Source organism: Zea mays, chromosome 5 (genome assembly GCF_902167145.1).
Source record: "Zea mays cultivar B73 chromosome 5, Zm-B73-REFERENCE-NAM-5.0, whole genome shotgun sequence".
NCBI lineage: Eukaryota > Viridiplantae > Streptophyta > Magnoliopsida > Poales > Poaceae > Zea > Zea mays.
Genome location: NC_050100.1, coordinates 28,144,068 through 28,214,774, shown reverse-complemented (window position 1 = coordinate 28,214,774; position 70,707 = coordinate 28,144,068). Strand labels below are relative to the sequence as shown.

General features: G+C 48.9%; 4 protein-coding genes and 1 long non-coding RNA gene across 13 annotated transcripts; all 5 read left to right on the top strand.

The window, feature by feature from the left end:
* The first annotated feature begins 1,317 nt into the window (after window positions 1–1,317).
* Window positions 1,318–7,363, top strand: LOC100191311 (Syntaxin-41). 3 transcript variants are annotated; one of them, XM_008682732.3, is made up of 8 exons: window positions 1,318–1,632; window positions 3,584–3,857; window positions 3,964–4,053; window positions 4,451–4,528; window positions 5,733–5,810; window positions 5,912–5,977; window positions 6,065–6,145; window positions 6,729–7,363. In XM_008682732.3, exons 1-8 carry the CDS (start codon window positions 1,445–1,447, stop codon window positions 6,831–6,833), a joined length of 960 nt encoding a protein of 319 aa, XP_008680954.1. In that variant the 5' UTR covers window positions 1,318–1,444; the 3' UTR covers window positions 6,834–7,363. The 3 variants fall into 3 exon arrangements, with proteins under 3 accessions (XP_008680954.1, XP_035823535.1, NP_001130217.1); XM_035967642.1 differs by having other exon boundaries at window positions 1,332–1,734; window positions 1,833–3,857; NM_001136745.1 differs by having other exon boundaries at window positions 1,332–1,632; window positions 3,581–3,857; window positions 6,729–7,362.
* A 1,447-nt stretch (window positions 7,364–8,810) lies between these two features.
* Window positions 8,811–10,818, top strand: LOC103626147 (peptide-N4-(N-acetyl-beta-glucosaminyl)asparagine amidase A). Its single transcript, XM_008646530.3, has one exon. The coding sequence runs from the start codon at window positions 8,860–8,862 to the stop codon at window positions 10,675–10,677; it is 1,818 nt and encodes a 605-aa protein (XP_008644752.3). The 5' UTR covers window positions 8,811–8,859; the 3' UTR covers window positions 10,678–10,818.
* Window positions 10,819–40,961: 30,143 nt separating this feature from the next.
* LOC109939445 (uncharacterized) lies at window positions 40,962–42,274 on the top strand. The gene is made up of 2 exons (XR_002261902.3): window positions 40,962–42,142; window positions 42,232–42,274. It is a non-coding gene; the product is annotated as an uncharacterized lncRNA (long non-coding RNA).
* Window positions 42,275–42,806: 532 nt separating this feature from the next.
* LOC103626149 (uncharacterized) lies at window positions 42,807–57,230 on the top strand. Of its 7 annotated transcripts, none has more exons than XR_004849389.1 (8): window positions 42,807–42,869; window positions 43,081–43,133; window positions 43,214–43,276; window positions 43,936–44,112; window positions 44,201–44,320; window positions 44,488–44,742; window positions 56,150–56,245; window positions 56,607–57,230. XR_004849389.1 is itself a non-coding variant. In XM_035958981.1 (7 exons), exons 1-6 carry the CDS (start codon window positions 42,819–42,821, stop codon window positions 44,740–44,742), a joined length of 570 nt encoding a protein of 189 aa, XP_035814874.1. In that variant the 5' UTR covers window positions 42,812–42,818; the 3' UTR covers window positions 44,851–44,969. The 7 variants fall into 7 exon arrangements, 1 of the variants encoding a protein (XP_035814874.1); XR_004849387.1 differs by having other exon boundaries at window positions 42,812–42,869; window positions 44,085–44,112; XR_002262209.3 differs by having other exon boundaries at window positions 42,827–42,869; window positions 42,937–43,133; window positions 43,214–43,740.
* A 2,907-nt stretch (window positions 57,231–60,137) lies between these two features.
* LOC100276959 (uncharacterized) lies at window positions 60,138–61,157 on the top strand. The gene has a single exon (NM_001150647.2). The coding sequence runs from the start codon at window positions 60,330–60,332 to the stop codon at window positions 60,888–60,890; it is 561 nt and encodes a 186-aa protein (NP_001144119.2). The 5' UTR covers window positions 60,138–60,329; the 3' UTR covers window positions 60,891–61,157.
* The last annotated feature ends 9,550 nt before the right edge of the window (window positions 61,158–70,707 follow it).

The following is a 70,707-nucleotide window of genomic DNA, read 5'->3' as shown; positions in this document are numbered from 1 at the left end:
GGTTAGTTGTCCGCGCGGCCAAGCTAGCTGAGGATACGACCAATGTAAGTTCAGTTGGGGCGAGCGCAGGAGCGGTCGTGGTCAGCGTGGGGACGGTCGGGGCAGTCCGACGACGGCCATGGTCTCCATGATGGCGGCGTGCGTGATCAGAGAGACGTTGGTCTGATCCTTTGAGATATACAAACGAGAAACCATGCATAAGGACATAAATGACATTTCAGACGCCAGAAAAAATAATAAAAAAATATATGAAATTGTATTAAAATCAATTGGAAGACGTTCTTAGTGCTGGTTTTGCGAAGTGAACATTTCATATGACAAAAGCTTTATTTGGGTATTTTAGTATTGATCTCAATCCACATGAGTTTAGGTGGATTAGAGCGTAAATTAGTTTAATTTACACTCTAATCCACCTCAATACATGTGGATTAATGTCAATAATAGAGTATCTAAATTAAGCCTAAAAGATGTTATTTGGACTCCCAAATATATAATTTTCTGGTTTTTGTTTTGAGAAATTGGGTTCTATTTGGAATCTCTAAAGCTAATAGTTAACTGCTAAAATTAGTTTTAGGCCCCGTTTGTTTCGTTGAAATTGAATTCCATTTTAATAATTATAATTTAGACAAAATTAATTAAGTTCATATATTTATATATGTAATATATTTGTATATTATCCTAAATAATATGAGAGAGATAATTATATACTATATTTATGTTATAGCGAAGCAAGTAGAAAAATGTGCTATAAGTTGTACATCGGAAAAATAGTATGTAAATCTATAGAATCAATTCTCATCTATCACCTCATGAATTTGAGATAGGCTTATATGAAAACTTTAGAAAGTTGTGGAATGTCACATTCTAAAAAAATAGTTTATTCAATTAGTAAGATTCCAATATTTCAAAATAAAAGGAAACAAACGGAACATTAGAGAGATTTCAAACATCCTTCGACTAATTGTTAATTAACTCGTATCTAACCATTAGTTTATTAGCTGGTACCTAGCTAACAGTTAGCTCATTTCAAACACTCATTAGCTAACTTTTAGTTAACCCATAGTTAACAATTAGTTTATTAGCCGGTACAACTTAGCTAATATTCTCTTCGTGCCATAATAGAGTTCATTTTATCACTTGCTTTTTATATCTATATTTAAATAAGTCATAATAAATCTAGACACATATATAAAACACACATACTAATTATTGCATGAATCTAAAAAAAGTTAAAACGAATTTTAATTTGAAAAATAGGGCTGGCTATGATTAGTGACTGAGATTTTTATACATACTTGTCTAAGAATTGGTGAAGCTGTTGGAGCTGGCGAAGAAACTCTACCAAACCAAACTGCACCAAATTCTCCGGTCCCCGCCTCAGCGCCTCCGCCATCGACATCCCACCCGCCCGTCCCCTCGCGGCTCGCGCCCGACGGCCCGAGGCATGGCGACGCGGAACCGCACGCCGCTCTACCGCAAGTACCGCGACGCGCTGCGGCACGTCCGCGCACCGGCCGGGGCGACGTCGTCGTCCTGCGGGGGCGGGGGAGGGTCGGTGATCGAGATGGCCTCGCTGCTGCGCTCCGACCGGCCCTACGCGCCCCTCAGCATCGAAGACCCCTCCGCCTCCAGGTGCCACCACCTCCAACTCCCAACACCCCCTCGCATGTCGTCTGGCCTCTGCGGTTTGGGAACCCACTGAAGGTTGCTAGCTGCGACGCGGGGTTGCAAGATGTGAGTTTCTCAGCTAGATCGAGAGGCATTGACCATGCTAACGAGTAGATAGAGTGGGCTAATTGACCGGTGACTCAAATGAATTGGTTGAATTGCAGATCACTAGACTCGGCATTAACTTGATCTAGGTCATGTTTGGGACAGCTCTACCAGCTCAAGATCCACCAAAACAGCTCTACTCTATGAAAAGTTACCTGAAGGATCCAGCTCTAACAATTTCAGATTCACCAAAATGATGGATCTAAAGGTTACATTCACCATTTCCGTGGACCTCCTCAAGGGGTACTCCACCAAACCGACTTTGATTGAGTTGGAAAAAACTACCCACCACTGTCACATGTTATAGATCAAGAACACAGTCGAAGTACAAAATCGTTACGGATCCCTCGGCTCAACTGGTGTCTACCTAAAGAAAAAACTATGAGCTCTAGAATGAGTGCTCTAAACAAATGACATTCAAGAGATGTTGAACTAATCAGTCCTCCCCTCTATTTATAGAGGGTTATTCTCACTTCCTAAACTACCCCTATTTACATAGAGCATATCTACTCCACTGGAGGCGAAATGGACCAACTCCTAGGTTTTCGATCCGACGGCCACGTCCTTCACACGGAGTTGCTTCGCCTTGACGCACCCTTCGTGATCACGCCACGTGCCGCCACTGGTTCCCTCCGGAACCGCCGCTGTCGAGTTTTGAGGCCCAAACTCAGCAAAACCCGCCATTTGTAGCGCTGGGTGGTTTTGAGGCCTAAACCACCAAACCTGCCGTGAGCACCGCACCTCGTGCACATCCTCCACGATTACACGCGTGTTCCGTCAGTGCTCGACCACGCCGGCAACACGGTCCACTCCACCACGTCCTCTCGCGAGTGTGTGTCCCAGGTGTCAGCCACCGCGGCTGGTCACTCGACTGCTCTGGTCCGTCAGTCAAGACCCAGCAGTTGCCCTTCACCGCTCCCAGTCCATCAGCATGAGCCTGTATGACCTTCACCTCAGCCGTCGACCACCGTCCCTTTGCTCCACACCTGCACACCACAAGCCGACCAACATGGTTGCACATGCATAATCTCACATTCTGGTCAGTTCACTGACTACCCCGAAGTGCTACCCGTTGATAATCACTCATCATCAAACTGAACCACAAGGGACAAGTCAACCTTGTGTTCGCATTCATGTTTTTAGTGGTGGAACTGCCCCAAACAAGCCCTTAGTCAAGCCTTTGCATGTTAGCTAATTACTAAAAAAACTTGACCGGTGGGGGAAAGACCACCTCTACGGTATTTCACTAAGAAGAGCTCAACCATAGCCCGGCCAAAAAAAGCCATGAATGCTAGCTCCCTCATACATGGGGACCATATGGTTCGGACCTTGACCCGTGCTTTGAGGCCCAACCCACACTACCAGCCCCTTACACGAGGGCCCATTCACCATAGGTCGGTTCACCTATACTGACCAAGGGAACTAGCGAGTTATTTTTTTTAACCTTAGCCTGAAATTCGCTCCCATGGGGAGTCGATCCTAGGACCCGAGGAGTGCTACTTAGATGCGGAAGATGCCTAACCAACTTAGCTAGAGGCTCTTTCGCAACTAATTACTACAAGACAATGACCTATGTAGCATACATGCGATTTCGCTTTCTGGGGACTTGGAATTTCTGCCATTAGACAGAGCAAATGGAAGACTTATTATAGCATGCATGTTGATCAGTGATCAGTGGCTTTGGCAGTAAGCTGTAATGGTGGGTTGCGAAGGTTAACTTAACTACTTGCATTGATGTGTTACTGGTTGGACACCTCACTGGTGATAAGATGAATTATGCAGCACTGACGTTTGGTTTGTGTTGCAGTAGAGGTGCTGTGTCAGTCGGGCTACCCCCAGCCTGGGTGGATGTTTCTGAAGAGATATCTGCAAACATGCAGAGGGCAAGGACAAAAATGACGGAGTTGGCTAAGGCACATGCCAAAGCCTTGATGCCGTCCTTTGGCGATGGCAGAGACGACCAGCGAGCAATTGAGGTTCTCACACATGAGATAACAGACTTGCTGAAAAGGTCCGAGAAGAGGCTGCAGAAGCTGTCCATGAAAGATTTGTCAGAGGATTCAAATGTCCGAAAGAATGTCCAGGTGATGATAGAAACTTGTTTATCAGTGGCAGTTACAATTTAAAGAGTGGCAGTTTGTTCCTTTTTTCCCATTTGACGGAGAAAATACACCTGGCTGTTATGTGCAGCGTTCCCTTGCTACAGACCTGCAAAACCTGTCAATGGAGTTCCGGAAAAAGCAGTCATCATATTTAAAGCAGCTTCGCCAACAAAAAGAGGTTCTATTCTGTCGTCATCAGATAATTAGGTGCTGATAGAATGTTTGTCTATGTTGAAGTGTATAAGTGGATTGACTACCTTCTCCCATCAGCTTAAGCTTTTGGGTTGAACTGGTTAGTGCGTCCATTCTAACATAGTATCAGAGCCAGAGGTCTCGAGTTCGAATCCTGGCAGAGGCTTTATTTGTGCCTCCACCCATTTATTTCCACATTTGCGCCTTTCTCTCTGGCTGCGTTTGCGCCTTTCTCTCTGGCTGCACGTGAGTGGGGGTGTTGAAGTGTATAAGTGGATTGACTACCTTCTCCCATCAGCTTAAGCTTTTGGGTTGAACTGGTTAGTGCGTCCATTCTAACAGTCTAACCCTGACTGATGCTTTATCTACGAATACCTTTGCAGGGTCAGGATGGTGTTGATTTGGAAATGAATATGAACGGGACAAAGTCTACATTTGAAGACGATGAGTTTGATGATGTGGTCCGTTTTATTTTGGTCTTTACATGCTGCATACCTGATTTTGGTGATTCTTTTTATCTCTGCGTATTTGATATTAGCATGAGGAGTGCCTATGGACTATGAGTCTGTCTTCATTGGATATGAGATGTTAGCTGCATATTAAATATTGACAAGAGAGTGTGTGGGGTCTGTTTGGCAGAGGCTTTATGTGTCTTCTCGCCTTTGTTTGTACACTTACTCACTCTCTGGGACTCCTTGAGACTTCAAAGATTTGCTTGACAGGACATGTTTTCCTTTATATGCATAAACACAAATTGAAAAATGGCAGTAAAAGACGAAATAATAACGACGAAGTTCTGCCTTATGTGCACTGGTGTTTCTGTTTATTTGTGTTGTCGATATGGGTAACTCAGTTCTTCCCCTCCTTGATGATGGCTGTGGCTAGAGCTGGATGCTCATAGTAAATTTGTTGGTGGAAATGGATAACTCTGTATTATGCCTCCCTTAAACCTTGTATTAGCATTGCTAACATCCACATCTGTGTACTCTCACTTCCCAGCCTCCCTCCCTCCCTCCCCGCCCCAATTTTCTGTTCATCTGTTTCCTTTTTCTTTTCTGTTTTTTGGGCTGGAAACACATTGGTTTGGATATCATAAAATAGATTATGAATGGAGAGCAAGATTGAATACTAAACTATATATTATGGCAAGCACCATGGTCTAATGAAACGGAATGGACCATGCCCTTTCAACCAGTTCCTGGTGGCCAGGTATTACCCTGATATTTGAGGTCCATTGTGAGAGATGGGCACTTGAATAGTAATAAATACTGTATATGATATATGTGAGTAAAATGCAAGAAGTTTCTGTTACTTATCTCTGTAGCAAACTACATTGGTCCAACATAACAGCACAACGATGCATTCACCATCCAGAGAATGGTCCTGCAGTGAAGAACTAACAGTGTAGATGGTTGGTTCGTGTAACGAAAACTGCTGCAAAGATGCTTTAGGAAATTCTTCAGCACAATATATTCTTTATTATGTCAGTATTTCCTTTCTTTTTTGGAATGTTTGATTATCCATGCATGCTAGATTTGGCTGGATTTGAATTTGTTGTGTTAAGAATATACTTGTTGGGATCCAGACCAACATATGATGATAAGTGCAACTAGTTCTTTAAAGTTTAAGTTGTTGATGTAATTCATAATTGCATTTTGTTACCAGGGTTTCACTGAGATTCAGATGTCAAAACTTAAGAAAAGCGAAGCATTCACTAGAGAAAGGGAGAGAGAAATTGAGCAGGTGATTTTATTTATTTCTTTGACGGTTCTTTCAATCACATTTTATTCTCTTTTTGACAGCGCATGTTCTGAAGTCTGTTTATTATTGTTTGTGGCTTGAAGGTTGTTGAATCAGTCAACGAACTTGCACAGATTATGAAGGATCTTTCAGTTCTTGTGATTGATCAGGTATGGAACCCTGATTAATTGTCTATATTGGTTTTAGATAACTGGTTGGGACCAGACTCTTGATTTCTTAATTCTTATTTCAAACAGGGAACCATCATCGATCGGATAGACTACAACATACAGAACGTTGCAGCTTCAGTTGAGGAAGGTTACAAACAATTGCAAAAGGTTTTATCATCAAACCTTATTTACCCTCACTAATGTTTCCGCTGTATACATTTCAGTAGAATGGGCCTTTAGTAATGATGAACCAAACCTTTATGCTGCTGGTAGGTCTTTAAGCTGTATGGTGCTTGGCTGCTTTTTTGAACAGCATGATAAGTGTGTAGAGATTTGGTCTTTTGTTATATATGCCCTCAGGGTACCCATAATTTATTGCCGTTGGTGGAAATCATGGGATTCAAATATTTCACATTTTTAGCTGCTATATTATATCGAAATATCATGATTTTCATTAAACCATACCACCCTGCCTTTATTTCCATGTCTGTAAAAGATGTCACTTTCCGTAATGGTGGGGGCTGTAGACTTTTAACCAACTCTTCAGGCTTCAGTTTACTGCTTAACGCAGACACTTTCTTGTACCTTTATGACCCCCACCCCGTCTATGTAATTCATTTGTTACTGTTGTGTGCATTATGTCAGAGGTTCCGCGGTGATCATGTGTTGCAGAACCCAATAGCCTTACTTGAAATAATGAAAAGTAGCTGCTTTACTTGTGGTCTAATATCTTGGTCCGTCTATTCTGCAGGCTGAGAGGACCCAGAAGAAAGGGGGCATGGTGATGTGTGCCACTGTCCTTGTCATTCTGATCTTCATCATGATAGTCCTTCTGATTTTGAAGACCATTTTCTGACATACTTAGCTATCTCATTTTAATGGTTGATGAATGGTGGCCAAGCACACACCACGCTCATCTATTCATGTGAGTGAGGATTGCACCATGCCTGCATATCAAGAACGCCACAAATTCATTTGAATAGCGGCGATACGACTCACTGATCTGAAGATGGAACCATCTTGAGTCTTGGCCACAATTTTTGCATCGTTGCAGATGTAGACATGCCCTATTCATACAGGACTCTTAATTTTAGAGAGAGAAAAATCTGAAGAGGATTGTTTGACACGTTTCACCTTCCAGTTTGCCTTGGAGCAACCGGGTTAGGCTGGCTGTGTATGCCTCTGTATAGAGTGAGTTGTATCATACATCAGGGTATCGGAAATCAGAAAGTAGGTTCAGTTCCTGTGTCATCTCTTTTCTGCTTTATGTTGTCTGCCCTTCTATTTTGAGCTAGCTTTGAAGTGGCATTTCATTGTACCATATCCTAACAATTGTTCTGACAACTTTCGCCCGGGTAGTCGGATATGCAATGAGATTTTGTGCTAGTGTGGCGAAAGGGCCTCCAGGCTATCATATCGCTCTGCCGATTAACCAGCGGTGTCCTGCTGCTGCCAGTCTACCATATCGCTCTGTCGAAAGAGCATCTTCACGAGGAGTCCTATACCTGAACGGAGTTCTATTTTAAAATATCACCAAAAAATTGTTCCAGCGGGATTTTATTTTAAAAAATCATCAAATAATTATAGGACTTAGTATCACAGGTCCTAAATATACCTATGCTCATTTTGCACAGTATTTCTAACCTTTTCATTTGTTTTTTTCGGATTGTTTTTTTTCGGATTAAAATCAGTTGTTCGAACTGCTGTTAAAATCTATAGAGACAAAATACCGAGAAAAAAAAATTCTTTCCATCCCAAATACAAACACTCCTTTGCAGCCTCTCACATCCTATACATGGAGGCTCATATAAATAGAAGAAAAAATAAATTCATAAGGGGTTACTTTGTAAATTTTGATATGTTTTTGTGGGCCTTCAGGTAGTGAATATGAGAGGCTGCAAATGGGTATGTTTGCATGCAAATGGGTATGTTTGCATCCGAAATGCAAATATTTTTGAACAATAGAAACTGTTTCGGATTAAAGTCAGACAGACGAACAGCTGTAAGATCCCAAGCCATGGATGGTTTGATCTGCTGGTCCCAAGCCATGGATCCGTTCAGGGATGATGTAAGTGTGCTGGTGGTAACGTAAGATCCCTGTGTTGTAGAATCTATCGACTAGGATCGTAGAATCAGGCCCAGCCCCCCCTTAGTTATGATCGTTGGCAAAAACGCACATTTTAGCAGCTACATCTAGTATCGTGGGCCCTGAACGGTTGCGTACAGGCGCACCATCCCAATCAGAGAGGAGAATCATCAGAGCAGCCAGCCCCTGAAGCAAAGCAAGGCAAAGTTGCCTCCCAGTCCTAGCCAGCCACCACTTCAGACAGGCCCCAGAGGATTTGTTGAGAATACTACTTCCTATAAATTTGCTTCATCTAATACCAGCGTAGGATCTGCATTTCTGCCACTCAGAATCGGAGCAGATATAGAACAGGATCACAGGACCTTCTGGCTTCTGGGAATGCGTATGCTTCTCCTTTCCAGCGACCATTCTTGTAAACATTGTAGCAATCTGAGCCATACACAGGTACAGAACATAGCTAATGTTCGGCCCTCCTGCAGCACCTGTCTGCATTACTAGTTTAACTTCACTGACCCATGCTAAGTTAAACTTGCAATCCAAACCTGATCAAACATTTAGCTACATCATTAGGCTCCATTACCTCAGTTAGCGAGGCCTAGTGTCGCTGTGTGACTTGCAGTCCAATTTACCGTCACTCCATCAGGGAATAAGAGCATTGCATGGTCCCTGAAAATGGAGTGCGCTCTACTTCACTTCTACTCTTTACCGCCCTTTTTAAATCCCCTCCACGGCAAGAAGCGCGCCAAAGCACCAGCTAGGGCCTCTCGCTGTCCTCCACCCCTAACGCAGCAGAGACATGGCCAGCTCCTACGTGCGACTCCTCGTCCTCGTCATGGCCTCCCTAGTCCCGGCTTCCGTTGCTTCGCTCCCTCACAAGCTCCGTCTCTCTGCCTCGGACGTCGCCGCGCTCGGACCGCTGGCACCGCGGCCGCCCGCGCCGGACCAGCCGACCGTCTTCTTCGAGGTGGACCGGCCGCACCGGCCGCCGCCGGGCAGCTTCGGCCCGTGCTCGACGCTGCTCCTCTCGCACTCCTTCGCGTACACCTACGCCAAGCCCCCCGCCACGGTCGCCTACTCGCCGCCGCCGTGCCTGGCGGCGGCGGGCGGCCGCGCGGCCGTTATCTCGCTCGCCGTCCTCGAGTGGCGCGCTACGTGCCGCGGCGTCCAGTACGACCGCGTCTTCGGCGTGTGGCTTGGCGGCGCCGAGCTCCTCCGCGGCTGCACCGCTGAGCCGCCCATCCAGAGCGGCGCCGGCGTCGAGTGGACGGTCTCCAAGGACGTCACCAAGTACGCGTCACTCCTCGCCGCCCGCGACCCCACCACGCTCGCTGTGTACCTCGGCAACATCGTGGACCAGCAGTACATCGGGGTCTTCCACGCCAACGTCACGCTACACCTCTACTTCCGCCACCCGCCGCCGCCGCCGCCGCAGCCCGGGCTAGGCCCCGCCGACGTCGTCGCTCCGATATCGCGGAGCCTCCCGTTGAACGACGGCCTGTGGTTCGAGATCAAGGACGACTTCGACATCGCGTCCGCGAGCATCACAGTGCCGGCCAACACGTACCGTGCCGTTCTCGAGGTGTACCTCTCCTACCACTCGGAGGACGAGTTCTGGTACGGGAACGCCGCCGGAAACGGCCCGTTCCGCGAGGTCGCTGTTCAGATCGACGGCGACTTGGTCGGCGTCGTGTGGCCGTTCCCCGTGGTCTACACCGGCGGCATCAACCCGTTGCTCTGGCGACCGATCACCGGCATCGGCTCGTTCAACCTCCCATCCTACGACATCGAGCTCACGGCTTTTCTGGGCAAGCTGCTGGACGGCGAGAAGCACGAGGTCGCGTTCACGGTGACCAACGCCATGGACACGTGGTTCGTCGACGCCAACCTCCACCTCTGGCTGGACCCCAGGGGCGCAGCCACGGCGGCGGGCATTGTCAGCTACGACGCGCCGCCGCTGGACACGGCCACCGCGACTCTGCCCGATGGCCCTAACAACGGGCTCTACTACACGACAGCGTTCCGACACGTCTCCGCCTCCGGGTGGGTGCACACGCCGTCGTATGGCAAGGTCACGGCGACGTGGACGCAAAGGTTGGGCTACGAGAACACTATCAACTTCCGCGACAGCTTTTTCCAGCCGGAGGTGAACCAGACCACGGACGCGTACTCCGCCGCCCACGTCGCGGACCACGCCGGCGTGCTGTACGCGCAGGAGGCGCAGCAGAGCTTCACGCTGTACAAGTTCGTGGGAGTGGTGAACCAGACCGACGTCGACTCGTACACCGCGGCGACGAAGGTGCAGCTCGGGTTCAGCGACGACCGCGTCGCCGCCGGCCGGTCGGGGTTCTGGGCCCGGTCGCTGAGCAACTCGCAGGAGTGCGCCCGGGACGTGGACGTCGAGGACGGGGAAGCCGTCCGGGAGTCGTGGGCCGCGCGCCAGACGTACAGGTATGAGGCCTCCGACGCATGCTTCTTCCGGAACGTGACCAGCCGAGGCAACAACGTGGTGTCCGACCACTCCGACGAGACCTGCGTGAAGGAATCGCCAGCCGCCGCCGGTGGCATTGCAGAGCGGGCGGCGGCCGCAGTAGCACCGCGGCTGAGAAAGGAATAGAGCTGAGATGGTCTGCTTGTGGTGGATAAGGATAACTGAAAGAGCGTGTTGGTTTACTTTTTTCGCAGAACGATGAAAAAACGAGCACCACACCATAACATATATACATTGGAATAAGGTGGATCCTTGAATTGAAATTCATTCTTATAATTACAATTTAGATATAAATTAGGTAAAGTAATATAACTATATACATTTGTATATCACCGTCGGTCACATAAGTGAGGTGTTTATATATGTGTTGTATTTAGCGAGCATAAGAACATACTATATGTTAGATATTTAATCAATTTCAGCAGCAATTTCATCTAGAAATAGATAATGTGTGATCTAAGCATATAGAAAATTTGAACTAACACAAAATTGATTTAAAACTTATTAGATATTGGGCAAGAGAAATATATCCAGCGGCAAAGCACAATATACTTGACATAGTGCTTGCCGGTACAGTGGTTCCGCTTGGTGCAATGTAGAGTAGCCGTGCCGATCACGTCGAGAAGAAGATGATGAAGTGAGCAGTTGTGCCACTTATGATTACTCCTAAAAACATATTTGTCGGCCTTCACCTGAGCAGGTGAACTCGTGGATGACACTCGCTTCATAGGCTTACTCTTCCATTGCTTGTGCGCGCAAGAACTAAAATAGGGAAATTTGTCTGATAGTAGAAACAAAGGCAAACCGAAGAACGATGACATGATAAAGCTTATATCTCAGAGCCAGGAGAATCGAAAGGGCACGAGAGATCATGAGACAAAAAACTACCATAACTCAAAGAGTTATGACCGTAGGAGATCAAGAGACGAGAAATTCTAGTAACTTTAGGAGTTACGAACATGGGCTTGTGTTCTTGATCGTTCTCGTTCCCATTCCCAACCTCATTCTCTTACTTTGTAAAGCTAGCAAGAGATGTCAAATTGTGTGGTGATTCTTGTGGAGACTTTGTGTCCTTTGAGATTGAGAAGAAGCACTCAACGATCTAAATAGTCGATTGAGGGAGGAAAGGGTTGAAAGAAATCTATCCTTAGTGGACTACTCAACAGGGACGTAGGTATTTCGGGACCGAACCTCGGGGAAAAAGTCATTGGTGTTCTTTGTGTTGATTTCTTATTATGATGTGTTTCTTCCTCTCCTCTCTCTCTTAATTCTCTTGCTTGCCCTTGATTTTATGGCCCTATTTGTTTCATCTTTTTTAGCTTCTGGCCACCAAAAACTGTTGCGGACTGCCAAACGCTTGGCTTTTCAGCCAACTTCTATAAAAATCGATTTGGTAAAAACCATCCAAAATCAATATAAACACATAATCGGTCGAGTCGTTGCAATAGTAGGAATCCATCACTTTATAGATCCTGAACCCTATGGATACATTCATCTTCCTTTGCACGTAATCACAACGATATTTAGATTCTCTCCACAACCATATTCTCCCAACAACCAAATTCTCAAAAAAACTGGTTAGAAAAAAACTGAACCAAACATGCCCTATATCAATTGAGTTGCTCTCAAAGTATTTATGCAATCATTTGAGCAACCCATGCAAGAAGAACTCTCTCTCGCTCACTCTGATTGTTCTTATTCTCATTCTAACACCTAACTGGGGTTTAAGTTTGTGTTTTAAGTTATAAATTTCAGATTTTGCCTATTCACACTCCTCTAGGTGACTTTCATTAACCTAACAGGAGGAAACCCTTGCCTGCTCGGCCCACACAGCAGTGACATGAGCATAGGTGGAAACCCCATGGTTACAACAAGTTAGAGGAGGGGGGGCAGGCGATGAGGATCACGAGCAACACAGATGGAAGGATCCAAGAGAGAGTATTGGGGTCGGAAGGGAAGGCCAATGACTCCGACGGTGGGGGCAGGAGGGGAGAGGGCCACAATGCTGGGGAGAATGGATAGCAACGACGAAGGGGGTCAAATAAGGAAGATGAAAGGGAAATGTGCCCTTGGGCCATTTCTAGTTGTTTTGGTGATTAGATACTCAACACATTGTCTTGGACTAACATCTTGATGTATGAGCATAGGCACAGATATTTGAAAAGAAAATTGAGAAAAAGGCACTTTTAGGCTTGAAAGTGGGCATACCACAAATCCATATGGTACCAAGTGAGAAAGGTACTCTCCGAACACTTAGTCAATTGTTTTAGGTACTAATTATATTTGTCTAAGTGTTAGGGACTATATGAATCAAAAGGAGCAAATGAGAATTGAAATGAAAAATGAGCATCTAGGCTATTCTGCGTAGCACCCGAGGTCTGGTGCCACCCACCGGACAGTCCGGTGCACGATCCGGCCGAAAGGGCTGCTCTCGATAAAAACAAGACTTCATCGACTATAATTCACCGGACGGCCCGCGTGAAGCACCAGACAGTCTGGTCTGCTAGCCGGCCAGTAGCTAGTTGACACGTCAGTCGGAGCCAACGGTCAATAGGTGCACCGGACAGTCCGGTCCCACCTACCGGACGGTCCGGTGCCCCCCAGAAGTGGAAAGCAGGCAATCAAGCGATCCGTAGCCGTTGTACTGTGCAGTGTCCGGTGTGCATCGGATAGTCCGGTGCACCCATGAACAGACGACAGTCAGGGCCTTCCAAATGGAGCTCCAACGACTCCTAGGTCCCTTGGGGCTATAAAAGGACCCCCTAGGCGCCATGGAGCACTACACAACATTCTTTGAGCATCCTACAACTCCGAGACTCTACGACCACGCTGTTGTTTTATTAGATAGAGATTCGAGCGTGTTCTTGAGTTGTGACTCCGCAGTTTCGTTTCTTGCGCTCTTTTCTTGACTCATGTGCGTGTTGTTGTTGCGAATTAAGTTCTTGTGTGTGTGTAGCTACTCCCCCTTACTCGTGTGCTTTGACTAAGATCATATGTGTAAGGTGTGAGAGACTCCAACTTGTGGAGATTCCTCACAAAGGGGATTTGAGATAAGGAAGAAAACCGTGGTACTCAAGTTTGATCTTTGGATCACTTGAGAGGGGTTGAGTGCAACCCTTGACCAAAGGAGGTCACCACAATGTGGAGTAGGTATTGGCCGAACCACGAGATAAAATCGCTATGTCTATTGTCCATTTACTTTATTGCGATTGTTGACTTCTTGAGTTCTCATATTCACTTATGTTATTGCTCCTAAGTTTGATACACATTTTGTCGGGGACCATAATTAGGGGTACCCCCAAGACTCCTAATCTCAGCTGGTAACCCCCATCAGCACAAAGCTACAAAGGCCTGATGGGTGCGATTAAGTCAAGGCTCGGTCCGCTCAAGGGACACGATCTCGCCTCGCCCGAGCCCAGCCTCGGGCAAGGGCAGCCGACCCCGGAGGATTTACGTCTCGCCCGAGGGCCCCCTCAAGCAACGGACACACCTTCGGCTCGCCCGAGGCCCAGTCTTCGCCAAGAAGCAACCTTGGCCAAATCGCCACGACGACCGACCGTATCGCAGGAGCATTTAATGCAAAGATGGCCTGACATCTCATCCTGACGCGCGCCCTTCAGTCGACAGAGCCGAAGTGACCGCAGTCACTTCGCCGCTCCATTGACCGGCCTGACAAGAGGACAGCGCCGCCTGCGCCGCTCCGACTGCTGTGCCACTCGACAGAGTGAGGCTGACAGCAGCCATGTCCGGCCTCAGGCGCCATAGGAAGCTCCGCCTCGCCTGACCCCAGGGCTCGGAACCGGCCTCGGCCCCGGAAGACGACGAACTCCGCCTCGCCCGACCCCAAGGCACGGACTCGGCCTCGGCCCTGGAAGACGACGAACTCCGCCTCGCCCGACCCCAGGGCTCGGAATCGGCCTCGGCCCCGGAAGACGACGAACTCCGCCTCGCCCGACCCTAGGGCTCGGACTCAGCCTTGGCCTCAGCCGACGGTCTCCGCCTCGCCCGACCCAGGGGCTCGGACTCGACCTCGACCTCGGAAGACAGACTCGACCTCGACCTCGGAGGAGCCTCCGCCTCGCCCAACCTAGGGCTCAGACCGACCACGCCATAGGAGGGGCCATCATTACCCTACCCCTAGCTAGCTCTGGTTATGGGGGACAAGACCGGCGTCCTATCTGGCTCGCCCCGGTAAAACAAGTAATGATGGCGCCCCGCGTGCTCCATGACGACGGCGGCTCTCAGCCCCCTTACGGAAGCAAGGAGACGTCAGCAAGGACTCGACAGCCCCGACAGCTGTCCTTCCGCAAGGCTCCAGCGCTCCTCCGACGGCCACAACATTACACGAACAGGGTGCCAAAACCTCTCCGGCTGCCACGACGGCATGTACTTAGGGCACTAGCTCCTCTCTGCTAGACACGTTAGCACACTGCTACATCTCCCGTTGTACACCTGGACCCTCTCCTTACGCCTATAAAAGGAAGGTCCAGGGCCCTCTTACAGAAGGTTGGCCGCGCGGGAAGGACGGGACGGCGCGCGCATAAGCCTCTCGCTTTCTCCCACGCGGACGCTTGTAACCCCCTACTGCAAGCGCACCCGACCTGGGCGCGGGACAAACACGAAGGCCGCCGGTTTCCCCTTTTACGCCTGTCTCCCTCCGGCTTTTCCCCCCTTTGCGCTCCATCTCGCGCCGACCCATCTGGGCTGGGGCACGCGGCGACAATTTACTCGTCGGTCTAGGGACCCCCGGGGTCGAAACGCCAACAGTTGGCACGCCAGGTAGGGGCCTACTGCGTGTTGACGAACAGCTTCCCGTCGAGCTCTAGATGGGTAGTCTCCAGCAACCTTTCCAACCCGGGACGGTGCTCCGTTTCGGGAGTCTTGAGTTCATGTCCCTCGACGGCAGCTACGACATGATACTCCTTCCCCCGCCGCGCGACAGCGACAATGGCGGCCGACAACCCGCCCGCTGGCGGCGGAATCGACGACGTCTTCCCCAAGTGGCGGAAGAACAACATTCGGGTTTGTCCCGTCGCCTCCACCGCCGACGGAGGAGGAGGCGGGGCAACCAAGGCCAAGCAGGAGGCGGCACCTCGTCGGCTGTCGAGCGAGTCGACGGCGCCGGCGCCCCAACGGGGGACACGTCGGGCATCGACTTCGCGTCTCAGACAAAGACGAGCGTCGTTTCCCCGCAACACGCCAACTCCAAGCGGACGGACGACGCCAGTGTGCTCGCAAAAGACTTGCTGGGCGTCACCCTCGTACCTGAGACGACGGTGCAGTCTGCCCTCGACGTGACTTCGTCACCGCCCGTCGACCAAGAGGTACCGACCGATTCCCATCTCGTGCCTTTTGGATTCAGCCTCGACCCACCAAGCGACTTCGCTTCGATGGACGCTTTCATAGAGGCGAGTCCAAACCCTCCGGGGTACGGTATGCGGTCACCGTGGGACCGGCTGACAGCCGTCTTGACCTACGGGCCCTCGGGTTCCGGGGAAGATGACGAGCCCGACTTTTGTTGGGATTTCTCCGGACTTGGTAACCCCAGTGCCATGCGGGACTTCATGACCGCATGCGACTACTGCCTCTCCAATTGTTCCGACGGTAGCCGCAGCTTCGGCGACGAGGACTGCGGCCCAAGTCGTGAATGTTACCACGTCGATCTAGGGGGTCCCGGCGAAGGCAACCATCTTGGTATACCGGAGAACGGTGATCCCCCTAGGCATGTGCCTCGCGTTGACATCCTTCGGGAGCTAGCTGTGGTCCCAGTCCCTGCGGGGGGTCAGGACTCACAGCTCGAGCAAATCCGCGAGATGCAGGCCAGGCTCGACGAGGGAGCAGGAACACTTGAGCCGTTCCGCCGGGACATCGGGCAGGAATGGGCAGGCCAACCTCCGGCCGGAGAAGCGCGTCATCTACCCCAGGGCATCCAGCACCGCATCGCCGACGATGTCAGGGCAAGGCCGCCACCGGCTTCCAGTGGGGTCGGCCAAAACCTGGCTGTAGCGACAATACTTCTCCGCGCGATGTCGGAGCCATCAACCGCCGAGGGGCGGCGTATCCAGGGCGAGCTCAAGAATCTCCTGGAGGATGCCGCGGTCCGACGGGCCGAAAGCTCTGCCTCTCGAAGGCAGGGGTACCCCTCGGAACATCACGTCGCGACTTCCCGATTCATGCGGGAAGCCTCGGTCCACACCGGGCGCACGTGCAACACAGCACCTGCGGCCCCGGGTCGCCTCGGCAACGAGCACCATCACCGCAACCGTCGAGCCCACCTCGACGAGAAGGTGCGCCGAGGCTACCACCCTAGGCGTGGGGGATGCTACGACAGCGGGGAGGATCGGAGTCCCTCGCCCGAACCACCCGGTCCGCAGGCTTTCAGCCGGGCTATACGACGGGCACCGTTCTCGACCCAGTTCCGAACCCCGACTACTATCACAAAGTACTCGGGGGAGACGAGGCCGGAACTGTGGCTCGCGGACTACCGGCTGGCCTGCCACCTGGGTGGAACGGACGATGACAACCTCATCATCCGCAACCTCCCCCAGTTCCTCTCCGACACCGCTCGAGCCTGGCTGGAGCACCTGCCTCCGGGGCAGATCTCCAACTGGGACGACCTGGTCCAAGCCTTCGCCGGCAACTTCCAGGGCACGTACGTGCGCCCAGGGAACTCCTGGGATCTCCGAAGCTGCCGCCAGCAGCCGGGAGAGTCTCTCCGGGACTACATCCTGCGATTCTCGAAGCAGCGCACCGAGCTGCCCAACATCACCGACTTGAATGTCATCAGCGCGTTCCTTGCCGGCACCACCTGCCGCGACCTAGTGAGCAAGCTGGGTCGCAAGACCCCCACCAGGGTGAGCGAGCTGATGGACATTGCCACCAAGTTCGCCTCTGGCCAGGAGACGGTCGAGGCCATCTTCCGGAAGGATAAGCAGCCCCAGGGCCGCCAGCCGGAAGATGTCCCCGAGGCGTCCACTCTGCGCGGCACCAAGAAGAAAGGCAAGAAGAAGTCGCACGCGAAACGCGACGCCGCCGACGCGGACCTTGTCGCCGCCGCAGAGTACAAGAACCCTCGGAAACCTCCCGGAGGCGCCAATCTCTTCGACAAGATACTTAAGGAGTCGTACCCCTATCATCAGGGGCCCGTCAAGCACACCCTTGAGGAGTGCGCCATGCTTCGGTGCCACTTTCACAAGGCCGGGCCACCTGCGGAGGGTGGCAGGGCCCGCGACGACGATAAGAAGGAGGATCACAAGGCAGGAGAGTTCCCCGAGGTCCACGACTGCTTCATGATCTACGGTGGGCAAGTGGCGAACGCCTCGGCTCGGTGCCGCAAGCAAGAGCGTCGGGAGGTCTGCTCGGTAAAGGTGGCGGCGCCAGTCTACCTAGACTGGTCCGATAAGCCCATCACCTTCGACCAGGGCGACCACCCCGACCGCGTGCCGAGCCCGGGGAAATACCCGCTCGTTGTCGACCCCGTCATCGGCAACGTCAGGCTCACCAAGGTCCTCATGGATGGAGGCAGCAGCCTCAACATCATCTACGCCGAGACCCTCGGGCTCCTGCGGATCGATCTGTCCTCGGTCCGGGCAGGCGCGGCGCCTTTCCATGGGATCATCCCCGGGAAACGCGTCCAGCCCCTCGGACATCTCGATCTACCCGTCTGCTTCGGGACTCCCTCCAACTTCCGAAGGGAAACCCTCACGTTCAAGGTGGTCGGGTTCCGAGGAACCTACCACGCAGTGTTGGGGAGGCCATGCTATGCCAAGTTCATGGCCGTCCCCAACTACACCTACCTCAAGCTCAAGATGCCGGGCCCCAACGGGGTCATCACCGTCGGCCCCACGTACCGACACGCGTACGAATGCGACGTGGAGTGCGTGGAGTACGCCGAGGCCCTCGCCGAATCCGAGGCCCTCATCGCTGACCTGGAGAGCCTCTCCAAGGAGGCGCCAGACGTGAAGCGCCACGCCAGCAACTTCGAGCCCGTGGAGACGGTTAAATCCGTCCCTCTCGACCCCAGCAACGACGCCTCCAAGCAGATCCGGATCGGCTCCGAGCTCGATCCCAAATAGGAAGCAGTGCTCGTCGACTTTCTCCGCGCAAACGCCGACGTTTTCGCGTGGAGTCTCTCGGACATGCCCGGCATACCGAGGGATGTCGCCGAGCACTCGCTGGATATCCGAGCTGGAGCCCGACACGTGAAGCAGCCTCTGCGCCGATTCGACGAAGAAAAGTGCAGAGCCATAGGCGAGGAGATCCACAAGCTAATGGCGACAGGGTTCATCAAAGAGGTATTCCATCCCGAATGGCTTGCCAACCCTATGCTTGTGAGAAAGAAAGGAGGGAAATGGCGGATGTGTGTAGACTACACTGGTCTAAACAAAGCATGTACAAAAGTTCCCTACCCTCTGCCTCGCATCGATCAAATCGTGGATTCCACTGTTGGGTGTGAAACCCTGTCTTTCCTCGATGCCTACTTAGGGTATCACCAAATCAGGATGAAAGAGTCCGACCAGCTCGCGACTTCTTTCATCACACCTTTCGGCATGTACTGCTATGTTACCATGCCGTTTGGTTTGAGGAATGCGGGTGCGGCATACCAAAGGTGCATGAACCACGTGTTCGGCGAACACATTGGTCAAACGGTCGAGGCCTACGTCGATGACATCGTAGTCAAGACGAGGAAAGCCTCCGACCTCCTTTCCGACCTTGAAACGACATTCCGGTGTCTCAAGGCGAAAGGCGTAAAGCTCAATCCCGAGAAGTGTGTCTTCGGGGTCCCCCGAGGCATGCTCTTGGGGTTCATCGTCTCCGAGCGAGGCATCGAGGCCAACCCGGAGAAAATCGCGGCCATCACCAACATGGGGCCCATCAAGGACTTGAAAGGCGTACAGAGGGTCACAGGATGCCTTGCGGCTCTGAGCCGTTTCATCTCGCGCCTCGGCGAAAGAGGCCTGCCTCTGTACCGCCTCTTAAGAAAGGCCGAGTGCTTCACTTGGACCCCTGAGGCCGAGGAAGCCCTCGGGAACCTGAAGGCGCTCCTCACAAACGTGCCCACCTTGGTGCCCCCCGCGGCCGGAGAAGCCCTCTTGATCTACGTCGCCGCTACCGCTCAGGTGGTCAGCGCCGCGATCGTGGTTGAGAGACGAGAAGAGGGGCATGCATTGCCCGTCCAGAGGCCAGTCTACTTCATCAGTGAGGTACTGTCCGAGACCAAGATCCGCTACCCACAAATTCAGAAGCTGCTGTACGCGGTGATCCTGACGCGGCGGAAGTTGCGACACTACTTCGAGTCTCATCCGGTAACTGTGGTGTCATCCTTCCCCCTGGGGGAGATCATCCAGTGCCGAGAAGCCTCGGGTAGGATTTCAAAGTGGGCAGTGGAAATCATGGGCGAGACAATCTCGTTCGCCCCTCGGAAGGCCATCAAGTCCCAAGTCTTGGCGAACTTTGTGGTTGAATGGGTCGATACCCAGCTCCCAATAGCTCCGATCCAACCGGAACTCTGGACCATATTTTTCGATGGGTCGCTGATGAAGACAGGGGCAGGCGCGGGCCTGCTCTTCATCTCGCCCCTCGGGAAGCACCTACGCTACGTGCTGCGCCTCCATTTCACGGCGTCCAACAATGTGGCCAAGTACGAGGCTCTGGTCAACGGGTTGCGTATCGCCATCGAGCTAGGGGTCCGACGCCTCGACGCTCGCGGTGACTCGCAGCTCGTCATCGACCAAGTCATGAAGAACTCCCACTGCCGCGACCCGAAGATGGAAGCCTACTGCGATGAGGTTCGGCGCCTGGAAGACAAGTTCTACGGGCTCGAGCTCAACCACATCGCCCGACGATACAACGAGACTGCGGACGAGCTGGCTAAGATATCCTCGGGGCGGACAACGGTTCCCCCGGACGTCTTCTCCCGAGACCTGCATCAACCCTCCGTCAAGACCGACGACGCGCCCGAGCCCGAGAAGGCCTCGGCTCAGCCTGAGGCACCCTCGACTTTGCCCAAGGCACCCTCGGCCCCCGAAGGTGAGGCACTACACGTCGAGGAGGAGCGGAGCGGGGTCACGCCTAATCGAAACTGGCAGACCCCGTACCTACAATATCTCCACCGAGGAGAGCTACCCCTCGACCGAGCCGAAGCTCGGCGGTTGGCGCGGCGTGCCAAGTCGTTCGTCTTGCTGGGGGACGGGAAGGAGCTCTATGAAAGGGAATTAGGCGTACACCTAGTCCCTAATTAATTTTGGTGGTTGAATTGTCCAACACAAATAAATGGACTAACTAGTTTGCTCTAGTGTATAAGTTATACAGGTGCCAAAGGTTCACACTTAGCCAATAAAAAGACCAAGTATTGGGTTCGACAAAAGAGCAAAGGGACAACCGAAGGCACCTCTGGTCTGGCGCACCGGACTGTCCGGTGTGCCACCGGACATGTCCGGTGCACCAGAGGACTCCAACTCAAACTCGTCACCTTCGGGAAATTCCAGAGGCAACTCCGCTATAATTCACCGGACTGTCCGGTGTACACCGGACAGTGTCCGGTGCTCCAACGAAGAGCGGCCTCAGGAACTCGCCAGCCTCGGGAATTCATTTCGGCTGCTCCGCTATAATTCACCGGACATGTCCGGTGTGCACCGGACTGTCCGGTGTAACAGCGGGGCAACGACTACTTCAGGCGCCAACGGCTACCTGCAGCGCATTTATTGCGCGCCAGCGCGCGCAGAGGTCAGGCACGCCCATGCTGGCGCACCGGACACTCTACAGTACATGTCCGGTGCGCCACCGGACATCCAGGTGGGCCCAAAAGCCAGAGCTCCAACTGTCGGAACCCAACGGCTTTGGTGACGTGGCTGTCGCACCGGACATGTCCGGTGTGCACCGGACTGTCCGGTGCGCCATCGAACAGACAGCCTCCACCAAACGGCTAGTTTGGTGGTTGGGGCTATAAATACCCCCAACCACCCACCATTCATTGCATCCAAGTTTTCCACTTCTCAACCACTTACAAGAGCTAGGCATTCAATTCTAGACACACCAAAGAGATCAAATCCTCTCCAATTCCACACAAGGCTTTAGTGATTAGCGAGAGAGATTTGCCGTGTTCTTTTGAGCTCTTGCGCTTGGATTGCTTCTTTTCTTTCTCACTCGTTCTTGTGATCAAAACTCCATTGTAATCAAGGCAAGAGGCACCAATTGTGTGGTGGCCCTTGCGGGGAAGTTTTGTTCCCGGTTTTGATTTGAAAAGAGAAGCTCACTCGGTCGGAGGGACCGTTTGAGAGAGGGTAAGGGTTGAAAGAGACCCGGCCTTTGTGGCCTCCTCAGGGAGTAGGTTTGCAAGAACCGAACCTCGGTAAAACAAATCCGTGTGTCACACTCTTCATTTGCTTGCGATTTGTTTTGCGCCCTCTCTCTCGGACTCGTTATTATTTCTAACGCTAACCCGGCTTGTAGTTGTGATTAATTTTGTAAATTTCAGTTTCGCCCTATTCACCCCCCCCTCTAGGCGACTATCAATTGGTATCAGAGCCCGGTGCTTCATTAGAGCCTAACCGCTCGAAGTGATGTCGGGAGATCACGCCAAGAAGGAGATGGAGACCGGCGAAAAGCCCACTACAAGCCACAGGAGCACTTCATCGGAAGAGTCCGGCACCAAGAGAAAGGTGAAGAAGAAGGACTCCTCCAATGAGAAGGAGAAGAGATCTTCTTCACACCACAAAGAGAAGAAGGAGAAATCCTCTTCCCACAAGCCGCATCGGAGTGGGGACAAGAAAAAGAGGATGAGGAAGGTGGTCTACTACGAGACCGATTCTTCATCGGCATCCACCTCCGGCTCCGACGCGGCATCCGTCACTTCAAAACGCCAAGAGCGTAAGAAGTATAGTAAGATCCCCCTACGCTACCCTCGCATTCCTAAACATACACCTTTACTTTCCTTCCCTTTAGGCAAACCACCAACATTTGATGGTGAAGATTATGCTAGGTGGAGTGATATGATGCGATATCACCTAACCTCACTCCACAAAAGTATATGGGATGTTGTTGAGTTTGGTGTACAGGTACCATCCGTAGGGGATGAAGACTATGATACGGACGAAGTGGCCCAAATCGAGCACTTCAACTCCCAAGCCACAACCATACTCCTCGCCTCTCTAAGTAGAGAGGAATATAACAAGGTGCAAGGGTTGAAGAGTGCGAAGGAGATTTGGGACCTACTCAAGACCGCGCACGAGGGTGATGAACTCACCAAAATCACCAAGCGGGAAACGATCGAGGGGGAGCTCGGTCGCTTCCGTCTTCGCCAAGGGGAGGAGCCACAAGATATGTACAACCGGCTCAAAACCTTGGTGAACCAAGTGCGCAACCTCGGGAGCAAGAAGTGGGACGACCACGAGGTGGTTAAGGTTATTCTAAGATCTCTCATTTTCCTTAACCCCACTCAAGTTCAATTAATTCGTGGTAATCCTAGATACACACTAATGACTCCCGAGGAAGTAATCGGGAATTTTGTGAGCTTTGAGTATATGATCAAGGGCTCGAAGAAAATCAACGAGCTAGATGATCCCTCCACATCCGTAGCACAACCGGTCGCATTCAAGGCAACGGAGGAGAAGAAGGAGGAGTCTACATCAAGTAGACAACCAATCGACGCCTCAAAGCTCGACAATGAGGAAATGGCGCTCGTCATCAAGAGCTTTCGCCAAATCCTCAAACAAAGGAGGGGGAAAGACTACAAACCCCGCTCCAAGAAAGTGTGCTATAAATGTGGTAAGCCCGGTCATTTTATTGCAAAATGTCCTATATCTAGTGACAGTGATAGGGGCGACGACAAGAAGGGAAAGAGGAGAGAAAAGAAGAGGTACTACAAGAAGAAGGGCGGCGATGCCCATGTTTGCCGGGAGTGGGACTCGGACGAGAGCTCCACCGACTCCTCCTTCGACGAGGACGCCGCCAACATCACCGTCACCAAGGGACTCCTCTTCCCCAACGTCGGCCACAAGTGCCTCATGGTAAAGGACGGCAAAAGGAAGAAGGTTAAATCTAAATCCTCCACTAAATATGAATCCTCTAGTGATGATAATGCTAGTGATGAGGAGAATGATTTGCGTACCCTTTTTGCCGACCTAAACATGCAACAAAAGGAAAAACTAAATGAGCTAATTAGTGCCATCCATGAAAAGGATGATCTCTTGGACTCCCAATAGGACTTCCTAATCAAGGAAAATAAGAAGCATGTTAAGGTTAAAAATGCTTACGCTCTTGAAGCTGAAAAATGTGAAAAATTGTCTAGTGAGCTAAGCACTTGCCATGAGACCAATGACAACCTTAGAAATGAGAATGCTAATTTGTTGGCTAAGGTTGATTCACATGTTTGTAATGTTTCAATTTCCAATCCTAGAAATGACAATGTTGATTTACTTGCTAGGATTGATGAATTGAATATCTCTCTTGCCAGCCTTAGAAATGAGAATGAGAAATTGATTGCTAAGGCTAAAGATTTTGATGTTTGCAATGTTACAATTTCCGATCTTAGAGATAAAAATGATATATTACATGCTAAGATTGTTGAACTTAATTCTTGCAAACCCTCTACATCTACCGTTGAGCATATGTCTATTTGTGATAGATGTAGAGATGTTGATATCAATGCTATTCATGATCACATGGTCTTAATTAAACAACAAAATGATCATATAGCAAAATTAGATGCTAAAATTGCCGAGCATAACTTAGAAAATGAAAAGTTTAAATTTGCTAGAAGTATGCTCTATAATGGGAGACGCCCTGGCATCAAGGATGGCATTGGCTACCAAAGGGGAGACAATGTCAAACTTAGTGCCCCTCCTAAAAGATTGTCTAATTTTGTTAAGGGCAAGGCTCCCATGCCTCAGGATAACGAGGGTTACATTTTGTACCCTGCCGGTTATCCTGAGAGCAAAATTAGGAGAATTCATTCTAGGAAGTCTCACTCTAGCCCTAATCATGCTTTTATGTATAAGGGTGAGACATCTAGCTCTAGGCAACCAACCCGTGCTAAGTTGCCTAAGAAGAAAACTCCTAATGCATCAAATAATCATGGCATTTCATTTAAAACTTTTGATGCATCTTATGTGCTTACTAACAAATCCGGCAAGGTAGTTGCCAAGTTTGTTGGGGGCAAACACAAGGGCTCCAAGACTTGTGTTTGGGTACCCAAAGTTCTTGTTTCTAATGCCAAAGGACCCAAAACCGTTTGGGTACCTAAAGTCAAGAACTAAAATTGTTTTGTAGGTTTATGCATCCGGGGGCTCAAGTTGGATCATCGATAGCGGGTGCACAAACCACATGACAGGGGAGAAGATGTTCTCCTCCTATGAGAAAAATCAAGATCCCCAACGAGCTATCACATTCGGGGATGGAAATCAAGGTTTGGTCAAAGGTTTGGGTAAAATAGCTATATCCCCTGACCATTCCATTTCAAATGTTTTTCTTGTTGATTCATTAGATTACAATTTGCTTTCCGTATCCCAATTATGTCAAATGGGCTACAACTGTCTATTTACTGATGTAGGTGTCACTGTCTTTAGAAGAAGTGATGATTCAATAGCATTTAAGGGAGTGTTAGAGGGTCAGCTATACTTGGTAGATTTTGATAGAGCTGAACTCGACACTTGCTTAGTTGCTAAGACTAACATGGGTTGGCTCTGGCACCGCCGACTAGCTCATGTTGGAATGAAGAATCTTCATAAGCTTCTAAAGGGAGAACACATTTTAGGACTAACAAATGTTCATTTTGAGAAAGACAGGATTTGTAGCGCATGCCAAGCCGGGAAGCAAGTTGGCACTCATCATCCACACAAGAACATCATGACGAGTGACAGGCCACTGGAGCTCCTACACATGGATTTATTCGGCCCGATTGCTTACATAAGCATCAGTGGGAGTAAGTACTGTCTAGTTATTGTGGATGATTATTCTCGCTTCACTTGGGTGTTCTTTTTGCAGGAAAAATCCCATACCCAAGAGACCTTAAAAGGATTCTTGAGACGGGCTCAAAATGAGTTTGGCTTAAGGATCAAGAAAATTAGAAGCGACAACGGGACGGAGTTCAAGAACTCTCAAATTGAAGGCTTCCTTGAGGAGGAGGGCATCAAGCATGAGTTTTCTTCTCCCTACACCCCACAACAAAATGGTGTAGTGGAGAGGAAGAATCGAACTCTATTGGACATGGCAAGAACCATGCTTGATGAGTACAAGACACCGGATCGATTTTGGGCGGAGGCGGTCAACACCGCTTGCTACGCCATCAACCGGTTATATCTACACCGAATCCTCAAGAAGACATCCTATGAACTCCTAACCGGTAAAAAGCCCAATATTTCATATTTTAGAGTTTTTGGTAGCAAATGCTTTATTCTTGTTAAAAGAGGTAGAAAATCTAAATTTGCTCCTAAAACTGTAGAAGGCTTTTTACTAGGATATGATTCAAACACAAGGGCATATAGAGTCTTTAACAAGTCCTCAGGACTAGTTGAAGTTTCTTGTGACATTGTGTTTGATGAGACTAACGACTCTCAAGTAGAGCAAGTTGATCTTGATGAGATAGGTGAAGAACAGGCTCCGTGCATCACGCTAAGGAACATGTCCATTGGGGATGTGTGCCCCAAGGAATCCGAAGAGCCTCCTCATGCACAAGATCAACCATCCTCCTCCACACAAGCATCTCCACCAACACAAAATGAGGACGAGGCTCAAGTTGATAAAGTAGAAGATCAAAGAGATGAGCCACCTCAAGATGACGGCAATGATCAAGGGGGAGATGCAAACAATCAAGACAAGGAGGATGAAGAGCAAAGTCCGCCACACCCAAGAGTCCACCAAGCAATCCAACGAGATCACCCCGTCGACACCATCCTCGGCGACATTCATAAGGGGGTAACCACTCGATCTCGTGTTGCACATTTTTGTGAGCATTACTCTTTTGTTTCCTCTATTGAGCCACACAGGGTAGAGGAAGCACTCCAAGATTCGGATTGGGTGATGGCGATGCAAGAGGAGCTCAACAACTTCACTAGGAATGAAGGTATGGCATTTAGTTCCACGTCCTAATCAAAATGTTGTAGGAACCAAGTGGGTCTTCCGCAACAAGCAAGACGAGCATGGTGTGGTGACAAGGAACAAAGCCCGACTTGTGGCCAAGGGATACTCCCAAGTCGAAGGTTTGGATTTCGGTGAAACCTATGCACCCGTAGCTAGGCTTGAGTCCATTCGTATATTATTAGCCTATGCTACTTACCATGGCTTCAAGCTTTACCAAATGGACGTGAAGAGTGCCTTCCTCAATGGACCAATCAAGGAGGAGGTCTATGTTGAGCAACCTCCCGACTTTGAAGATAGTGAGTACCCTAACCATGTCTATAGGCTCTCTAAGGCGCTTTATGGGCTCAAGCAAGCCCCAAGAGCATGGTATGAATGCCTTAGAGATTTCCTTATTGCTAATGGCTTCAAAGTCGGCAAGGCCGATCCTACTTTATTCACTAAAACTCTTGACAATGATTTGTTTGTATGCCAAATTTATGTTGATGATATTATATTTGGGTCTACTAATGAATCTACATGTGAAGAATTTAGTAGGATCATGACACAGAAATTCGAGATGTCTATGATGGGGGAGTTGAAGTATTTTCTAGGATTCCAAGTCAAGCAACTCCAAGAAGGCACCTTCATGTGCCAAACGAAGTACACTCAAGACATTCTAACCAAGTTTGGAATGAAGGATGCCAAGCCCATCAAGACACCCATGGGAACAAATGGGCATCTCGACCTCGACACGGGAGGTAAATCCGTCGATCAAAAGGTATACCGGTCGATGATTGGTTCATTACTCTACTTATGCGCATCTCGACCGGACATTATGCTTTCCGTATGCATGTGTGCAAGATTCCAAGCCGACCCTAAGGAATCACACCTTACGGTCGTAAAACGAATCTTGAGATATTTGGCTTATACTCCTAAGTTTGGGCTTTGGTACCCTCGGGGATCCACATTTGATTTGATTGGTTATTCGGATGCTGATTGGGCGGGGTGTAAGATTAATAGGAAGAGCACATCGGGGACTTGCCAGTTCTTAGGAAGATCCTTGGTGTCTTGGGCTTCAAAGAAGCAAAATTCGGTCGCTCTTTCTACCGCTGAAGCCGAGTATATTGCCGCTGGGCATTGTTGCGCGCAATTGCTTTGGATGAGGCAAACCCTGCGGGACTATGGTTACAAATTAACCAAAGTTCCTCTTCTATGTGATAATGAGAGTGCAATCCGCATGGCGGATAATCCCGTTGAGCATAGCCGCACTAAACACATAGCCATTCGGTATCACTTTCTTAGGGATCACCAACAAAAGGGGGATATCGAGATTGCATACATTAATACTAAAGATCAATTAGCCGATATCTTTACCAAGCCTCTTGATGAACAAACTTTTACCAAACTTAGGCATGAGCTCAATATTCTTGATTCTAGGAATTTCTTTTGCTAAACTTGCACACATAGCTCATAAATATACCTTTGATTATATCTCTTTTATATATGACTAATGTGTTCTCAAGCGTATTTCAAACCAAGTCATAGGTATATTGAAAGGGAATTGGAGTCTTCGGCGAAGACAAAGGCTTCCACTCCACTCTACTACTCATCTTTCGCCGTCGCTCCGCCTCACTCTCCGTCTTTGGTATAATCTTCTCTCATATATTTTATTTGCCAAAGGGGAGAAAATAGTTAGGAAAGGGTTTATGTCTCACTCAAAGTATCCGTTTTTGGCGATTCATGCCAAAGGGGGAGAAAGTATGAGCCCAAAGCAAAAGGACTGCACCACCACCCTAATTTTTAAAATTAATGATTTTCAATTGGTAAATTTCAAATTGATATATCTTTGTATTCAAAAGGGGGAGCAAGTAGTATTTTCAAAACTTGATATCTTAAAACCCTCTTGAACACTAAGAGGAGAATTGATTGAGGGGGAGTTTTGTTTAGTCAAAGGAAAAGCATTTGAAAAAGGGAAGAAAATTTTCAAATCTTATAAATGCTTCTCAAAATCTTATTCATTTTCCTTTGACCATTTTGCAAAAGGACTTTAAAAAGAATTTACAAAAAGAATTTGCAAAAACAAAACTTATGGTGCAAGCGTGGTCCAAAATGTTAATAATAAAGAAACAATCCATGCATATCTAGTAAGTAACATTTATTGGCTCAATTCCAAGCAACCTTTGCACTTACATTATGCAAACTAGTTCAATTACGCACTTTTATATTTGCTTTGGTTTGTGTTGGCATCAATCACCAAAAAGGGGGAGATTGAAAGGAAATTAGGCGTACACCTAGTCCCTAATTAATTTTGGTGGTTGAATTGCCCAACACAAATAAATGGACTAACTAGTTTGCTCTAGTGTATAAGTTATACAGGTGCCAAAGGTTCACACTTAGCCAATAAAAAGACCAAGTATTGGGTTCGACAAAAGAGCAAAGGGACAACCGAAGGCACCTCTGGTCTGGCGCACCGGACTGTCCGGTGTGCCACCGGACATGTCCGGTGCACCAGAGGACTCCAACTCAAACTCGTCACCTTCGGGAAATTCCAGAGGCAACTCCGCTATAATTCACCGGACTGTCCGGTGTACACCGGACAGTGTCCGGCGCTCCAACGAAGAGCGGCCTCAGGAACTCGCCAGCCTCGGGAATTCATTTCGGCTGCTCCGCTATAATTCACCGGACATGTCCGGTGTGCACCGAACTGTCCGGTGTAACAGCGGGGCAACGACTACTTCAGGCACCAACGGCTACCTGCGGCGCATTTATTGCGCGCCAGCGCGCGCAGAGGTCAAGCACGCCCATGCTGGCGCACCGGACACTCTACAGTACATGTCCGGTGCGCCACTGGACATCCAGGCGGGCCCAGAAGCCAGAGCTCCAACTGTCGGAACCCAACGGCTTTGGTGACGTGGCTGTCGCACCGGACATGTCCGGTGTGCACCGGACTGTCCGGTGCGCCATCGAACAGACAGCCTCCACCAAACGGCTAGTTTGGTGGTTGGGGCTATAAATACCCCCAACCACCCACCATTCATTGCATCCAAGTTTTCCACTTCTCAACCACTTACAAGAGCTAGGCATTCAATTCTAGACACACCAAAGAGATCAAATCCTCTCCAATTCCACACAAGGCTTTAGTGATTAGCGAGAGAGATTTGTCGTGTTCTTTTGAGCTCTTGCGCTTGGATTGCTTCTTTTCTTTCTCACTTGTTCTTGTGATCAAAACTCCATTGTAATCAAGGCAAGAGGCACCAATTGTGTGGTGGCCCTTGCGGGGAAGTTTTGTTCTCGGTTTTGATTTGAAAAGAGAAGCTCACTCGGTCGAAGGGACCATTTGAGAGAGGGTAAGGGTTGAAAGAGACCCGGCCTTTGTGGCCTCCTCAACGGGGAGTAGGTTTGCAAGAACCGAACCTCGGTAAAACAAATCTGCGTGTCACACTCTTCATTTGCTTGCGATTTGTTTTGCGCCCTCTCTCTCGGACTCGTTATTATTTCTAACGCTAACCCGACTTGTAGTTGTGATTAATTTTGTAAATTTCAGTTTCGCCCTATTCACCCCCCCTCTAGGCAACTATCACTCTACCACCGCAGCCCCTCGGGCATCCTCCAGCGATGCATATCCATCGCCGAAGGCCAGGAGCTCTTACAAGAAATACACTCGGGGGCTCCCGGTCATCACGCAGCGCCTCGAGCCCTTGTTGGAAACGCCTTCCGACAAGGTTTCTATTGGCCGACCGCGGTGGCCGACGCCACTAGAATTGTCCGCACCTGCCAAGGGTGTCAGTTCTATGCGAGGCAGACACACTTGCCCGCTCAGGCCCTGCAGACGATACCCATCACCTGGCCATTTGCTGTGTGGGGTCTGGACCTCGTCGGTCCCTTGCAGAAGGCACCCGAGGGCTACACGCACCTGCTGGTCGCCATCGACAAATTCTCCAAGTGGATCAAGGTCCGACCCCTAAACAGCATCAGGATCCGAACAGGCGGTGGCGTTCTTCACCAACATCATCCATCGCTTTGGGGTCCCGAACTCCATCATCACCGACAATGGCACCCAGTTCACCGGCAGAAAGTTCCTGGACTTCTGCGAGGATCACCACATTCGGGTGGACTGGGCCGCCGTGGCTCACCCCATGACGAATGGGCAAGTAGAGCGTGCCAACGGCATGATTCCACAAGGACTCAAGCCGCGGATCTACAATGACCTCAACAAGTTCGGCAAGCGATGGATGAAGGAGCTCCCCTCGGTGGTCTGGAGTCTGAGGACAACGTCAAGCCGAGCACGGGCTTCACACCGTTCTTTCTAGTCTATGGGGTCGAGGCCATCTTGCCCATAGACTTAGAATACGTTTCCCCGAGGACGAGGGCCTACGACGACCAAAGCAATCGAGCCAACCGAGAAGACTCACTGGACCAGCTGGAAGAGGCTCGGGACATGGCCTTACTACACTCGGCGCGGTATCAGCAGTCCCTGCGACGCTACCACGCCCGAGGGGTTCGGTCCCGAGACCTCCAGGTGGGCGACTTGGTGCTTCGGCTGCGACAAGACGCCCAAGGGCGGCACAAGCTCACGCCTCCCTGGGAAGGGCCGTTCGTCATCGCCAAAGTTCTGAAGCCCGGGACGTACAAGCTGGCCAACAGTCAAGGCGAGGTCTACAGCAACGCTTGGAACATCCGACAGCTACGTCGCTTCTACCCTTAAGATGCTTTCAAGTCGTTCGTACACCTCGTTCACACACAAAGCCTAACCATCAAGGAAGGGTCAGCCTTGCCTTGGCAAAGCCCGACCCTCCCTCGGGGGCTAGAAGGGGGGAACCCCCTCCGCGTCAAAATTTTCCTCGGAAAAAATCTTTTCTGCCAGAACGACTTTCGTGCTTTTCGACTACTTCGAAAGTGGGATCCTGAAAACGACGGAGTACACGTAAGCAGCAAAGGCTGACCGAGCCGAGGGACTCCTACTCCTCCGGGATACGGATACCTCACTCATCACCTTCTGCGATAAGTAACTCACGCTCGGATAGGTGATTCCGCGGACCGAACAAGTCTTCACGCTCGAAGACTCTTCTGCCGAAACGATTTTTCGGGCCTTCTCGACTATATCGATAGCAGAATCCTACGGACGAGTAAGAGTACATGTAAGCGGCCAGGCCGACCGAGCCGAGGGGACTCCTACGCCTCCGGGATACGGATACCTCACTCATCACCTTCCGTGAAAAGTAACTCTCGCTCGGACAAACAATTCTGTTACCGACAAATAAGTCCAGATATTCGAAACAAGAGGAAAAGAAATGTAGCTTTACAACACGACGACAGTATGTTTGGGCCTCAGTGGCCGCAGAAAACATACGCACACTACAAGATAAACCGATCCTGCAGGCTCGGACCTCGATGGAGGGGGAGCAGCAGCACCCTCGGCGTCAACTACACCTTCGGCGAAGTCCGACCTAGCCTCGGACGGCAACACGGTCGGAGGATCTCCACTTCGAAGGACGACATCAGCACCGCGCCCGGGCCATCGCTGCCAGGGTCTTCTCCAGGAATCCGGCTCGAGCAGACAGCTCGGCTGGCCACCCCGAAGCCTCAGCCAGCTGTCCCCCGAGGACTTCAGCCCGGCTCGTGGCCTCGGCAACTCGACTCTGGCGTCGGTCCCGCCAGCGGACGGCCCGGCCAGGCTCCGGCCGATGAAGTCTTCTTTTCGAGCCAACTCCGCCTCTGACCGTGCTGACACCGCTGCCTCCGGCTTCGGCTCGTCGAAGAGCGGCCGAGGGTTTCCTTTAACTAAGCAAGAGAAGCCTCGGGCGGCAAGGTCGACCGAGCCGAGGGACTCCTACGCCTCCGGGATACGGATACCTCACTCGTCACCTTCGCACGAGGCAACTCACACTTGGTTGAGTGGTTCAGTTAGCCGACAGACGCGTCCTAGTGCTCGAAATGAGGAAAAAACATGGCTCCATGCTGAAAATACATACATGTTCAGGCCCCGACAGCCACAATGAACAAGACACCGACACTCAAGGTGCCATTACAAACGGAACTCCGGTTCCGTCCCCGCGGGTATGAACAACCTCCACACCGGGGAGCCTGTGGGGCGACAAGCTTCGGGCGACTCGCCGGCGACCTCTGCAGCAGCAGCCATGGTCCTAGGACGGACGCAACCACCGGAAGGCTCTCGTTCGCGTCCCCACTCAAGGGACACGAACCAGACATTAAAGCCAAAGAGCCGGAGGTCGGTCCGTAGGCGGCGCTGATGGCCTCGACGGTGGGGAAGCTTTCTCCAGCTGCCACCACGTCAACACCGACGGCGACGTCCGCCCCTCCACCAACGCCACACCAGCGAGCACGGGCCGCTCCAAAGCGCACCGGCAGGTCCTCGCTCCCGTCCTCGCCACGAAAGCGAGGACAGAGGACGGAATGTTGCATCCTAGCTGGGCAGCAACAGTTCGCCTTCCCCGGCATGGCTGGAGGACGCCTCCTCCGTAGAGCTGGAGGATGGTTTCCACCACCAGAAGCTGGAAGAAGAGGTGGCCAACCGACCCGTGCGGGAGGTAGAGCCCCGTCTCACCTCTCTCTCCGCCCCAGCAAGGATGATGAAGATCCTTGAAGCTGAGGGCGGGACCAAGATCGCAGCCCGGCTCGCTTCTCCCCACCATCCAACTGGTGGTCACCGTTTTGGGTGACCACCGTCGAGGGGATGCGGCCAGGCTGCCTGATAAAAATCCTTGAAGCCGAACGATGGTTGAAAGGTACCAACTTCCGCAAAGTTGTGTTCCTCCAACGACGACAAGGCGGAAGAACTGCGAGTGTTCCCCATCTGGGGGCTCGGAAGGTGGAAAGACGCGATGCATAAGGGGAGCGCGAAGACATGGTTGCCTTTCAAGGGGGTCACCCTCCTTTTAAAGATAACTCTCCCCACTCGCGTCCTCAGCCATCGCGGGCTGAGTCTTCTCCAACACGCTCCAAGGTCCTCCCCCTACGACACGGGGGCTGGGTCCCACGCGTCATGCAAGCTCGCCCAGGGCAGAAGAAGCCAAACCGCCGCGCGCAGTGCGCGCAAATGCCCAGCGGTTACGAGCATTCCTCCACTTTCGCCCAGACCAGCGGGTGAAAGGGCGGACCGCCATGCAGGCGGCATGCAACCGCGCCAAGGGGGCGCACCCTTTCGACTTTGACGCGTCCAGCATGGAGGCCCAGGCCCACACGTCATGTAACCGGCGCGCCGGTTGCTACGTGCAAGAAACTGCACCGCCACTCGCGCCACTACCGTGCCTCCTCGACTGTGGAACCAGTACCGCGACTCGAGGCAACCCTGCGCATGACCCAGCAGTGCCAACCAGGCCCATCGATCACGGGCCAGTCAGCCGCGGGAGAAGGCGCGACGGTCGATACGGCCAGAAATGGGCTGGCAGTAATGGCGGTGGCAGGCGGGCGGAAGCAGCGGTCAAGTCGTCAGCCAAGCTCACGTCCCCTCCTGGGACAGCGAGAGAACCCTCTCCCACGGCGTGAAGACGACACGCCCATGTTCCGTTCCTCGAACGGCGCGCGCACGCGCAACGGCCGCCCCGTGAACCACTCGTCCCGTCGCATTAACTCTGCGGCAGGACGGGCGGCACCTTTGGCGGGCGAAGCAGGCGACGCTTCGCTTCCGCCATAATGACCGCGTCAAAAAAGGTGCGCCACGTCATTCGATTTCGTATCCTTTTCCTTTTCCTCTTTCTCTCTCTTACAACAGGGACCGGGAAAGGGGATACCCCGAAAGGGATCCTTCTCCGCGAAGGAAACAGGCCCCGAGCCCCCCTACTGATCAGAGGTTCGAAGGCTGGCCCCTCGGAGGGGTTCAACAGCCGCCTCAGAGCGCTTGGGATCCGCGCCCACTACTGGTCAGAGGTTCGAAGGCCGGCCCCTCGGAAGGGTTCAACGGCCGCCTCAGGCCACTCGGGCTCCGCGCCCACTACTGATCAGGGGTTTGTAGGCTGGCCCTCGAAAGGGTTCGACAGCCGCCTCAGACGCAGAGCGAGGGATGACCCTGGGTACGTTCGATACATAACCAAGGCTTAGGCTACGCTCCCGAGGTACCCTAGGACATTTCCGAGACCGACAGGAACGATTTTGTAACGGAATCCCATCAGAGGGAGGCATCGAGCCCTCGGACCCCATCAAAAGGGGACCGGGTCCGGCAAATCACCCGCAGGTACTTTTGGAGCGCGCCTCCGGGCCACTAGCCGACCCCTAACAAATGGGGCACGGGCGTCCACTCGGATTACCCGTTAGCAGCTCACTGGAGACACCATGTTCGGCGCCCTCCAAGGGCAACATGGCGCTTTCCCCCCTCCTCCTTGCGGAAAGGCGATGCAGGGGTGTATGTAAAAAAGTCGAGTCTGTCCTTGACCGTCCTCTCGCTCTGTGCGGAGGCTCGGGGGCTGCTCTCGCAAACCCGGCTCCGGCCAAACCGTTGACAGCGTCAACATACCAGCCCAAGAACTTGGAACTTGACTGAGCACCCGGGCTACGCCCAGCTCGCATGAGGGAACAATCAGACCGGCCAAAGCATCACGAAACGCATTAAGACCTCGAAGGAGTCAAACCACTCCTCCGAGGCCTCGGGGGCTACACCCGGCGGGTGCGCTCGCGCGCACCCACCGTAACAAAACGCAACCGAGAAAGGCCGGTCCCCTTGCAAAAAAGTGCGACAAAAGCCTCCAAGCGAGTATTAACACTCCCTTCGAGGCTTGGGGGCTACTGTCGGGGACCATAATTAGGGGTATCCCCAAGACTCCTAATCTCAGCTGGTAACCCCCATCAGCACAAAGCTGCAAAGGCCTGATGGGTGCGATTAAGTCAAGGCTCGATCCGCTCAAGGGACATGATCTCGCCTCGCCCGAGCCCAGCCTCGGGAAGGGCAGCCGACCCTGGAGGATTTACTTCTCGCCCGAGGGCCCCCTCAAGCAACGGACACACCTTCGGCTCGCCCGAGGCCCAGTCTTCGCCAAGAAGCAACGTTGGCCAAATCGCCACGACGACCGACCGTATCGCAGGAGCATTTAATGCAAAGATGGCCTGACACCTCATCCTGACGCGCGCCCTTCAGTCGACAGAGCCGAAGTGACCGCAGCCACTTCGCCGCTCCACTGACCGGCCTGACAAGAGGACAGCGCCGCCTGCGCCGCTCCGACTGCTGTGCCACTCGACAGAGTGAGGCTGACAGCAGCCAAGTCCGGCCTCAGGCGCCATAGGAAGCTCCGCCTCGCCCGACCCCAGGGCTCGGAATCGGCCTCGGCCCCGGAAGACGACGAACTCCGCCTCGCCCGACCCCAGGGCACGGACTCGGCCTCGGCCCCGGAAGACGACGAACTCCGCCTCGCCCGACCCCAGGGCTCGGAATCGACCTCGGCCCTGGAAGACGACGAACTCCGCCTCGCCCGACCCCAGGGCTCGGACTCAGCCTTGGCCTCAGCCGACGGTCTCCGCCTCGCCCGACCCAGGGGCTCGGACTCAACCTCGACCTCGGAAGACAGACTCGACCTCGACCTCGGAGGAGCCTCCGCCTCGCCCAACCTAGGGCTCGGACCGACCACGCCATAGGAGGGGCCATCATTACCCTACCCCTAGCTAGCTCTGGCTACGGGGGACAAGACCGGCGTCCTATCTGGCTCGCCCCGGTAAAACAAGTAATGATGGCGCCCCGTGTGCTCCATGACGACGGCGGCTCTCAGCCCCCTTACGGAAGCAAGGAGACGCCAGCAAGGACTCGACAGCTCCGACAGTTGTCCTTCCGCAAGGCTCCAACGCTCCTCCGACGGCCACGACATTACACGAACAGGGTGCCAAAACCTCTCCGGCTGCCACGACGGCATGTACTTAGGGCACTAGCTCCTCTCTGCTAGACACGTTAGCACACTGCTACATCTCCCGTTGTACACTTGGACCCTCTCCTTACGCCTATAAAAGGAAGGTCTAGGGCCCTCTTACAGAAGGTTGGCCGCGCGGGGAAGGACGGGACGACGCGCACGTAAGCCTCTCGCTCCCTCCCACGCGGACGCTTGTAACCCCCTACTGCAAGCGCACCCGACCTGGGCGCGGGACAAACACGAAGGCCGCGGGTTTCCCCTTTTACTCCTGTCTCCCTCCGGCTTTTCCCCCCTTTGCGCTCCGTCTCGCGCCGACCCATCTGGGCTGGGGCACGCGGCGACAATTTACTCGTCGGTCCAGGGACCCCCCGGGGTCGAAACGCCGACACATTTAAAAGGAGCAATCAAGTGAAGAGTTCTCTCTCTCTCTCCATCTCTACTCACAACAACTTGGCTTTAGTTTTCACCAACACTTGTTATAAACCAAGCTTGTGTTGTTTAGAGTTGATTTTTACATATTCACCTATTCACCCCTCTGGGTGCTCTCAGAAGAAGAACAATGAACTTCGTTAGATTGGAGAGCACATGGGTCAAAGGAGGAAGAAGAATGTCACACCCAGATTTAAGGGCAAATCCAGACGCATCTCATATGTGCGCCAAAATAAGATTCACACATACAATGACTCAGTGTATAGAGACGAATGTCATAATCTTTATTACATAACAAGAATGTCTTACAAAATAACTGATAATAAATAAATCGAACTAAGATAACTATCTCCACGACACCAATAGTTGACTGGAAGACGACGCCTAGATCTCGTCGAACTCATCGTAATAGTCCTTCTCTGGTGGTACCTGCTCTCCTCGTGGTGTGATTATAGCTAGGGTGATGTCCCATACGATCATCACTCAACAAGTGTGGGGAAAAGTGTAGTGTAAGGCTTACCAAAGAAAATGGTTAAGGCTATGCATCCCTTTCAAATAAGTTGGTCAAAATTTTATAGCAATTACTAAGTATAAGTAGATATCACCCAATTAAATAATTGATCATAATGAGGAATAAATCCCACAATGCAATGTAATGTATGAAAAGTTAAATTTAATTCCACAAATTACTCATGTGGGGGGTCCAAGCTGCTCATGACCATGAGCACGGCTGATATATCAGTTTTACACTCTGCAGAGGTTGCACATCTTTACCCACAAGCCATGTTACCTATTTGATAAGGGGTCTATAAATCACATTCATCTCTACCAAGGAGACGAGACGAGGTAGCACTACGAGGCCTTTCCAAAGATCTACTAGTTTGAAAAAACCTGCTACGGTTTCATGCTTAAATATCCTATCATGAACAATAAATAGCCCTACAATAATAATAAATAATTCTATCATAATTCAGATATAATATTAATCCCAAAATCAGGTAGAGCAATAGGAAGACTAACCAATGATTCATTGGTTTGCAAGGTGTAGGGTAAACAAACTAGGGAACCTATTAGGTCCCATCAGCTTAACCTAACTGTGCCACTGTGATTAATATGACATTATTATGTTAAAGAAAGTGATAAAGTACACAACTTGCTTTCCGCGAGCTCCTGCTCAGAATCTTCAACTTGCGGTGCTTCGGGTTCCTCGGTCACTTGCTCGTCTACTCGCAATAATGCAAATAAACAATATATGAGTACAAACTAACACCACACCAAACATAAGGTCAAACTGCATAATAATATTCTATGCATTGCCATGGGATTCTAGGTTCGAGAACCACTAAATTTTGGAGCTAAAACAAGAAAGATATGGATTATCCAAGCTTTTATGAATTATTATTACCTTTAAATCATTTTCTTTCATTATTTTATAATTTTTCTTCAGTTACTTGGACGACGGGTACCATTTCCATGAAGGACAGGGTCTATTTCGCCTAAAACATGACCTACTTGTGAATATTTTATAATGGGCTAGACCACAGGTCCTTTTTGAACAACTACAAGGGCTATTAATGAAAAATCACTCGGCGAAGGGGTATTATGTATTCAGAGCCGCACGATCAAATCTGGACGCCCCGATTTGATCTTTGAAGTGCAAACCAGTATTAATCTGGATACATTGGATCCGCTATCTTCACACTGATTCAAATAACCATTATCTAATCTCGTGTACTTATCTACGGATGAACGGCTCACAGCATCCCGAGCCGAATCGTTACACATTGTCTAATCATCGTCGTTGCCCAATGATCCAACGACGGATACCCGATCACCAAGCTCCGGCCAGTTCTAGGCGACGCTGCCTAGCCCTCATGGTGGCCCGTCGCCAGCGAGACACACACCACCCGCTACGATGTGATATCCTCTACTTCTACCGATGCCAAATGAAGCGGAGGTGATGGCGAACAATGTGGATGGGTCCTTACCGGCGATTGGTGCGCTATAGACCCCCAGCCACGACCGCGAGTAGCTATACGGCGATGGAATCACTGCGATGAGTGATTACCATCCGCAAGGTCGTCGATCTCGCCAGGAAACAGCGCGAACGTCCCCTTGTGGCTCGGCGCAGCACCCTGGTTCGATCCCGCACGCCGAGCAACGTTGTCGATGAAGTTTTGTGGCGGCGATTTTCCTCTGTTCCGCACGGCGGCGCTTCGGTGGTGATGCCTTCGGGGCGCTTCCAAGGGTGTGGGTGCGGTGCCGATGAGATGGCGCAAAGTGCGGGGGCTTCTTATAACTAGCTGGCCAATCGCACCAGGATACGGCAGTTGCAATTGCCTCCCCGCGGTTGTTACGTGTTTGGGAGATGAACAGTGGCCGAGCCCCCGCACGTCAGTGACCCGGAACACGCACGACGTGGATGAGATGCGCTAGCAAGTGGGGGCTGCCCGGCAGTGACAGGTGGTGTGTGCGAGGGCACTGGCCGGTTTGGCCCACCGGTCGGCGTGCGGGATGATATTTGGATCGTGCGCGCGTGGAGTAAAAAGTGAGATGGGTCGAGCTGGGCCATGCGGGCAAGGGAGAGGGGTTGGCTGGCTAGGCCGACTAAGGTAAAAAGGGCCCACGAGACTGCTGGTTGTTTTTCCTTTTCTTTTCTATTTTATTTTACCTATTTTAAATCAGATTCAAATTCAAATTTTGAATTAAAGTCAAATAGAGTTCAACCTTCAAGTGAGTTCAAGTGAACAAACAAAAATATCCAGCATGAGGTGCAAAATTATAATTTTATTTATTTATTCATTTATTTAAAATATATGCCTTAATGATAAATCACACTAAGGAAAAAATTATTTCTCAATAACAAAGGAACTACTTAACCCACTTAAATTCACATTTTAGGGTTTACAAAGAACAGGGCCGCCAGGACGCCAACGAAGGCGGGGAGAAAGAATAACGGGGAGAGGAGAATATCTCAGGGCAGACAAAGAGAGACAAATAAGAATAGGAGACGATGGAGCTAGATAAAAAAATTAGGAGGAGCTAAATTAAACCGCTACAACAATATAATCCCGCTGAATCACCAACAATATACATATATAATAGTTTGCACGTTTTAAATTTAGGAAGAGCATCAGTAAGACTCTATTGATTCGAGAGCCGTAGTAAGCCGATAATAGTTTGCACGTTTTCAATTTTGGAAGAGCTTCAGTGAGACTCTATTGATTTGAGAGCGGTAGGAAGCGGAAGTCACACCCGCCCCATCTCTAGATCCGGTACTGGCTGCCAGATGTGAGGCAAAGGTGATGAAAACGTGGACGCAGTCACGCAGGGACAGGAAGGCAAGCCGGGATTTAATAATCATGATCAATAGAGCTCGATGCCAAATCTTGAAGGAAATATAAAACCAGTTTAAGACGTGGTCTCAATTTTTTTTTCCAAAACACGAATCTATACTACCTATTAAGACTCTAAGGGGTAGGCTGTGTCCCCTGGTTCTGCCTTCGGTGAATCTAAACCGTTCTTTGCCTTCGGTGAATCTAAACCGTTCTTCCACGCACGATGCAACCGCGCTCTGACCCTAACCCGCTCGTTCCCCTCCCCCTCCTCTCTTTCTCTCTCGAGCTTGACTCCCCCGCCGCCCCTTCCCGTCCCCACCCCCACCCCGACGCCGTCCGCTCCCCATCCACCATCCCAGCGCGATGGCTGGGAGGACCGCGCCCGCCTCCCTCCCCTCCTTCTCCCTCACGCCCGACTCCCTCGCTGCCCCTTTATCCTGGATCTCGTCATGGACGCTACCACGACCAACGGTTCGACGGAGCAGGCGCCGCACTCTGCGCCACGGGACGGAGCCCGTCCCCACCCGACACCGGCCACCTCCACCCCGAGCCCCTCCGAGAAGTGAGTGATTTCCATTTCTTCGATTGGATGGCGCGCGGTCGGGCCTCCGCACCTCTCTGTCCCCCTCCCCTCCCGCGGCGACAGCTTCCTCTAGGAGATGAGCGCGCCCGCCCCCGCGCGCACCACCACCACCATGCGTCCACGCCCCTCGTGCACCTTCTCGCCCGAGGTACGCACCCTGCACCCTACACCCTGTCAAACCCTAGCTATTATCTACTGGGTTTCTTTCTTGGTGTTGATAGTTTGTTGGAGATTAGGCGTTTGATTTCCTTTACAAAATAGGTTCAGTTTGAAATTGCGGCCAAAGCAATGTTTTCATGTGGTTTCATCAATTTTAGTTTCTATATTTACATGTGTTTGATTGTCCCTTGCCCTCGTTTAGATAGAGATTTCTATCAAGAGTATAGAAAGTTGGTGCCTGACAACTAGCTGCTTGCATTCATCCACCCCCTACTCTTATCTTGCAAAAGCCCACTTCTTGTGTTTTGCTTGTATATATATTAGGCTGGACCAAAGTGCGGTTAAGTAACCTCTAACAAATTGTCATGACATGAGCTGATTAGCGGTCTATTGTAAGCCCGCTCGGACTTACGAAAGTGGAGGTCACATTTCCATTCCACCAATGCATGTAGATTTTGGTTCAGACTTCCATCAGTGAATGAAAAAAGGAAAAGCAAGAGAGAATAGCAAGTACTTATATCAGTATAAAAATATACCAATGGGTAGTGAGCCTGCAACGTTGTGTACGTATACATGGGGAAAATATTTGGTTTGTGGCTTGTGTGAAAGGACAATTTAGGTTTGTATTCTATATCTGAGGACCATTCATAGCTTTCAGATTTTGTTATAATTGTCATCCCATGGTTCTGCTCGGAACAACTCTTTCTCCAGGATTGTTTTGGGACTGGTCATTGCGGGCATGTTGAGGGTATTTAGTTAAGCAATTTTGTTATTATTTTAGATTGAGTACATCAACTCGTTGGTTGCTTACATTTTCTTGGTCCCTAGAGCTACTCACCTCGCTGGTTGTTTACATTTCCTTGTTCCTGGGATCCACTTTCCTAAAATGAATCTGTTTTAATCTTGTAACTGGAACTGGTGGATATTTTGATAGGGAAATTACGATGATTGATTTCTGGATTTGAGTTTCAGATTTTTTTTGCTTGTACTGGCCTCTTGAGATTGGAAGACTGGCGTTGTTGTGGGCTTGTGGCATAGGCTTCCTTTGTGGGTCTTTTTCTCATCTGATGTAAACAATATTTTTTAGTCTGGTAACGGTGCAAAGGCAAATGGGGCATCATCACATATCTAGGTCGTATTTTCGACAGACAGATATAAAACGGAGTGGGAATGCCTCGGTAGGATTGATTACTCTGTTTATTTTACTAAGAACGGAAGACTAAATCCATTATTAATTTTCTACTGTTGGATAATATCTTTTTTGCAGATTGATATCATGTCCAAGTTCTTCAAGCTGATGGTGGTAGGTGTTTTGCTTTGCTACTTTCTCATTGTTGAAGTTGTCTCCATGTTGTATTCACTAAAGAACCCCTATATTATTTATTTTGGAACAAACCTTTTTTGTTATGTCCTAAAATGAGATCGAGCAAGAGCATTTTTCCTGTGGGTTGAGTAAATCTAGATTTTTGCTTTGCATGATGAGACAATCCAGAGAATGTATACCAATTATGATGTGTGCCTTTTATATTTATCTACATTACCCAATATAGCATATTATTCTTTGCTATCTTAGTCTATTATTACTCATGATATGACATATTATTCTTTTTGCTTCTTGAAATAATTTAACCATAGTTCTTGGAGATGCTAGGATTCCAATGCGAGACACTGTCATCTGTTGTAGTGTCGGCTATATGCGTTCTACTCCTTTGCTCGATAAAGCACCTATTTCATATCTTTAGCAGTTGTCTTATGTCACTGTCGGTATCATATCCAAATTTGTATCCTTTTGTATGGTATGATAAGTCCAAAAGCTCTAAGATTTTTTTTTGTCTTGTGCAGGTTCTACAATTAATGAATGATGTGAACCGAAGTGTTCAAGATGCAGCTATCTCTTGTATTGAGGTTAGTTAATTCCATATTTGATATTGTCTGTGTATGCCTACTTCAGCCAACATTGTGTTTTTTCTAGACCCATGGTGACTGGTATGATCTCTATTTCTATTGGACTTGTTCAATTTCCCAATAGTTACATCCCATATTTACAAGCTGGAGAGATTGAAACATTTTTTATAACATCTTATCTATTAAAACTCCATGTCGTTTGCTCCACCAGGGGCTTCCAGTGCGCTTTTTTCCCTCGATCTCGTGTGATCTGAGTGTGAGAAGGTTGTTAAAATGTGCATCTACTCATATTTTTATTTTTACCAGATATGTGTCTAAATTTTCTTTCTTGTGTTTTAATACAGGCTTATAGTGTGCTTGAGGTTCTTCGACCTCTCTATAATTCCCCTAAGATACTGGAACAAAAGGTAACTGTTGCGATATATGTCAATCTTCAATTTCGTTGTCGCTTAGCAGTTGTTGGGCTTTGGTACCCGGTCTGTAATTTTGCTGATGCACCAGCGACACATATTTATCATTGTTTATTTTTTAATCAATAACAAAGCACAGGTACAATATAATCTTATATAGCTTTTAAGGTATGTAAACATCCACTTTAGTGATGCTAACAAATGTATAAAATAATAATTATTGTTTTTCATAGCAATATATTTTATCATATTACATCTTAGTTCATGCTACCTGGATGTAAATGTGGTGCGGTTTAGTTTAGTAAGATCTTCACTAATCACTACATAGTGCAGCACTGGGCTGTTAATATTTTTTGTACCATGTGTCATAAGCATGAGAGGTTGCCTGTAGAGTACCGATGCTTTATTGCAGTCTTCCTCCTCGTCTGCCCCAATGTCGGCAAGTCAGCCCTCTTCAACAGGTGAGAGGCACCTTAGGAAGGCATCGGTCATTGCCTCTCGCCTGTAGTTTCTATGTTGCTATGAGGGGTGGTGGCATTTCCTCAAATACGTTGCATGTATCACTGTAACTGTTCTTCCCCTTCCGTTACCATTAACCCATGCATCTAATTACTTGTATATTTTACGTTACCGTTTTCCTGTTCTCAACATTTCAGATTCTAGATGATGGTACGACAAATTATTTTAGGAGTGCTTTGACATAATTTAAAGCTTGGAAGGGAGCTTTCTATGATTTATTTTCCTGACTGTTTCGTCACATGTTCTTTCCCTAGATGAAAGTATTGATTTATTTTTGGTTCTGCAGGATCATTGCGTCTCTGCGAGCTAATCAGGTTGGGATACTTTGTTATGTTTGGACAGTTCTATGATTGGGAACTGTGCAGAATGTGACAGCATTTCTTATTTTAATGTGCATTGCAGTTCTGTGAGCGTCTCCCTAGCCCCAATGGCGAGTCAATTGTTGATTGCCATCAGATCTCAAAGATGCCAAATCTTGCATTCACCATAGCAAACAAGATTTTCACCTTAACACCAGAGCAGGTAACTCCCTACTTACAGTTTCTTCAGTGTTTGAATTAGTAGTGAAACATTGTCTAGGGAACCATGATCTCATTTTCAAAGTTACAGTTCATTTATTGGATATTCTTTGGTGCAAACATATACTTCTTCTATTTCTCTTGAATCCACTGATTGCCTTTGTGCTGCAGTACATAGTGAAGTTGGAGCAAGCAGGACAAACTATCTGCATCAGTGGGTTTATGGCATTTGACGTACCGCCTCCTCGTGGTCCTCTCTGCTACGCTGAACATATCTGTACTACTCTTAAGTGTGCAATGAGGGCGTCCACCGAGGGAATCACCGTGCCCCCGCTCGCCCCCTCCACGCCCGTGCATGTCTGCGTCCGCCCCCTTCGTCTCCCCGCAATGGACGCGTCCCTACCTCATGTCTACAACGACAACTAGGTGCGTCCTGCCTGGTCCGATCTGCTCAGTTTCGCCATCCCGCTTGTTTCGTGTTTGTTTCTTTGGTGGAGTTTTGATCGAGTGTTTGCTTTTTCTTGCATGGAAAAGCATCGCCACAAGAGTTTGTTCTGGTGCTCACATTGGTAAGTGTGGAACTTTCACCACAGGTTAAACATGAAGACAGTGATCACCGTGCCTGAAAGTCGCCTAGAGGGGGGGGTGAATAGGGCGAAACTGAAATTCTCAAAAACAATCACAACTACAAGCCGGTTTAGCGTTAGAAATATAATCGAGTCCGCGAGAGAGGGCGCAAAACAAATCGCAAGCGAATAATGAGGTAAGACACGCGGATTTGTTTTACCGAGGTTCGGTTCTCCCAAACCTACTCCCCGTTGAGGAGGCCACAAAGGCCGGGTCTCTTTCAACCCTTCCCTCTCTCAAACGGTCCCTCGGACCGAGTGAGCTTCTCTTTCTCAAATCACTTGGGAATCAAACTTCCCGCAAGGACCACCACACGATTGGTGTCTCTTGCCTCAATTACAAGTGAGTGTTTGATCACAAGAAAGAATGCCAAAGAAAAAGAAGCGATCCAAGCGCAAGAGCTCAAATGAACACAACAAATCACTCTCTCTAGTCACTAGGGCTTTGTGTGGAGTTGGGAGAGGATTTGATCTCTTTTGGTGTGCTTTGCAATGAATGCTAGCTCTTGTATAGTGGTTGGAAGTTGGAAGACTTGGATGCAATAAATGGTGGGGTGGTTGGGGTATTTATAGCCCCAACCACCAACTTGACCGTTGGTGGAGGCCATCTGTTCGATGGCGCACCGGACAGTCCGGTGCACACCGGACATGTCCGGTGCCCCCGCCACATCATCAGTGCCGTTGGAAATTGACCGTTGGAGTTCTGACTTCTGGGCCCGCCTTGATGTCCGGTGGCGCACCGGACATGCACTGTTCACTGTCCGGTGCGCCGGCATGGGCGATTCTGACTTCTGCGCGTGCTGCGCGCGCATTAAATGCCGTCGCAGGTAGCCGTTGGCGTGAAGTAGTCGTTGCTCCGAGGACGCACCGGACAGTCCGGTGTACACCGGACAGTCCGGTGAATTTTAGCGGAGCAGCTGAAGTGAAAACCCGAGGCTGGCGAGTTCTGGAGGCCGCCCTTCCTTGGAGCACCGGACATGTCCGGTGTGCACCGGACAGTCCGGTGAATTATAGTGGAGTGGTCACCGGAAATTCCCGAAGGCGAGCAGTTCGGAGTTGGAGTCCCCTGGTGCACCGGACATGTCCGGTGGCACACCGGACAGTCCGGTGCGCCAGACCAGAGGAGCCTTCTGTTGCTCCTTTGCTCTTGTGTTGAACCCAACACTTGGTCTTTTTATTGGCTAAGTGTGAACATTTTGCACCTGTATAACTTATTCACTAGAGCAAACTAGTTAGTCCAATATTTGTGTTGGGCAATTCAACCACCAAAATTATATAGGAACTAGGTGTAAGCCTAATTCCCTTTCAATCTCCCCCTTTTTGGTGATTGATGCCAACACAAACCAAAGCAAATATAGAAGTGCATAATTGAACTAGTTTGTATGATGTAAGTGCAAAGGTTGCTTGGAATTGAGCCAATATAAATACTTACAAGATATGCATGGATTGTTTCTTCATTTTTAACATTTTGGACCACGTTTGCACCACATGTTTTGTTTTTGCAAAAATCTTTTGTAAATCTTTTCAAAGTTCTTTTGCAAATAGTCAAAGGTAAATGAATAAGAGTTTGCAAGGCATTTTCAAGTTTTGAAATTTTCTCCCCCTGTTTCAAATGCCTTTCCTTTGACTAAACAAAACTCCCCCTAAATGAAATCATCCTCTTAGTGTTCAAGAGGGTTTTGATGATTCAAAATGAAAAACTATTTTCTCCCCCTTTTGAACTCAATAAGATACCAATTGAAAAATACTCTTGGAAAATACTAAGTTTTTGAAATTGGTGGTGGTGCGGTCCTTTTGCTTTGGGCTCAACCTTTCTCCCCCTTTGGCATGAATCGCCAAAAACGGAATCATTAGAGCCCTTCGAAGTATTTTCTCCTCCTTTGGTTATAAAATAAATGAATGAAGAGTATACCAAAGTTGGAGAGATGCTTGGAGTGACGGCGAAGGATGAGTAGTGGAGTGGAGTGGAAGCCTTTGTCTTCGCCGAAGACTCCAATTCCCTTTCAATATACCTATGACTTGGTTTGAAATACTCTTGAAAACACATTAGTCATAGCATATACAAAAGAGATATGATCAAAGGTATACTTGTGTGCTATGTGTGCAAACTAGCAAAAGAAATTTCTAGAATCAAGAATATTGAGCTCATGCCTAAGTTTGGTAAAAGTTTGTTCATCAAGTGGCTTGGTAAAGATATCGGCTAATTGATCTTTAGTGTTAATGTATGAAATCTCGATATCCCCCTTTTGTTGGTGATCCCTAAGAAAATGGTACCGAATGGCTATGTGTTTAGTGCAGCTATGCTCGACGGGATTGTCGGTCATTTTAATTGCACTCTCATTATCACATAGCAAAGGGACTTTGGTTAATTTGTAACCGTAGTCCCGCAAGGTTTGCCTCATCCAAAGCAATTGCGCGCAACAATGGCCTACGGCAATATATTCGGCTTCGGCGGTAGAAAGAGCGACCAAATTTTGCTTCTTTGAAGCCCAAGACACCAAGGATCTTCCCAAGAACTGGCAAGTCCCCGATGTGCTCTTTCTATTAATCTTACACCCTGCCCAATCGACATCCGAATAACCAATCAAATCAAATGTGGATCCCTGAGGGTACCAAAGCCCAAACTTAGGTGTATAAGCCAAATATCTCAAGATTCGTTTTACGGCCGTAAGGTGTGATTCCTTAGGGTCGGCTTGGAATCTTGCACACATGCAAACGGAAAGCATAATGTCCGGTCGAGATGCACATAAGTAAAGCAATGAACCAATCATCGACCGTTATACCTTTTGATCCACGGACTTACCTCCCGTGTCGAGGTCGAGATGCCCATTGGTTCCCATGGGTGTCTTGATGGGCTTGGCATCCTTCATCCCAAACTTGTTTAGAATGTCTTGAGTGTACTTCGTTTGGCTAATGAAGGTGCCCTCTTGGAGTTGCTTTACTTGGAATCCTAAGAAATACTTCAACTCCCCCATCATAGACATCTCGAATTTCTGTGTCATAATCCTACTAAACTCTTCACATGTAGACTCGTTAGTAGACCCAAATATAATATCATCAACATAAATTTGGCATACAAACAAGTCATTTTCAAGAGTTTTAGTAAAGAGTGTAGGATCGGCTTTTCCGACTTTGAAGCCATTAGCAGTAAGAAAATCTCTAAGGCATTCATACCATGCTCTTGGGGCTTGCTTGAGCCCATAAAGCGCCTTAGAGAGCTTATAGACATGGTTAGGATACTCACTGTCTTCAAAGCCGGGAGGTTGCTCAACATAGACCTCTTCCTTGATTGGTCCATTGAGGAAGGCACTTTTCACGTCCATTTGATAAAGCTTAAAGCCATGGTAAGTAGCATAGGCTAATAATATGCGAATTGACTCAAGCCTAGCTACGGGTGCATAGGTTTCACCAAAATCCAAACCTTCGACTTGGGAGTATCCCTTGGCCACAAGTCGAGCTTTGTTCCTTGTCACCACGCCATGCTCATCTTGCTTGTTGCGGAAGACCCATTTGGTTCCTACAACATTTTGATTAGGACGTGGAACCAAATGCCATACCTCATTCCTAGTGAAGTTGTTGAGCTCCTCTTGCATTGCCACCACCCAATTCGAATCTTGTAGTGCTTCCTCTACCCTGTGTGGCTCAATAGAGGAAACAAACGAGTAATGTTCACAAAAATGTGCAATACGAGATCTAGTAGTTACCCCCTTATGAATGTCGCCGAGGATGGTGTCGACGGGGTGATCTCGTTGGATTGCTTGGTGGACTCTTGGGTGTGGCCGCCTTTGCTCTTCATCCTCCTTGTCTTGATCATTTGCATCTCCCCCTTGATCATTGCCGTCATCTTGAGGTGGCTCATTTGCTTGATCTTTTACTTCATCAACTTGAGCTTCATCCTCATTTTGAGTCGGTGGAGATGCTAGCGTGGAGGAGGATGGTTGATCTTGTGCATGTGGAGGCTCTTCGGATTCCTTAGGACACACATCCCCAATGGACATGTTCCTTAGCGCTATGCATGGAGCCTGTTCTTCACCTATCTCATCAAGATCAACTTGCTCTACTTGAGAGCCGTTAGTTTCGTCAAACACAACGTCACAAGAAACTTCAACAAGTCCTGAGGACTTGTTAAAGACTCTATATGCCCTTGTGTTTGAGTCATATCCTAGTAAAAAGCCTTCTACAGTTTTAGGAGCAAATTTAGATTTTCTACCTCTCTTAACAAGAATAAAGCATTTGCTACCAAAAACTCTAAAATATGAAATATTTGGCTTTTTACCGGTTAGGAGTTCATAGGATGTCTTCTTGAGGATTCGGTGTAGATACAACCGGTTGATAGCGTAGCAAGCGGTGTTGACCGCCTCGGCCCAAAACCGATCCGAAGTCTTATACTCATCAAGCATGGTTCTTGCCATGTCCAATAGAGTTCGATTCTTCCTCTCCACTACTCCATTTTGTTGTGGAGTGTAGGGAGAAGAGAACTCATGCTTGATGCCCTCCTCCTCAAGGAAGCCTTCAATTTGAGAGTTCTTGAACTCCGTCCCGTTGTCGCTTCTAATTTTCTTGATCCTTAAACCGAACTCATTTTGAGCCCGTCTCAAGAATCCCTTTAAGGTCTCTTGGGTTTGAGATTTTTCCTGCAAAAAGAACACCCAAGTGAAGCGAGAATAATCATCCACTATTACAAGACAATACTTACTCCAGCCGATGCTTATGTAAGCAATCGGGCCGAATAGATCCATGTGGAGTAGCTCAAGCGGCCTGTCGGTCGTCATGATGTTCTTGTGTGGATGTTGGGTTCCAACTTGCTTCCCGGCTTGACATGCGCTACAAATCCTGTCTTTCTCAAAATGAACATTTGTTAATCCTAAAATGTGTTCTCCCTTTAGAAGCTTATGAAGATTCTTCATCCCAACATGGGCTAGTCGGCGGTGCCAGAGCCAACCCATGTTAGTCTTAGCAATTAAGCAAGTGTCGAGTTCAGCTCTATCAAAATCTACCAAGTATAGCTGACCCTCTAACACTCCCTTAAATGCTATTGAATCATCACTTCTTCTAAAGACAGTGACACCTACATCAGTGAATAGACAGTTGTAGCCCATTTGACATAATTGGGATACGGAAAGCAAATTGTAATCTAAAGAATCTACAAGAAAAACATTGGAAATAGTATGGTCAGGTGATATAGCAATTTTACCCAGTCCTTTGACCAAACCTTGATTTCCATCCCCGAATGTGATAGCTCGTTGGGGATCTTGGTTTTTCTCATATGAGGAGAACATCTTTTTCTCCCCTGTCATGTGGTTTGTGCACCCGCTGTCGAGTATCCAACTTGAGCCCCCGGATGCATAAACCTACAAAATAATTTTAGTTCTTGACTTTAGGTACCCAAACGGTTTTGGGTCCTTTGGCATTAGAAACAAGAACTTTGGGTACCCAAACACAAGTCTTGGAGCCCTTGTGTTTGCCCCCAACAAATTTGGCAACTACCTTGCCGGATTTATTAGTCAAAACATAAGATGCATCAAAAGTTTTGAATGAAATAGCATGATCATTTGATGCATTAGGAGTTTTCTTTCTAGGCAACTTGGCACGGGTTGGTTGCCTAGAGCTAGATGTCTCACCCTTATACATAAAAGCATGGTTAGGGCCAGAGTGAGACTTCCTAGAATGAGTTCTCCTAATTTTGCTCTCAGGATAGCCGACAGGGTACAAAATGTAACCCTCGTTATCCTGAGGCATGGGAGCCTTGCCCTTAACAAAGTTGGATAAGTTCTTTGGAGGGGCATTGAGTTTGACATTGTCTCCCCTTTGGTAGCCAATGCCATCCTTGATGCCAGGGCGTCTCCCATTATAGAGCATACTTCTAGCAAATTTAAACTTCTCATTTTCTAAGTTATGCTCGGCAATTTTTGCATCTAATAATGCTATATGATCATTTTGTTGTTTAATTAAAGCCAAGTCATCATGAATAGCATTGATATCAACATCTCTACATCTAGTACAAATAGAAACATGCTCAACATTAGATGTAGAGGGTTTGCAAGATTTTAGTTCTACAACCTTAGCATGTAACATATCATTCTTAGTTCTAAGGTCGGAAATAATAGTATTGCAAACTTCAAAATTTTTAGCCTTAGCAATCAAATTTTCATTTTCTACTCTAAGGCTACCCAGAGACTCATTCAATTCCTTAATCTTTGCAAGCAAATCATCATTATCATTTCTAAGATTGGGAATTGAATCAATACAAACATGAGAATCAACCTTAGCAATTAATCTAGCATTTTCATTTCTAAGGTTGTTAATGGTCTCATGGCAAGTGCTTAGCTCACTAGACAATTTTTCACATTTTTCTACCTCTAGAGCATAAGCGTTTTTAATCTTAACATGTTTCTTGTTTTCCTTGATTAGGAAATCCTCTTGGGAGTCCAAGAGATCATCCTTTTCATGGATAGCACTAATTAGCTCATTTAATTTTTCTTTTTGTTCCATGTTAAGGTTGGCAAAAAGGTTATGCAAATTGTCTTCCTCACCACTAGCATTATCATCACTAGAGGATTCGTATTTAGTGGAGGATTTAGATTTAACCTTCTTCTTTTTGCCATCCTTTGCCATGAGGCACTTGTGGCCGACGTTGGGGAAGAGGAGTCCCTTGGTGACGGCGATGTTGGCGGCGTCCTCATCGTCGGAGGAGGAGTCAGTGGAGCTCTCGTCGGAGTTCCACTCCCGGCAAACATGGGCATCGCCGCCCTTCTTCTTGTAGTACTTCTTCTTTTCTCTCCTCTTTCCCTTCTTGTCGTCGCCCCTGTCACTGTCACTAGACATAGGACATTTTGCAACAAATGACCGGGCTTACCACATTTGTAGCAAACCTTCTTGGAACGGAATTTGTAATCCTTCCCCTTCCGTTGCTTGAGGATTTGGCAAAAGCTTTTGATGATTAAGGCCATCTCCTCATTGTCGAGCTTGGAGGCATCAATTGGTTGTCTACTCGGTGTAGACTCCTCCTTCTTCTCCTCCGTCGCCTTAAATGCCACCGGTTGTGCTTCGGACGTGGAGGGTTCATCAAGCTCGTTGATCTTCTTGGAGCCCTTGATCATACATTCAAAGCTCACAAAATTCCCGATAACTTCCTCGGGGGTCATTTGAGTATATCTAGGATTACCACGAATTAATTGAACTTGAGTGGGGTTAAGAAAAATAAGTGATCTCAAAATAACCTTAACCACCTCGTGGTCATCCCATTTCTTGCTCCCAAGGTTGCGCACTTGGTTCACCAAGGTTTTGAGCCGGTTGTACATATCTTGTGGCTCCTCCCCTTGGCGAAGTCGAAAGCGACCGAGCTCCCCCTCGATCGTTTCCCGCTTGGCGATCTTTGTTAGTTCATCACCCTCGTGTGCGGTCTTGAGGAGGTCCCAAATTTCCTTTGCATTCTTCAACCCTTGCACCTTGTTGTATTCCTCTCTATTTAGAGAGGCCAAGAGTATGGTTGTGGCTTGTGAGTTGAAGTGCTCGATTTGGGCCACCTCGTCCTCATCATAATCCTCATCCCCTACGGATGGTACCTGTGCTCCAAACTCAACAACATTCCATATACTTTTGTGGAGTGAGGTTAGATGAAATTTCATTAAATCACTCCACCTAGCATAATCTTCACCGTCAAAAGTTGGCGGTTTGCCTAATGGAACGGAAAGTAATGGAGTATGTCTAGATGTACGAGGATAGTGTAAGGGGATCTTACTAAACTTCTTGCGCTCTTGGCGCTTAGAAGTTACGGAGGGCGCATCGGAGCCGGAGGTCGATGTTGATGAAGTGTCGGTCTCGTAGTAGACCACTTTCCTCATCCTCTTGTGCTTGTCCCCACTCCGATGCGGCTTGTGAGAGGAAGATCTCTCCTTCTTCTCTTTGTGGTGAGAAGAAGATTTCTTCTCCTTCCCTTTGTTGGAGGAGCTCTTCTTCTTCTCCTTCCTTTTGGTGCGGGACTCTTCCGATGAAGTGCTCCCGTGGCTTGTAGTGGGCTTTTCGCCGGTCTCCATCTCCTTCTTGGCGTGATCTCCCAACATCACTTCGAGCGGTTAGGCTCTAATGAAGCACCGGGCTCCGATACCAATTGAAAGTCGCCTAGAGGGGGGGGGGGTGAATAGGGCGAAACTGAAATTCTCAAAAACAATCACAACTACAAGCCGGTTTAGCGTTAGAAATATAATCGAGTCCGCGAGAGAGGGCGCAAAACAAATCGCAAGCGAATAATGAGGTAAGACACGCGGATTTGTTTTACCGAGGTTCGGTTCTCTCAAACCTACTCCCCGTTGAGGAGGCCACAAAGGCCGGGTCTCTTTCAACCCTTCCCTCTCTCAAACGGTCCCTCGGACCGAGTGAGCTTCTCTTTCTCAAATCACTTGGGAATCAAACTTCCCGCAAGGACCACCACACGATTGGTGTCTCTTGCCTCAATTACAAGTGAGTGTTTGATCACAAGAAAGAATGCCAAAGAAAAAGAAGCGATCCAAGCGCAAGAGCTCAAATGAACACAACAAATCACTCTCTCTAGTCACTAGGGCTTTGTGTGGAGTTGGGAGAGGATTTGATCTCTTTTGGTGTGCTTTGCAATGAATGCTAGCTCTTGTATAGTGGTTGGAAGTTGGAAGACTTGGATGCAATGAATGGTGGGGTGGTTGGGGTATTTATAGCCCCAACCACCAACTTGACCGTTGGTGGAGGCCGTCTGTTCGATGGCGCACCAGACAGTCCGGTGCACACCGGACATGTCCGGTGCCCTCGCCACGTCATCAGTGCCGTTGGAAATTGACCGTTGGAGTTCTGACTTCTGGGCCCGCCTTGATGTCCGGTGGCGCACCGGACATGCACTGTTCACTGTCCGGTGCGCCGGCATGGGCGATTCTGACTTCTGCGCGCGCTGCGCGCGCATTAAATGCCGTCGCAGGTAGCCGTTGGCGTGAAGTAGCCATTGCTCTGAGGACGCACCGGACAGTCCGGTGTACACCGGACAGTCCGGTGAATTTTAGCGGAGCAGCTGAAGTGAAAACCCGAGGCTGGCGAGTTCTGGAGGCCGCCCTTCCTTGGAGCACCGGACATGTCCGGTGTGCACCGGACAGTCCGGTGAATTATAGCGGAGTGGTCACTGGAAATTCCCGAAGGCGAGCAGTTCGGAGTTGGAGTCCCCTGGTGCACCGGACATGTCCGGTGGCACACCGGACAGTCCGGTGCGCCAGACCAGAGGAGCCTTCTGTTGCTCCTTTGCTCTTGTGTTGAACCCAACACTTGGTCTTTTTATTGGCTAAGTGTGAACATTTTGCACCTGTATAACTTATTCACTAGAGCAAACTAGTTAGTCCAATATTTGTGTTGGGCAATTCAACCACCAAAATTATATAGGAACTAGGTGTAAGCCTAATTCCCTTTCAGTGCCCCCGCGAGATACGGGCAGAGATCTAGGGCGACGGCCATGGCGAGCTTTGGACTCGCCTACCCCATGTCTACGAAGACAACCAGGTGTGTCCTGCCCGGTCCGATCTGCTTAGTTTCTCACATTGACACGAGGTCGGTAATACCGACTCTTCTTATTAGAGGGGAGGGGAGTGCACAGCTTGGGCTGCATCTTTAGAATGTTGCCTTCCCTGATAACATGGCTGATATTCATCTTTGGGAAGAGATCACTGTCTTCATGTTTAACCTGTGGTGAAAGTTCCACACTTGCCAATAAGAAGCATGTTTCTTTAGGTTAAAGTGAACTGAATACAAGGGATGAATGGAATGATTGCAGAGTTGTATCATAAGTGGTCTCTCGGCATGTCGATGTAATGCACATTATTAACTAATTTAATAATTTTATATGGAAGAAAACTAGGTCCATGTAGTGTACAATGCATTCTCATAAATATCGCATACACTTGAATTGCATATTCCACACCTGAGACTCGCTGAGTCCAAGAGGTCCAAGTTGTCAAGGAATTGAAGAACTGAACTGTCCAAATGGTGTTCTGACTGGTACTACAGTTAAAAAGTGGTGATCATTTTTTCACATCTCATCCTTGTCTATTAAAATGATTGATTGTGAAACTAAGACAAGGCTAAATATTTACCATTGCAATACATATCATAAATTGTTCGTATTAATTTTTTAATGATGTAAAAAATCGTAATTTTTATTATAGCTCCTGTTCTTATTTTATTCTATACCAGTCTTGTAGCTTACAACCTAAGAAAATTTAGGTAGGAAATCAGGCACTTTATATTGTGATGTTATTTGGGGATGTAGAACTGTGGAACTAAATCTTTATATGAAATGCTTTGACTTTTGGAATGTGATGCTATTTGGGGATGCAGAACTGTGGAACTAGATCTTTATATGAAATGATTTGCCTTTTGTGACCGATCATTCCACTTATAGAGTACTTCAAGTACATATTATATACTTATAATAATGCATAGGAATCTGAAATTTAGTTGGCGGATGAGCATTTTTTAGCAGGGATTATAAGGTGTGTTTCTTAGGTTTTGATACTAAAGTAACATTTTTTTGTGGGAACGGTCCATTATACTGGCTTACTAGACCCTTTTGTGTTATTCGGACGTTGCACTTCTACTAGAAACTAACCCACCCCTGCCTTAATAGTGACATTTTACCACACATATTTTGTATATCAAAGCGATGTTTATGTTTTTCAGAATTTTTTTGCCACGTGATCATACATTATAATCAGTTTCTCTTCGCCTTACAAGAGCCTCTACATAATCAACCAATCCTGCAGCTGTGAAACTGAAGAACTGTCAGCCATGTCACAAATCCAAAATTGTTAAACAACAGCTGTATGTGTTGGACAATCCATCCATCCATCAGGAAACCATACCAGGATCTATTGAACCAGCAGTTTTCGCGATTGAGGTTTGGCCACCAGTTTTGATGTCGCATATTACCATAGGTGATTATGAAGATTGCCTATTTTCTAATGAGAGCCTCAACTTACAGGTGTCATATTCCAAAGAAGCTTTATTTGCACAAAACAAACAGACAGTTGCATAGATGGTATTACCTTTACAAATGCAAGGACATAGGAATATATGAGTTAAAATCCTTTGTGTTGTTCGCTTCGGATTAAAGCCAGTTGTTTGAGACAAAAACACTGTAGTAGAAGCCAGTACATATTAAAGTCAAGCGAATAGGTTGTAATCTTCTTTCTTTTCAGGAGCTTTTGATGGTGAGGACTAAGGAGGCAGCAGCCCACACCTATGATCTTGCAGCGCTCAAGTACAGGGAATCAGACTGCAAACTGAACTTCCCAGTAAGTTCAGAGAGTTCAGCATGCACTTGTCCTTGTTTCAGTACTGTGCTTTGCTGCTAATTCTATTCAATGTGTAGCTTATGATATGTTTTATAAACAGATTTTAAGCGATTAACATGTTTATATCTTCACATTCTCATTGTTTTAATTTACAAATCATTAGGCAGGCAACATATATGTCCATTTTTTTCCAATCCTATTAATTTGGGGTTATAGAAATGCTCGTACATCATCCCTCTTTGTTAGGAGTAGCTAGGTAGTAATTTAAGTACATGGCCCAGTTGAATAGTCGAACCTTGTAAGTATGGCAGTGATATAGTGATACCTTGCCTGATTGTAGTACATGAGGTTTCTTGTGCAGCAGCTAGCCGCGAGTGACTGTGGGTGAAGCTCCTACGGGCGGATTTTGGCGTGAAGCGCCTCCGCCTGCACGGCCACATCGAGGGCTCAATCGACGACGCCAGGGCCAAGCCTAAGGTGGAAGATCTGGTGGTGCCAACTAGCAGCTATGGCGCCATCGTACGCCAGCGTCATGTTCCGCGCTCAGCCACTCCAGGAGGACGGCCGCTCCACGCACGCCCTCCGCCTTTGCGCCTTCTTCTCTCTAACCCAGGGCTAGTGCCCTCCCCATCCACCTTGCCATCCACCTGTTCGAAAGGGAATGGGTCTGGGCTGGTCAGACTTCCATGGTCTAACCCAGGGCCGCGGATGAGCTCACCGAGCAGCAGGCCAGGCAGCTCAACTTCGACCTCGATTCGGCCTACAGTGCCTTCTTGGCTGCGCTGCCCGCTGCTGGTCTGTAACCGAGCAAGGATCTACCAGCTTGATTTTTATTTGGTTGGTTCGGTCTATTATGCTTTTGACACTGGAGCACTACTCTCCACTACTGTAGTACTATAGATATCTGTAATTTCGGTACTGCTATTTGTTGTCAATAAGAAAGTTTTGTTTTCCTTTGTATACAGTAAATATGTTTATTGCATGGTATACATTCACATTACAATGCTTGCAAATGGCCTGTTTATTTGGGTACATTTATTCTATTCTCTGTGGAATATATGAAGTGATAACTGTATAATATATTGTTCTCTCCCATTATATGTCATTATCTTTGTACTTGATGGAGCCATGAATGATCTATTTTCTTCTTTGGGTTACAAACAATATAAATGAAGAAGAATGGCATAGTTGACAACTTGGGGTGTTCTTTGAGTGGTTGAAGCTCATTTGATTTGGGAATTAGCTGTTCATAAACAGTGGGACATTATGCTCACTACCTTGTACTTCACTTGCTAATAATCATGTGCAACAGCTACCACCTTATCTATTACTCAATTGTATTGATCTTGTTGATAATAAACAGAAAATATAATTCAAATTACTATTATTTCAGTTCCTGACACAACTTCATAATAGCAAAATCTTGTGTTTGAGTTTTTGACTGCAGATCAGTAACGCTCTGCTCTCTAGATGTGCATTTTTATTGTGCTATTTTGTCTGCTGATGACAAAAGTGCTGAGTTTATACTGACCTGATTCTTGTCAATGAGTTCTGCAATATTTGTATGTTATATGCATTACCGCATGATTTATGCATGATGCCATGTATGGTAGGAATGTAGGATGTTTGCATATGGCCTGTTCATTTGGATATATTTCTTACCGTTGGGTTATATAAATCAGTAAGTGGAAAATATATAGTTGTTTCCTGTAGGCCTCATGATCTTTCTATTTGTAAGAATGATGCAGTTGGTATTGTTGATATGTGCTATTGGTTTTGTCGATTCCTTTTTGTTCTCTAGATCAGTTGTAATGAAAATAGAGAACCTATACCTGCAGTGCACTCAATTATAGTATGGTTTGTCATCTTTGAATGTTCTTTGCAATAGCTGACCTGCCTGCTTTTATCAGAAAAATCATATTCAATGTCTGCTATTGGGATTGTTAACCCTTGCAGTTTGCAAGTCCAGTATGTTCCAACATTGATACCCACCCTAACAGATGCCCCCTTTTACTGATTATATGTTGTGAGCTACTAGCAGTTAGCCAACTTATTTTATTTTAGGATGTTATGAAACCACTAGGAACTGTTCCAATGATTTTTTGGTAGACCTGCATGTAAGAATAAGAAGTAGGCACTGTTGCCTATTAGTTTACTTTGAATCTTTATGTTTAATATTATTTGGACAACGACTATTATGCAAATAGTCATTAGGTGCAAACATATTTGCATGACTCTTGGTCCGTTATCTCTACTGCACCATATGTATGCAACGAGGGCGTCCACTCGACGTCACCATGCCCCCGCCCCCGCCCGTCCGCCGCCATCGCGCGGCACCACCAACTGTGCCCGAGTCCCCGCCTCCACACCTGTCCCCACGCGCGGCGCAGCAGAGCCATCAACGCCTTTCCCCAGCCGGCTTCAACGCTGATGGAGCCATCCTCGCGCTGAATCCTCGCCGCAATCGACGCCGCGCCTCCCATCTACGCCCGCCTCCACACCCGTCCCCACACGCGACGCAGGCCGAGCCATCAGCGCCCTTCCCTAGGCCGCCTTCAACGCCGTCACCACGCGCGGTGCAGGCCGAGAGCCATCCTCGCCCCAAATACTCACAACAGTCGACGACCACCTCCCATCTACGCCCGCCTCCACACCCGTCCCCACGCGCCGACTTTCGTCACCGACCCACTCCTTGAGTAAGCGTGTGAGGCACCCTGGTCCATGGGCGGATTTCGGCGTGAAGCGCCTCCGCCTGCACGACCACATCGAGGGCTCAATCGACAACGCCAGGGCCAAGCCTAAGGTGGAAGATCTGGTGGTGCCAACTAGCAGCCATGGCGCCATCGTACGCCAGCGTCATGTTCCGCGCTCAGCCACTCTAAGAGGACGGCCGCTCCACGCACGCCCTCCACCTTTGCGCCTTCTTCTCTCTAACCCAGGGCTGGTGCCCTCCCCATCCACCTTGCCATCCACCTGTTCGAAAGGGAATGGGTCTGGGCTGGTGGTGGCAGCAGATACTTCGTCGATGTCGGCACAAAAAGGCATATTTGAGAACTATTGTGATCCTGGCATCTAGGTAATGAATTACTGATACTATATTTCTGACAGGTTGACTCTTCAGGTCAATCTAGGAGTGTATGTAGCAGATGGAAAATATGAGCTATCGTTTTTGCATTAAATTGTTCCAAGTTTCAAGTAGGCATTTTAGTTTCTTTTACTTATTTTTATACTGCTGAATTTGATGCAAAAAAGTCTCCCCCTCTTTAGATCTACTTCCCTTGTACGTGAATTCCTTTTATTCATCAGACTTTTTCTTCTCTTGCACGCCATTAATGGCAGCAGCGATCTCTTTTCTCGACGCCCTCGCCTCTCTCTGCTGTATAAAATGCAAGATCACGGTCTTCTTCCCCCACCTCAACCGAGCCATATCCCCTGCTCGCTTCTCCTTTTTGCATCGCATGTTACTTGCTGCCAGCTCGACGTACGCCCTCCGTTCGCGACGCCGAAAGTCTCGCTGTTCATGTGCACCCTCTGTTCGCGACGCTGGAAAGCCGTTGCCATCGTCCAAGTTCGTCATCATCACTAACTGTTGCGTGGTCGAGCCATGTGCGCCTGATGTCTGAAGCTGTGCCGAGTGTCGCTTCTCCTTCGTACGCTGCTCCACGTCAAGCTCGCTCGCGTCGTGATCTTCTACTTGTCGTCACGACGCCGTGGTCGAAGCCCCGATGTGCTCCTCTGCCCTGCTAATGTTTCAAGGTACAAATTTTGCATATCATACTGATGTTTGTCGTTCCGTTTCTATATTTCATATAAATTTTTTACTACCGTCGCAACGCACGGGTACCTACCTAGTACGATCATATATGAGTCGAAGTTGAAGGCTCCAAGCGCTACCGATTTTCACGTGAGTCCCAAAACCGATAGCGGAACAAACAAGGGGCTAAACTGCAATAAGAACTTTCCCCTCGGAACTCACCGGCTGGCGGCTGCAGGGTCGACTTCAATACTTCATCCAAGCTCCATTTTCTCTGAGGAAGCGAACCTTCCCTTTCCCCAGGCACAGATCCGGCTCTCCGCCGCCGCTATGGCCGCTCGCCGCCTCCTCCTGCTCCTCGCCGTTGTCGCCGCGTCCCTCCTGGCTGCCGACGCGCGGCCGTGCCACGGCTTCCTCGTCGCCATCCCGTCCGATCCCAACCCCGACCCCAGCAGAGGCTACGGCGCCGTCAACCGCCACCTCGGCGCTCCCCACGTCGCCACGGTCATCACCGTCTTCCGCGTGCGCCGCCTCGGTCCACACGTCCCCCACGGCCACCGCAACCACCACCACCTCCATTCTATCCCCGCCAACGTTCAGATCCATCGCCCCGATCTCCTGCACCCCGCCACGGCCGCGGCCGCCGGGCCCCAGGAGCGCGTCAGGGACATACTCGTGGTGGTCGTGGGGCTCCTCTTCGGCCTCGCCTGCGGCGCGCTCACCGCTGCCTCCGTGTACCTCGTCTGGTCCATGGTCGCCGGCGCCGCCGCGGCTTCCCCGTACGACGAGCTCTATGAGGACGAGGACGAGTCGTCTGACACCGAGAGCCCCAAGAAGGTCGGATACGTCATCATCCAGGAGCTCGAGGTGCATGAAGGCGGTAAGAAGTAGGCCCAGATCTAGTGGCGTTCGTGCTCCCGGCTCCCGGGTGCTAGGGCAAGTTCCTGTAGTGGGATGACCTATTGCCATATGATTATGTGTTGAGTGAATCTTAATGTCTGTATGACTATGTAGTGGGTGGCTGGGACTTGGGAGCCTTAGGGTTTTGCCCTCCATGTGAATATATGATCGTGAAGCACGCTTAAGCTACGAAATGTGTTTGTTTCTGATGAACTTATCAATCAATTTCATGCGCCATTGTGAAATGTTCTTCTCAAACACTGACATTTGATCTGGTGTCTAATGTGCTGTGGCCTGTACTCCAGAACAGAGTTCTCCCTGCTTATTTTTGCCAGTTTTGTGTCCCACTTATTGGTGTTATGCAATGACTTGTCTTTCCTGATGCACCGAAGCTTGGCTGATGGGTTCGTTGAAGGTTATGTGGTTTGGGTATGCTCGCTTGCTCGTGTGTGGACTAATAATGGACTAGCTGATAGGTAGTTCTGAATTTGTGGATAATCCGTTTGTTTTGTTAATATGTTATCACCGACAAACTATTTATTGATTTCAGTGTTCTCTGCATTTTCATATGCCAATCTTCGATTTGTGACTGTAATATGGTAGTCAGGGGGTGGTTACATTATTGACAACAGCCCAACATGTTGTAATCAGGTTATATCATTTGACATGTTAGTTGAAACTATTTGGCATTCATATCGTTTGATGCACTTATGGCCACGAGCACAAAATATTTGCATCAGACATGTTTAGCTGAATTAGTAGTGAAAATTTTTGTGGATGATAGTCATGGTTTTTAAAGCGGTAAGGCGGTCCAAGGCGTTGGACCACCGCCTGGACGCCTAGGCGAGGTAGGCGGGCAAGGCGCCTAGGCGTTAGACCACCACCCGGACGCCTAGGCGACGCCTTAAGAACAGTGATGATAGTCATCTTCGCAATGCGCTGGTATAGTTCTATAACAGGGTAGTCATTTTGAGGATGCAGATTAGTGATATCATATGGTGGTTGGCCTTAGATTTGCTATGTCTTGAAGTGTTGTCTATGCTTTTGTTTGAGATTTCAGAGTGTTGTCGGTTATGCTTTTGTATCTGTTTGAGCAGTTCGTTATTGATGAGCTATCACCGGAATTTCATTTTTTTAGTTCAGTCTGAGCTTAAATATTGTCCTTGGCTGCATCCAAACTATTTGTTCTGAAATATATGTTATATGATTCGTCAATTTGCATTCCTCAAGTCAGGAATATGTGAGGGCTTGTTTTCAGAAACTGTTTTTGTGAGCCCTCAGATTGGTTTCACCGCAGAACCCACAATGTGACGTGCGTGATCTCGCACAATGCCAGTTGTGCCTTGTGTGTCACTGTGTGCGTCAAAGACAGGAGGAACCTGAAAAACGCATCCTCTTTTTAGGGCAATCTGAATTACGTCCTGCAAGTTTGGAAATAAACTTGAACCAGCAGGTACGCACAAATGACCATCAGATATGGCTAAATTGAATAATATTGTAACTGTCAGGGACCTGATCTTTCTGAAGCACCAATGTGTAGCATAGAAAAAGAAATATCAACCGAGTAAAATGCAGTCTCTGTCCATAAACTTTTAAAGTATGTTTTTAATGTTAAAGTATGTTTCTTAAGTGTCTATTCACGCGTGGTGGTCTGTTGACCGTGTCGACCCATCTCTCCTTCCCATGCTGTGACACGCCACCGGCTTGGAACAACTTATGGCTTCCCTCCAGGGTTGTTCCTGATAACTCGGGGACCTAAAGCAAGACTTAAAATAGAACAACTCCTTATTTTAAATACTCAAATATGTATAAAATTATTCACCATAAGTATATATATAATATGGTTATCTTAAAATTTTCTTAAAACATGTCTTGATGTGAAGTCATTGATGATGATATCAATATCAATTTTATCCACTAATATCTTCTCGATATATAAAGTAGTCAAACTATTTAGTTTTTAGCGACATTTTAGGTCTTAAATAATTCTTCAGTAACTTCAACTTTAAAAAGCTCCTTCAACTTTAGGTGATACAACAATCATAAGCACAATTGTAGGTGTCACAAACTCGTTTGAAAAGCGTTCTACTAATGGTGGCACCACTAGGTGATGCAAGACGAGACACATGAATCGTTGTACGTGGGCTAAATACTATAAATCAGTTATTTATCATAAAGATCACTTAAAAGCTAAAACTAAATATTGAATATGTATAGTACTATGTTACTGATCTGATTTACGAGCCATGGTGGCGTGGACCACGTGACCAACAACTAATTTTGACTTCCAAAACGGCGAGATAATGTAAAAACTTTGTATTACCTTTCAACTTGAAAAATATCAATTACAGGTAATTACTATACCTTATCACTCATTGTCTTCCCACTTTCATTCTTCCTTTATACGGCATCTACAAAACCTTGAAACAAACTCACTTCTTTATGAATAGTACTCCATCGATGCTTCAATGATGACCAATTGCGCTCTGATTCAAATGTCTTATTGTCATGAAAGTATTTTTCAACTCTTTCCCAAAATCTACCATCTTTTTGATCCCTTCCAACAACAGCATCTTTACTAATATAAGATATGATAAAATCAACAATATATCTTCAGCTTCATTGAAATTCTGGGAACGACCCTTTGGTTTTGACTGTGAAATCATGTCGTTCATTGGTGGGGACTCGGACTCCATAACTTCATTTTCGTTTCCCATGTTTTCATCAAGGATAAAAACATCATCGTTGTCCCGGTTCAGTAGGTTAGTGTCGGGGACCATAATTAGGGGTACCCTCAAGACTCCTAATCTCAGCTCGTAACCGCCATCAGCACAAAGCTGCAAAGGCCTGATGGGTGCGATTAAGTCAAGGCTCAGTCCACTCAAGGGACACGATCTCGCCTCGCTCGAGCCCAGCCTCGGGCAAGGGCAGCCGACCCCGCAGGAGTTACGTCTCGCCCAAGGACCCCCTCAAGCAACGGACACACCTTCGGCTCGCCCGAGGCCCAGTCTTCGCCAAGAAGCAACCTTGGCCAAATCACCACAACGACCGACCGTATCGCAGGAGCATTTAATGCAAAGGTGGCCTGACACCTTATCCTGACACGTGCCTTTCAGTCGACAGAGCCGAAGTGACCGCAGTCATTTCGCCGCTCCACTGACCAGCCTGACAAAAGGACAGCGCCGCCTGCGCCGCTCCGACTGTTGTGCCACTCGATAGAGTGAGGCTGACAGCGGCCAAGTCCGGCCTTAGGCGCCATAGGAAGCTCCGCCTCGCCCGACCCAGGGCTCGGACTCGGGCTCGGCCCCGGAAGACGACGAACTCCGCCTCGCCCGACCTAGGGCTCGGACCCGGGCTCGGCCCCGGAAGACGACGAACTCCGCCTCGCCCGACCCAGGGCTCGGACTCGGGCTCGACCCCGGAAGACGACGAACTCCGCTTCGCCCGACCCAGGGCTCGGACTCGGGCTCAGCCCCGGAAGACGACGAACTCCGCCTCGCCCGACCCAGGGCTCGGACTCAGCCCTGGCCTCAGCCGACGGTCTCCGCCTCGCCCGACCCAGGGGCTCGGACTCGACCTCGGCCTCGGAAGACAGACTCGACCTCGACCTCGGAGGAGCCTCCGCCTCGCCCAACCCAGGGCTCGGACCGACCACGTCACAGGAGGGGCCATCATTACCCTACCCCTAGCTAGCTCAGGCTACGGGGAACAAGACCGGTGTCCCATCTGGCTCGCCCCGGTAAACAAGTAACGATGGCGCCCCGCATGCTCCATGACGGCGGCGGCTCTCAGTCCTCTTACGGAAGCAAGGAGACGTCAGCAAGGACTCGACAGCCCCGACAGCTGTCCTTCCGCCAGGCTCCAGCGCTCCTCCGACAGCCATGACACCACACGAACAGGGTGCCAAAACCTCTCCGGCTGCCACGACGACATGTACTTAGGGCACTAGCTCCTCTCTGCTAGACACATTAGCACACTGCTACATCTCCCAAATGTACACCTGGACTCTCTCCTTACGCCTATAAAAGGAAGGTCCAGGGCCCTCTTACAGAGGGTTGGCCGCGCGGGAAGGACGAGACGGCGCTCGCATAAGCCTCTCGCTCCCTCCCGCGTGGACGCTTGTAACCCCCTACTGCAAGCGCACCCGACCTGGGCGCGGGACAAACACGAAGGCTGTGGGTTTCCCCTTTTACGCCTGTCTCCCTCCGGCTTTCTCCCCCCTTCGCGCTCCGTCTCGCGCCGACCCATCTGGGCTGGGGCACGCGGCGACAATTTACTCGTCGGTCTAGGGACCCCCCGGGGTCGAAACGCCGACAGTTGGCGCGCCAGGTAGGGGCCTGCTGCGTGTTGACGAACAGCTTCCCGTCAAGCTCCAGATGGGCAGTCTCTAGCAACTTTTCCAGCCCGGGACGATGCTCCGTTTCGGGAGTCTTGAGTTCATGTCCCTCGACGGCAGCTACGACATGATACTCCTTCCCCCGCCGCGCGACAGCGACAATGGCGGTCGACAACCCGCCCGCCGGCGGCGGAATCGATGACGTCTTCCCCACGTGGCGGAAGAACAACATTCGGGTTTGTCCCGTCCCCTCCCCCGCCGACGGAGGAGGAGGCGGGGCAACCAAGGCCAAGCAGGAGGCGGCACCTCGTCGGCTGTCGAGCGAGTCGACGGCGTCGGTGCCCCAACGGGGGACACGCCGGGCATCGACCTCGCGTCTGAGACGAAGACGAGCGTCGTTTCCCCGCAACACGCCAACTCCAAGCGGACGGACGACGCCGGCACACTCGCAAAAGACTTGCTGGGCGTCACCCTTGTGCCTGAGACGATGGTGCAGTCTACCCCTGACGTGACTTCGTCACCGCTCGTCGACCAAGAGGTACCGATCGATTCCCATCTCGTGCCTTTTGGATTCAGCCTCGACCCACCAAGCGACCTTGCTTTGGTGGACGCTTTCATAGAGGCGAGTCCAAACCCTCCGGGGTATCATATGCGGTCGCCCTGGGACCGGCTGACAGCCGTCTCGACCTACGGGCCCTCGGGTTCCGAGGAAGATGACGAGCCCGACTTTTGTTGGGATTTCTCCGGACTTGGTAACCCCAGTGCCATGCGGGACTTCATGACCGCATGCGACTACTGCCTCTCCGATTGTTCCGACGGTAGCCGCAGCTTCGGCGACGAGGACTGCGGCCCAAGTCGTGAATGTTTCCACATCGATCTAGAGGGTCCCGGCGAAGGCAACCATCTTGGTATGCCGAAAAACGGTGATCCCTCTAGGCCCGCGCCTCGCGTTGACATCCTTCGGGAGCTAGCTGTGATCACCATCCCGTCGGGGGGTCATGACTCACAGCTCGAGCAAATCCGCGAGATGCAGGCCAGGCTCGACGAGGGAGCAGGAACGCTTGAGCCGTTCCGCCAGGACATCGGGCAGGAATGGGCGGGCCAACCTCCGGCCGGAGAAGCGCGTCATCTACCCCAGGGCATCCAGCACCGCATCGCCGACGATGTCAGGGCAAGGCCGCCACCGGCTTCCAGTGGGGTCGGCCAGAACCTGGCTGCAGCGGCAATACTTCTCCGCGCGATGCCGGAGCCATCAACCACCGAAGGGCGGCGTATCCAGGGAGAGCTCAAGAATCTCCTGGAGGGTGCCGCGGTCCGACGGGCCGAAAGCTCTGCCTCCCGAAGGCAGGGGTACCCCTCGGAGCATCGCGCCGCGACTTCCCGATACATGCGGGAAGCCTCGGTCCACACCGGGCGCACGCGCAACATAGCGCCTGCGGCCCCGGGTCGCCTCGGCAACGAGCACCATCACCGCAACCGTCGAGCCCACCTCGACGAGAAGGTGCGCCGAGGCTACCACCCCAGGCGTGGGGGACGCTACGACAGCGGGGAGGATCAGAGTCCCTCGCCCGAACCACCCGGTCCGTAGGCTTTCAGCCGGTGTAGGAAACGGGTGACGCCTAAGAGGGGGGGTGAATTAGGACTTCTAAAACTTTTACTAAACTAGGCCACAATTAAATCCCTAGAGCAAAACCTATGCAAATAATCAAACTAGAATGTGCAAGCTAGGTTTTGTCTAAGTGTTGCTATCTCTACCGCAAAGGCTAAGTTTCAATATACACTAAATAAGTATGACTACAAGATTGAAACTTAAATGCTTAATATAAATGCGGAATGTAAAGAGCTAAGTAGAGAAGCAAACTCTCGTGGATGACGCCGGTATTTTTACCGAGGTATCCGGAACCACGCAAGGTCCCGACTAATCCTCGTTGGTGCCCCTACGCAAAGGGAAGCCCACGCGAGGGCCAAGCACCACGGTCGAGTAACTCCGTAGAGAGCCACGGGCCTTCTCCACACGCAAGTGGTGCTCCGCTTCCGGCTCCTCTCGGACGCTCCCCGCCGTCTCCACTATCGAGCTTCCGGCCGAAACGCCGCGGGTCTCGTTCCCTCCGGTACACGGTGGCAGCCGTGACACAAACGCGGTTGTCACGGTCTCGCAAGACTCTCGCCCCACTCGGTACAATTACAACGACTCACGCAAGAGCCGAGGGGTTGTGTGGTTTTACAAAACTCACTCAACTAACTAGGATTCACCTAGAGCAAGCGCTAAAGCGGTCTAACTAACCTAAGCACTTCGCAAAGCACCTACGCTAATCATCGAGTGATTCTATTAAGCACTTGGGTGTTTGAGCACTTGGAAATATGCACTATGTGTCTTGGTATGTTGCTTGGGCTCTCACTCTAGAGAATGGCCGGTTGGGGTGGTATTTATAGCCTCCATACCCCAAACTAGCCGTTGGACAGAAAGCAGCAGCTTTCTGTCGTCGGGTGCACCGGACAGTCCGGTGCACCACCGGACACTGCACAGTGGATGTTCGGTGCACGCCACGTCAGCCGACCGTTGGCGCCTGTAGCAGTCGACCGTTGGATCCGACCGTTACCGTCTGCCCGTTGGCACACCGGACAGTCCGGTGCACACCGGACAGTCCGGTGCTACAGCCAGAGAGCGCCTGTCTGCGGCCTCTCTGCGCAGACAGTCCGGTGCCTCACCGGACAGTCCGGTGCACACCGGACACCAATGTCCGGTGCGCCACCAGGCGCTGGCTGACAGCCCTTATCTTGGATTTCTTCGCTGATTTCTTCGGGCTTCTTTGTTCTTGAGTATTGGACTCCTATGCATCTTTTTATGTCTTCTTTTGAGGTGTTGCATCCTCATTGGCTTGGTCCAATTCTCTTCGCATCCTATGGACTACAAACATAAACACTAGAAAACTTATTAGTTCACGGATTGTGTTGTTCATCAAACACCAAAACTCAATTAGCCAAATGGCCCGGGGTCCATTTTCCTTACAATCTCCCCCTTTTTGGTGATTGATGACAACACAACCAAAGCAAGCAAATAATACAAGTATTTGAATGAAAATATGCATTTTACTTGCTAAGATGCATGATTGTCCCCACAATGTGATATTATGGACTTAAGCCTCCCCCTAACTCCATAATTCACTTACTTCCTATTTTTGGACCAAATAACCAAAACCACTTATAAAGCCATTTGTAGATATAAAATTTTAAATTGGTGGTGTTTGGTGTTTGATATAGTTTTCATTGCTTTGGTCCCTAAACTTCTCCCCCTTTGGCATCAACCACCGAAAAGGAAGACATTAAAAGCAGTAGGAAGAAAATAACAGCTTGCCCTCATCAAGAATTGTATCAAATGATATCACTAGAAGGATATTAAATTAAGCCATGAATGATACCACTTGTAGAAGTTCATCAAAAGATTACTCCCCCTAAATGAGTATTCTCCTTTAGAAAGAGTTTTTCTCCCCCTTTAGAGATGAAGAAATACTCCCCCTGACAGAGATCCTCAACTTAGGAAAAAGCATGTGAAAAATTAGAGGTGCAAGACATGATTTGAAAAGACTAACTTCCCTTATGCATAGGTAACAGAATATGAGTTAACCACTTATGCATTTTTAGCAACATGGAAGCATATGATATAAAATATAGTCTAATCAAATATTGGAGAAGACATGTAAATGATACTGAGTGTAGTCTCAAAAGATACCAATTGAAAGTCAATGGTGAGCTTGAGAGACATGAGAGTTCTTGGAGATTTTGCAGTGGAAGATTGTTGTCTTTCTCCGGGGACTTCATTTTCCTTACAATGAGACTATCACATGAAATAGACTTGAAAAGATGTTAGTCTCAAAGTGTTAGATTATAGAGTAACCTCCCCCTAAAGGTGTGCATACAAGTTTTGAATACTTGTAGGAGACATGCACTATGATTTGATATCAAGGGGGGCAAATTATCCATAATCCAAACTTTGGCACATATAAGTTAAATGATACACTTTGTAGAAATCAAAATTTTCAATTGATGCATCATTTACTATGGAGTGATATAAAAGCTATGTGCCGTGCTTAAATAAACATTTTAAGCCATGTAGGTTTGCTTAAGTATATGAATTTAAATACAAGCAATCCTACCATATGATTTACCTAGTATGCATGATTTTAAACAAAAGTACATGACAAATGTAATACTAGGCAAGGAAGGTAAACTAGATAAAAGATAAATAGATACGCATATCTAAAAACGAAAAATACAATAAAACTAGTTACCTCAGTCATGGGTGGGAAATTTGGGTCCAAAGTTTTCACTAACCCACTTGGCAATAAACTTGATCCAACATGATGTACCCCATGATATACATCCCAACTTTGCCAAGTCTCCAAATTTCACGAAGACCTTCGGTCCACTCACTTCCCTTTCGGGATCCAAACCTTCTTGGTGCTTTTCATGGTTGAAATTATTTCCTTTGGCACCCAGATGCGTTTGGCCCCCTTTCCTTTGTTGGCTTGCTTGTTGGCCTTGATTGCTATCACCTTTCCATTCTTTTTCTTCTTGATTAAATATGGTGTAGCATCCTTTTTGTTCACCTTTTCGATGTAGGTGTTGGAGATTTTGCTTGATGGCTTTTTCTTGAGCTTTTGCCTTTGTTTATCCCCGGTCATCGCCTTGCATTGGAAAGACTTGTGGCCTTCCATGTGGCACAGCCTACAAATCACAGTTTCTCCCTCTACAGGCTTGTTCACTCCCGCAGTGGTGTTATCCTGTGGAGGTCGGATTTGTTTGGCTTTGCCTTTCTTGTCATACAAAGCCTTGCCAAGGCGAGCCACTTCTTGCTTTAATTGTTCATTTTCCTTTGCAACCTCATCCGAACATGTCTCTACAACAATTTTCTCAACAACAACTTGGTTGCAGGGGTTAGAATCATCAATTAAATCAAAGCAGGAAGTAGAAGCATCTTTCTTAATTATTTCAGGTATTTCAACTAAAGATGCTGCTGGGGTGCTACCAATGTTTTCTAGCTTAGTAGTTAGCTCATTATTGTGTATGCTAAGAATTTCCATTTTCTCTAGCAAATTTTCAATAGCTTCTTGGGAGCTAGCTAACTTATCCTTAAGTTTTTCATTCTTTTTAATAAGGCTATCATCGGTAGCAGTGGATGGAGCATTAGATTCTAATAGCTCAATTTTAGTTGATAGCTCAATATTTAAGTTTGCAAAAGTTTCAAATTTTTCTAGCAAACCTTTGTAATCATTTTGAGAGCTAACCAACTTATTTTTCAAAGTTTTAAGTTGAGCTTTTTGCTTAGTGCAAACATCCTAGAAAAATTCTACGGCTTCCGCAAGCTCATCTAGAGAGGGCTTTCCCTCACCTTCATCATCACTACTACTTTCATTACTAGAGGATGGAATGCTTTTGTTACCTCTTGCCATAAGGCATTTGTGTGATGACCGT

Coding starts and splice junctions, on each gene's coding strand:
- LOC100276959 (NM_001150647.2), top strand. CDS start 60,330: ATGGCCGCTCGCCGCCTCCTCCTGCTCCTCGCCGTTGTCGCCGCGTCC.
- LOC100191311 (NM_001136745.1), top strand. CDS start 1,445: ATGGCGACGCGGAACCGCACGCCGCTCTACCGCAAGTACCGCGACGCG. Junction 5,811..5,911: donor GGGAGAGAGAAATTGAGCAG/GTGATTTTATTT, acceptor TGTGGCTTGAAG/GTTGTTGAATCAGTCAACGA. Junction 5,978..6,064: donor CAGTTCTTGTGATTGATCAG/GTATGGAACCCT, acceptor TATTTCAAACAG/GGAACCATCATCGATCGGAT.
- LOC103626149 (XM_035958981.1), top strand. CDS start 42,819: ATGAATGATGTGAACCGAAGTGTTCAAGATGCAGCTATCTCTTGTATT. Junction 42,870..43,080: donor CAGCTATCTCTTGTATTGAG/GTTAGTTAATTC, acceptor TTGCTCCACCAG/GGGCTTCCAGTGCGCTTTTT. Junction 43,277..44,084: donor CTAAGATACTGGAACAAAAG/GTAACTGTTGCG, acceptor TTGGTTCTGCAG/GATCATTGCGTCTCTGCGAG.
- LOC103626147 (XM_008646530.3), top strand. CDS start 8,860: ATGGCCAGCTCCTACGTGCGACTCCTCGTCCTCGTCATGGCCTCCCTA.